This window comes from Leucoraja erinacea, chromosome 8, assembly GCF_028641065.1.
Source record: "Leucoraja erinacea ecotype New England chromosome 8, Leri_hhj_1, whole genome shotgun sequence".
Lineage (NCBI taxonomy): Eukaryota > Metazoa > Chordata > Chondrichthyes > Rajiformes > Rajidae > Leucoraja > Leucoraja erinaceus.
The window spans coordinates 59,212,599-59,284,687 of NC_073384.1; the positions used below are offsets into that span (position 1 = coordinate 59,212,599).

At 42.3% G+C, this 72,089-nt stretch overlaps 1 protein-coding gene across 2 annotated transcripts; it reads right to left on the bottom strand.

Annotated features, from left to right (window-relative positions):
* Nucleotides 1-16,126: 16,126 nt before the first annotated feature.
* Nucleotides 16,127-57,589, bottom strand: dusp10 (dual specificity phosphatase 10). Of its 2 annotated transcripts, none has more exons than XM_055639797.1 (4): nucleotides 57,412-57,589; nucleotides 56,028-56,990; nucleotides 22,672-23,040; nucleotides 16,127-17,195 (listed from the first exon to the last, which is right to left on the bottom strand). In XM_055639797.1, exons 2-4 carry the CDS (start codon nucleotides 56,941-56,943, stop codon nucleotides 16,930-16,932), a joined length of 1,551 nt encoding a protein of 516 aa, XP_055495772.1. In that variant the 5' UTR covers nucleotides 56,944-56,990; nucleotides 57,412-57,589; the 3' UTR covers nucleotides 16,127-16,929. The 2 variants fall into 2 exon arrangements, with proteins under 2 accessions (XP_055495772.1, XP_055495773.1); XM_055639798.1 differs by lacking the exon at nucleotides 57,412-57,589 and adding an exon at nucleotides 57,325-57,391.
* Between the last annotated feature and the right edge of the window lie 14,500 nt (nucleotides 57,590-72,089).

A 72,089-nucleotide genomic window follows, 5' to 3' on the forward strand; every position in this document is an offset into this window, starting at 1 on the left:
CAGTGTAAAGGATGTGCAGTTTAAATTTCAGCTGAGGGTTTAACAGCAAGACAAGCCTGTCCACATTGTAAATTATCTTGAGAGAGTGACAGTATAAATGGATGCCATCTGAGGCAACCTGGGTTTGGTCCTAATCTCTCATGCCGTTGTGTGGGGTTTGCAAATGTTATCTGTGATCACATGGGGTTTCTTTAGGTGTTCTGGTTACACCATGGAGCCTTCGTAGCAGTGAATCTCTGCACCCTGCACCCCAGTGCTATTACAGTGAAGTGGTCGCCAGAATTATTCTTATTGTGACCCACCTAATAATCTGTAGACCAAATATGTTCATTTTACTCCTACATTTAGTGTTTTGATCCAACAAAGTCGAATGCCTGATTAATCACTTTGTAAAGAAGGGTTGGCTGTTAGGTTAAATGTCAATTTTAAATCAACCCTTTTGCGTGTGGATACAGGGAGCATGAGAGGGTGTTAATGGGGATATTAGAGAGAAGACGTTGGAGGGTAATAAGTGGAGGATTAAGGTTGACGGGTTTGCTCTGAGAGTTGGCCTCTTTCCATTTGTAAAAAAATACAGCATTTGAAATACAACATGGTAACCAAGTAATATTTGCTTTTTTTAATTGATCGTTTTGAAGATATGACAGCTGCTCATCTCAGAGTAGAAACTCTGACAGGTGGCAACTCGTCTAACTCCAACAAGCAGAACCTCTTCAAAGTCCGAACAATGAACCACAGCAGTTACCAGGGATTGGGAAGTCAAAGAGACAGGTGCCAATTTTATCATGACATTTGTCTGCTCCTCACTCTTCTCATTCATCACTGCAAATCCAGTGAATGACCATAGCTTGCACCCTGGTGCCACAATTTCCACTGTTCACGGACCGCTGCTTCCAACCAAACTACAACAATAATGCACATTTTTATTGTACCTTTAAAGACAAATACGTTGTCTTAATGTCCTTTACAGAACATAATTAAATTGGATTATCCAAAACTCAATTCCTCTTTAGCAATCTGCTACTTAAAGGTAGCTATTTTGATCAGAAGGGGCTAAATGGATATGTGGTACAATTTAGGGCTTTTTAAGGTTTGGATGATGCTACTTCTGAATAAAATGTTAAGACCAATTGATGGCAATTTGTGTGAAATTTCTAGATTCAATCTATTCATGATTGTTTGATGCATCTGCTATATGTCTTGTCTTACAAATCTCCCAAATGGCAGCCTTGAATGACCCCCTGGCTTAAAGGCAGTAATGACTGTAACAGCTTCCGACAGGCTGGCTCATGTGGTAGAAACTGCCTGCAGTTTTGCTTACAGAATGTGGCATAAGTTTCTGACAGCTGCCTTTGAGAAACAAAGCATCAACAGTACTTGTAGGTCAATGCTAGTAGGAGCACAACTGTCTGTATACCCTGGCACGTGATACCGGGGAATTGCAGAGCATGCTGTATATTCAGAGATACAGTGTGGAAACAGGCCTTTGCTCCCTCCGAGTCCACGCCGACCAACAATCACCCAAACACTGCTTTTATCCTAAACACTAGGGGCAATTTACAGAAACCAATTAACCGACAAATCTGCCACCTTTGGAAACCAGAGCACCCGAACAAAGCCCATGCGGTCACGGGGAGAACAGACAAACTCCGTACAGACCATGATCGAACCTGGGGCTCTGGCGCTGTAAGGCAGCAGCTCTACCACTAGCAGTAGCAGTGCCGCCCCTACATCTGGGACAGAGACTCCTCTTGTTGCTCCTCTTCTCCCAAATCAACAAAGCTGGACTAGTATTCTCAATGAGAACGACATTAGCCATGAAATCTAGCATTGTAGTGTTGCTGTAGTTTCAAATTTGGAAGTGCAGGTTTACATTTTGTGCCCAGCTCATGCTGCTTAGTAAACTGGATAGAGCAGTTGTAGGGGTATGTAGAACAATGTGAGCATGTGAATACTGAGGATAGACACAAGTGCTTGAGTAACTCAGCATGTTAAGCAGCATCTCTGGAGAAAAAGGATGGGTGACGTTTCTGATCGGGACTCTTCTTCAGAGCATGTAATCTGTCTATCTCACAGAGGCCACCAGCTTCTGCTATATGGATATTCTGTTCTTCCAGAGCAGCTACTGGTAATCCTAGTAATCTGTTGAATATCTGTGTGCCTTCTACAATCTCTATGTTGACCTTTAACCATGAGTCAAATGATGTTGCCCATTAACCTTGAGTCAAAGCGGTGAAGCCTCGTGAAGATGAGGCTTCATCCGTGGTCGAAGGTTGATCAGAGCGTGGAGCACTGCTGTGAGGGGGGGAGGGGAAGAACAATGGAAGATCCGGCGTGGGGGGATCGCTGTGAGGAAGGTGGGGGTAGATCAATGGACAATGAGGGGGATGAGACATAGGACAATGGGGACCCGGCGTGGGAGAACTGTTGGGGGAGGGGGAACAAAAGGGGGAGTCGGTGTGCTTCGTAACTTTGTCAGCACCGGAGGCGGCTGCTATTTGTTTACATAGGGTATACAAGCAAAGAATCTCACTGTGCCTAGTCACATGTGACAATAAAGTATTCCTTTCTATTTGACAGCAAGCCAACCATTAATGTGAGTTTCCATTGCCTCAAGATAACATTGTGGGGTTTTGGCTGTGCAATTTCAGAAGCTAAAACGTCATTTATCAGATGCAAAGTCATGTTTTATTTATGCAGGCATAATGATGGATTGGCTGCCAATTCTACAGTGGAAAAGGTGGGATCTAATGTCCACAGGGATCAGAACCAACACAGGCTATCTGGCAGGTTTCCTGATGCATCAAGTGTTTGATGCAATCTCTTCTCATAGAGAGGTCTGTCAATCTTAACTTGAGAAATTGAAGTTGGCCCTCACAAAAAGGAGCCAAGCACAGAACATGATTGAATGGCGGAATAGACTCATGGGCTTAATGGCTTAATTCAGCTCCTATAACTTATGAACATAAGTCGAGGTCTAGTCGGAGGCTCAGAGGGGATAGAGCCTTCTCTGTTGCTGCTCCGGCACTCTGGAACACCCTGCCGTTGCACATCAGACAGGCCCCCTCACTGTCCATCTTCAAATCCAGTGTTAAAACACATTTGTACTGCCTGGCTTTTGACCATGCCTGAGACTTTGCTTCGGTTTTTGGTGTTTTTGGTGTTTCTTTATTTTACATGTCTTTTCCTACTATTTCTTTTGATTGTTATTTTTGGTGTGTATTAACTTTTTTTTTTTTTTTTTTTTTGTCAATGATTAGTGATGTACAGCACTTTGTTGCAACTATGTTTGTTTTTAAAGTGCTCTATAAATATAATAATAATTATTATTATTAACATCATAATCTCGAAGAATCTCATGGGTTCTGTGCTCCACAAGCTCCGAGCATGTTGGCCGAAGGCATGAGTCGATAAGGGCTATTAGGATGAAAAAGTGGCAGCAAGGAAGCAATTTGTGGTTTGCAGTTGAACTGTTCACATTTCTGCTTCTTGGCTATGCTTTCAAACATGTTGTCAAAAAATTAGCTCAGCTGAGGTGCATGAAGAAATGTAACAGAGTCATGGTCTCACAGGCTGCAGCATCGAGTTGTCACTAGCCACCTGCACAAGGATGAGAAACTGCATCCAGAGAACTGACATCAACAGATCACAGAGAAGGTGAATAAGACTTGAGACCCACCTTAAATGGAAGTGCATCAATGATTTTCATCCAAAAATGTGCCGTAACCAACATCCAGCTTCCATGAATTTTCCCTCAACCCATTATCTATGATGGTGAAAAATATTACAAAATGAAAAGTAGGTTGATATCTGATGTTCTAGTGGGCCAGCTTACCACACACCTCCCCTGCAAGCCTTGAATACTTGCCCCATCCTTCGAGCACGGAACCTATCTCTTTCCACAATATCCATTCCCTCAGTCTGCTGCCTAGTCCCTCATGGTCAGTTGATATCAATCCCATGGGTTTCCCCCCCTGAACTCTTGTCGCTAGCTGTGCTGTAAGGTGGCTGTCCTTACACATGACACAGGACTGGAACCAGAAGAGATAAAAGTTAAATTAAGATCCCAATGCCTATTCCCATAAATAATGAGCTGGGCTACAATTCATGTGCAATTCATGTAGGTGTATTATGCAAATATAAAATAAATCCTCCTTTATCTGGGCACTGACGTCATGAAAATATTATTTGATTATTCCTTCTAGGAAGATAACTTCTTTGAAAATTAATGCAGATAATTGTAGGAGCCAATTTGACATATCAGGATCCCTTGGTCATATGATCATATGATAATGTTTTCATCAATGTTACATTGATCAGGGTTATTCCTTTCAAATAGTTCAATGTGATATTTAATGTTTAGCCAGGCAAGACCTGAATTGTAATGCCTCATCCAAAAGATCTAGGATTAAGAATGCAAACACTTGAGATAAATTGATACTTTTGATGACTGGACTTTACCCAAGTTTGAGATATATTGTGATTTATGTCACACAATCTAATCTTTTACTCAACCAAAAAAGTTACATTCCCTTTAAATTGTTGACTTGTGTTAAACTCTATTCAAATTGGGGTGACTCAAATTCCACACAGTAAGAGTAATAATCTCCCTAAAGCACCTGAGTGTAATCTGTGTTCAATATAAAATCAGTATTGGAAATGTTCATAGACAACTCAAATTACTCTGAGCTGGTTGGATTGGTGGCATTTTCAGATCTTGACTGAGTCATACAAACATAAAAAATATGTTGTAAGAATTAGAAATATTTATTTTAGGGTGGCGCAGAGACCCGGGTTCGATCCTGACTACAGGTGCTGGCTGCACAGAGGAGCTCCGCTTTCCTCCCACATGCCAAACACATAAAGGTTTGTGGGCTAATTGAGTTGATAACATTGTAAGTTTTCCCTAGTGTGTGTAGGATTGTGTTGGTGTGCGCGATCGCTAGTCGGCGCGGATTCGATGAGCAGAAGAGCCTGTTCCCGTGCTATATCTCCAAAGTAAACATAAAGTAAACTAAACTAAACTAAATCTCCTGAAAGACATCAGTGAATTAATTAGGGTTTTAAGGTTGTTCTGCAGTTTCAAGGTCATCAATACTAACACACGATTTTTATTCCAGAATTTATATATTTAACTGAATTTAAATGTTGTGGTGGGACTTGAACGTGGCTCTGGATCATTAGATAATCCTTCTGAACTCCCAAACCAGCAATGCATTTTGCCCATCCCTATATCAGCCAGTGTTTTCAACAGACATTGAAACACCTTACAAATTGTCCCTCTCCAAATTCTGGCAAAGCTCATTGTTGGCTTGCACACTAACTTCCCTAAGTTCCAAAATCATCATTTTTTTGATTGTTCATAATCCATCAGTCTCCTCAATTTTGAAATTGCACATGCTCTTAAATGGGAGAATAAGGCTACTGCGTCACAGCTCTGTTACACTGAGAGTGCAGGATGATGGAATCACACCTAACATTACAAACGTGGTCCCTTGGTTAAAATAACTTGTTTGTACTTTTAATAAAATGTCCTTGAGATAAAACCTGCTGCACGATTGGCCTCGTTGATAACTTGATTAGCCTTCTCAACGCACCAGCACGTACACCAGGCTTGAACCCTGGCTGGTTTTAAACCTGTTCTGCACTTCTATAGGAATTTTAATGAAGCTTCCTTGAAATAAAATGCTGCCAAGAAGCTTTGCCTGGAGGAATCCCAATGAGAGGTGAATAACTCAGAGAAAAATAAGTCAATAATCTGTAAAGGCTGAGCTGAATGGTTATATCAAAAAAGAGTCAGCAGAGACAGTGAATAGGGAAAGGAGAGATAGATCTGATATCTTTATTTTTATGCTGTGCTACACTTAGCTATTGAGTTCATAAACTCAATATCTAATTAAAAGTATGGCAAAGATGCCGTATCTGCCTTTTCTACCATATGAGCTTCTCCAAGGTATCATAGTAAAATAACTCCATTCTCATAGTAAATATAATCATCAACGCCGTTTAGAAGAATGAAGGGGGACCTCATTAAAACATACAGAATAGTGAAAGGCTTGGATAGTGAATGTGGATAGGATGTTTTCATTAGTGGGAGAGTCTAGGATTAGAGGTCATAGCCTCAAAATTAAAGGACGTTCTTTCAGGAAGGAAATTAGGAGAAATTTCTTTAGTGAGAGGGTGGTGAATCTGTGGAATTATTTGCCACAGAAAGCTGTGGAGGCCAAGTCAGTTGATATTTTTTAAGGTATTAATAACTAATTCTTGATTAGTATAGGTATCAGAGGTTATGGGGAGAAGGCAGGAGAATGAGATTAGGAGGGAGAGTTAGATCAGCCAAGATTGACTGGCGGAGTAGATTTGATGGGCCGAATGGCCTAATTCTACTCCTATCACTTATGACCTTATGACCTTATGACACTATACACTGTTCATGTTTGTTAACTGGCAGTGATATACGGCTTTGCTAGATTTGAATGCTTGAGATCTGGTCCTCAGTAGATTACAGATTTCGGAAGAGTCTGGGGTAGATGTTTTGTTTGGTGGAATTGATACACAGAACAGAATGGATGAATCAAACCTGCTGCGTCCAGTACTGACACTTTTGGCTTAATTTGCATCTGGTTTAGGTTTATCAGAAACTCCGATTAGAACATAGGGGAATTGCTCTAATTGTTTAGGACAGTGTTATGTCAACCCCCTTTACACTCATCAGTAGCAACAAAAAAGTTAATCATGCTGGTTTATCACAGTGAATATTAAAATTGGATTTTCTATTGCTTAATCTGTCCCACTTAGGAAACCTGAACGGAAACCTCTGGAGATTTTGCACCCCACCCAAGGTTTCCGTGCAGTTCCCGTAGGTTTTTGTCAGTCTCCCTACCTGCTTCCACTACCTGCAACCTCCGGCAACCACCTGCAACTTCCAGGAACCGCACGGAAACCTTGGGTGGGGCGCAAAGTCTCCAGAGGTTTCCGTTCAGGTTTCCTAAGTGGGACAGGGGAATTAGGGACCAAAGCAAGAATGGTCACTTGGTACACTCATGCGTCATTCCTGAACATCCCTTCACAAGAATAGCAATGTAGCAAACCATCAGGGATATGTGTGAGAGAAGATTACCTTGGTGCCCCCGCTGAAGATGGACAACTGTCTATGATGAGAAAGGAAGAGAGCTTCACCCTGCTGTTTATTTGGAGCTCTGCTGACTCATTTCATCAGAGGTATGGAATGCATGAGGAAAGTTTAACTCCACGGTGTCCCTGATGGTGGACCTTTGCTGTTCCAACTTCGTCTTCTGCATTAAACCTACTGGCTGGACATTGGTGAGCAGTGGACAATTCACCCATCAACCTGCTGCCAAATCAGGGGACATGTGCTGGCAAATGGGCGTAGCATAGATGGGCACGGCCTGGACACCGTGGGCTAAAGGGCTTGTTTCCATGCTGTTTCATCTCATTTTGATTTTATTAATGTATACTCAGATCTCCTACCATATAGAAATTGGCCAAATATATTTCAGAAATAATACCTGGATGGTTTGCGCTCAGATTCATGAGTTGCAATATGATTTGTGTGGTTTTGAGTAAGATCAGCTTTTATTAATTGTAACTTCTGACAATTTGGTGAACATCTATTGAAAACTGATGTCAGCCATTAAAGGAATATTCCTCATGATATCAACAACAGACATGATAGTTGTCATGGAAGATGCAAGTGAGAGGGCGAGGGAGAAGGGTGTCTGGATTCAGTGAAAGAAATCTGGCAGTCATTATTATGATACCATGGCCCCAGCAGGTGCCTAAAGGGATCAGGGGGTATGGAGAGAAGGCAGGGATGGGATACTGAGATGGATGATCAGCCATGATCATATTGAATGGCGGTGCAGGCTCGAAGGGCCGAATGGCCTACTCCTACACCTATTTTCTATGTTTCTATGTTTCTATACACGCCAGGAGGAGGATCTTTGGCACTAATGGGACGGAGACCTGCTGGGGCCATCATAGGGAACATCTGGCAGAGATGTGTCCCATCTGCTTCCAACAGGTGAGAACACCCATTCATTTGTTAAGAGAGAGTCAAGAGTGTTTTATTGTCATGTGTTCCAATGACATTCTTACTTGCAGCTGCACAACAGAATATGTAAACATAATACATTGTAAACAATCTAATAAATGAGATTTTAAAAAGTTTAATACGCACACACACACACACACACACACACACACACACACACACACACACACACACACACACACACACACACACACACACACACACACACACACACACACACACACACACACACACACACACACGTACACAAAAGCCAAAGTAACATCTTGGCCTCGCAAGATATGTCAGGGTGAGCTGCACACAGTTGAAGATTTGTTGTACCAAGCCAAGTAAGTTAATAAATCCATTCACTGATGTGTTATGATCAGTGTACAATGAGCTTCTGTAAAGGTGGATATGAGGGATTATTAACAGGACTCTTCTGGCTGATTGCTGGATATCTACGTTGGCTTTAAGGCTCGGACTGTAGAAAGGGACAACTTCTCTGGACAGGGGACTGTGATTTAGCAGACACTTTCTGAAACATGTCTCTGTTGGCGATGCCCTTATTGGCCGTTCAGACTATGGTTTTCTCAGTGGGGGGGATGAGGCTTCCAGCAGGCTGTCCTTCCTCTTCCTCCCTGCTCCTTTACCTCTAACTACAGCCTTCAATTTGTGTAGCATGGAGCCCACCACAAAAAGCCTCCACGCCACTGGGTGTACACAACAGGGGGTCCCAGACCGGTACAGGAAGGCATTGTTTGCTTGGTGCACCATATTCATGCTATATCCATTATTGAAGAACCATTGAAGAATCATTAAGTGCCCATCAACAGCAATTCCATTTACCAGCATAAAGTCCAGAGTCTTCCATGACTCGCAATCCAAGTGCTTGCTAGATATTTCTTAAACATTGCATGAGCATTTGATATGTAGGAAGGAACTGCAGATGCTGGTGTACACTGAAGATGGACACAAAATTCTTGAGTAACTCAGCGGTACAGGCAGAAAGATTGGATGATGTTTCAGGTTGAGACCCTCAGAGTCTGTAGAAGGGTCCCAACTCAAAACATCACCCATTCCTTCTCTCCATAGATGCTGCCTGTCCCGCTGAGTTACTGTCCCTCCAGCATTCTGTGTCTATCTTCATGAGTATTTGATGTTTAGCGACCATTTGTGTTTTGGGGGAATGGAAATCTTGCTTGTTGATGAAAGGCCCATCTGAAGAAGGGTCGCGACCTGAAAATTCACCTATCTATTCCTCCACAGATGTTATCTGACCCACCAAATTACTCCAGTACTGAAGAGCTCCAGTTATTAATGGGAGACGTTACGGCATGGAAATGGAGTGAATGGTTGCTTTCTCTCCTGGCAATCCAGTAACGTTGGCAAACCCCAGTGCTAATGAAGCCGCCTGGTTATTAATGAAATCAAAGAGGACAAATTCCTCTCAACCACTTGGAAAGATCCTGTTGCTAAGAAATTCAGAGTCAAGGACATTGGCCAAGATGCAGAGGACAATCTGGGCATGAACGTACAGTTGACGGTCTTCCCGCAGAATTGAGCCTGCAAATGTATTGTCATAAACAAAGTCCGGGTAGGAGGCGGTAGTGCCAAAGACCCCCGAAGCACCTCCCCCACCTTGAGCTCCTTGGACTACTCTGCCTTGCAAATAATATAGAGTGTTCTGGCCTTGCATAAAGAAACAAGCCCCACTGAGGCCTCACAATGACTATCTGAGCAGTTAAACACTGCTAATGTACCTCACAGCAGACATTTTAAGATGTTTGAGCAACCTACCATGAGTTCTGCAGCTGCTCGGTCAGGTGACCTGCTGAGTGTTCCTTGAAATAGACACACGCTACCCAGTATTGCGATGTGTTCCTGTGGGTACCGTGTCTCTTCAATGAAGTTCATAGGTTGTACTCCAAAGCCCCAGTTTATGCTGGTACCAGAGGAAGTGAACTGTGCATGATCTTTAGGTATGCATCTGGTTAAAACTTCAAATGCAATAAAATGAATTGAAAACAATAAATATCCAGGTCAATTTCCTGACAGAAGTGATTTCACACGGAAAAAAATGTTAGTGCAATCTAACCCGAATTAAGTTACTTTTATGCACGACTTGAACATATTAAAAAATTGTTGTAGGATCCAATTTTTAAGCTGTTGTTCTTTTCAGTACGCAATAGCCACACTTTGTGGCTTTCTATTTCAGTGATGGCATTTTATCAACGATTAACGTTGATTAGTTCATGACTTGTCCGATAAACAGGTCAAGTTCTTTGCTTGTAAACAGCACCAGAATAGTTTAAGGGGAGTTTCTAATTGTAACTGATGAGCAGTCCATCATATTAATCCTCTGCTATCAGCAGTGCATACCGTCTGTGCAAGAATAGCCCTGATCTCAGCAGCTTTGCATTCAGCTTGGATTTGTTTTTCGACGTATTTGGAAATGCAGCTTCTTTGCCTGAGCCTCTGTGGAGAATAAAGAGGCATTTGCTGGCTTTATATGGTTCGACGGCACAGAATCACAGAATCAACTCAGTATCTGGGGCATTTTGATCAAGACGCTAAAGAAACAAAGGTGAAATTAGAAACCTACTGTATGTAACACCATATTCCATTTAAAATATGCTATTACGTTAATGTCATAAATAAATTTCAGTACAAGATCTCACAACTGCATAACCCGAAGGCTCGTTGGAGGGTGTAACCGGGAGGGAGGTGGAGATGTTGGATGTGAGGAGCAAGGGCCGGTAAGAGGGTGAACCGGGGTAATGCCTTCAGCGCCTTCAAGGTCGGTTGCAGGAGCGCCCCTGGGACACAAAGATTGGAGACAAAGATGAGGAGGGGGATGTGGGTTTGCGGGAACTGCTCCAGTACTTCGAGTGTGTGTGCCGACTGGACTTTGAATAATAGCACCAAAAATGGCAGCGCTAGTGTGCATTGTATGCAAAATGAATTTCACCATGCATTTGAAAATAAAGTTCCTTTGAACTATAACCCAGGTGACACCGTACATAAATGAAAATGGGCTCGTTTGCTTTAGAGGTTTCTCACCAGCAGTTTGGTTGAATGCAATATTGCGGGTTTGACTTTCTCTACTTCCCGCTTTCCTTTGTCCCTTGCCATCATCTCCATTCCTATTTAATGCCTATCATAGACATTTCTGTTTATTCTTTCTTTCCTCCATCCCTTTACTTAGCCCCTTAAAATGTATGTTACAACCAACTATTCATAGATTGTTTTTAACTCTATTCTCTATTCTCCAGAATATTTTCATTTATTTCTGAAGAAGGCTTCCGACCTGAAATGCCACCTGTCCATTCCCTCCTGAGATGCTACCTTACCCACCGAGTTTCTCCTGCACTTTGGGTTTTACTCAAGATTCCAGCATCTGCAGTTTCTTGTGTCGTCATTATTTTTCTGTTCTTTTTCTCTCAAATTTTCAACATTTGCAGTCATCAAGAACATGAGAAAGAGTAGGCCGGAGAGCTCATTGAGCCTGTTCCACCATCCAGTAAGATAACGACTGGTCCAACCTTGGCCTCAACACCATGTTCCCACTGCTTTCCATATCCCTTGAGTCACATTAATCTACTATCTATTGATCGCTGCTTTGAATATATTTGTAGATCTCTGAGATATACAAATATATTCAAAGCAGTGATGGATAGACATCATAGATCTTTGAGGTATGGAATTGAAATGAGTCATTAACAATCAGAGAAAAAAGTTTCCTCATCTCTATGTTGAATGGGCTATAATTTATTTTGGAAACAATGTCACCTGGATTGCTGGAGTTGCAGACAGTGAGAAAGACAAAGTATACAGCGGAATATAGATCAATTACAGAAATTGGCGGAGAAATGGCAGACGGAGATGAATCTAAGCAAATGTGAGGCATTGCGCTTTGGGAGATCGAATTAGGGGATGGTATACAGTTGATGGCACGATCCTTAGCAGCATTGATGTGTAGAGGTCTGGGTCCATTGTTCCCTGAAAGTAGCAACAGAAATAGATAGAGTGGTAATGAAGGCACTCTATCTACGCACTTCATTAATAGAGGGATTAGAGACATAAGAGTCAGAGGAAGTCATAATGTAGCACTGTAAGACTTAGGTGAGGCTGCATTGGAGTACTGCATACACTTCTGCTTGCTTCATTCGAGGAAGGATGTGAAGGCTTAGGAGAGAGCGGAGAAGAGGTTTACCAGAATTCTGCCAAGATTAGGGGGTATTAGCTACAAAGAGAAGTTGGGCAACGGAGGTTGCACCAATTTCCTTGCTCAGTCAGCATCTTTAGCCAAAGTGCATAACAAGACCCCTATAACAACCAGTGACAACAACCTGGGTAGACACAAAATGCTGGAGTAACTCAGCGGGCCAGGCAGCATCTCTGGAGAGAAGGAATGGGTGACATTTCGGGTCGAGACCCTTCTTCAGACTTATTCAGACAAATGAATCAAAGTGACAGTAGCATCATGGAATTCTGTTACCAAAATCCTGGGGGATTCTACAGACCATAAACTAAATAAGTGGTGTGAACATGAGGGAAGATTCTTGAGTGGGAATACTAGCTCAATGTGTGACCATCCTTACCTCTGCTCTCTCTCTTGATGAAGGAGTATAATATAAGTTCTTGATTCACCAATCACCATTTTGCACTTCCCTCAAGCTGAATTTCACCGCCAATAAGATAACGATGTCCTCATTAGGAGAGCGAAACAAATCAAAAGCCAATTGACAAACATGTATGACGGATCAGTTACCTTAAAGAAAAATGATCACAAACCCATTAAGCAAAATCACAGCACAGTCCCATGACAAAAATCACTAACGCAGAAAACAAAATCAGATCAAAATCATATTAAGAAGAGGCATATCACAATGCTGCCAAACATAGAGTGGGACAGGGCAAAGGTATTCCAGTAGGTGCATATTCATTTCTTGAAGGAGGTATCAGGAGGAGGTAATATTTTGAAATAATTATGAAGCAAAATTAGTTTGGAGATGCAAGAGATTTTTAGTTTGAAGCAAAATTATGAAGAAGGTTTTTAGTTTGGAGATGTTAAGTGGCGATCTAGTTATTAATTGAGAAAGTAATAAGAAGATTAAAGAGATTGAAAATGTTACCGGGAAACCTTTTAGATTGCATAAAAGAGCAGCAGGCTGCTCAATAGGACCATATTGATGCTTATGCTCCATCCAGTTTCCCGTCTATTGCTAACAATTCCCAACAGACTGATTCCTGGGATGTCAGGACATTCATATGAAGAAAGACTGGATAGACTCGGCTTGTACTCGCTAGAATTTAGAAGATTGAGGGGGAATCTTATAGAAACGTACAAAATTCTTAAGGGGTTGGACAGGCTAGATGCAGGAAGATTGTTCCCGATGTTGGGGAAGTCCAGAACAAGGGGTCACAGTTTAAGGATAAAGGGGACTTTTAGGACTGAATTGAGAAAAACATTTTTTACACAGAGAGTGGTGAATCTCTGGAATTCTCTGCCACAGAAGGTAGTTGAGGCCAGTTCTACCTTTTAGGCCCTCATTTAAGAGGGAGTTAGATGTGGCCCTTGTGGCTAAAGGGATCAGGGGGTATGGAGAGAAAGCAGGTACAGGATACCGAGTTGGATGATCAGCCATGATCATATTGAATGGCGGTGCAGGCTCGAAGGGCCGAATGGCCTACTCCTGCACCTATTTTCTATGTTTCCATGTTTCTAAATATCCTTCTATTTCCTTTTCACTTCATATGTAACCTCGCTGTATAATGCATCTCCAGTATTCACATCAACTGCTCCCTGAGGATGCAAGTTCTACAATCTAAGCAGTCTCTGGGTAAGGAAGGGCTTGGAGAGAAGGTCAGTGCAGTAAATAATGGATCATATTGCTCCACATTGTGTAGTTCTGCGGGTCTCAGAGGGTATAATCCAGAGAGTAACAGAAATAATTAAATGCCTGATAAGATTAGATTTTACAGCAGGTGGTGATTATAAATTTGCTTCAGAATGTTATTAAAGGGAAGACTATAAAAATGTTAAATATTAATTCGACACTTGAAAAAGTACTAAATATTATATTCATTTTTTCACTTTGCAGAAGAGATTGGGGAATGGCTGTTTTCAAATGCATTTTAACATAAGCGAACTGACAGCTGGAAAGAGAAAGAATGGGGGCTAAAAATACAGAGGCAGCTGGATCAGCTGAGAATACTTGGTACAAATAAATGGAATTTATGGGCTGTCCCACTTAGGCGATTTGTCAGGCGACTGTCAAGTTGCCGGCAGTTGCCTGAAAAACCGGCAACTGGAACGGCGACTGTCAGAGTGGAATACACACACACACACACACACACATCGTTTCCTTCGCCAGCCCATTATGCAGGCGGGGGGCAGGGCAAGCGGGGGGAACGCTGTCTGAGTGAAATTCACATGGTGCAAAGCTAAGGTGATACAGACACACACTGCGATGAACAGGAAGGCTGGTGCTGTAATTAAGATGGCTAAAGCACAGCATACGGTAAGTTCTTTAAAATAGGGTGGGGGGGGAGGGGGAGGGGAGAAGAAGGAAGGAGAAGGAGTGGAGACAATTTTTAAGAAGCCAGACAACTTTTAAGAAGCCAGAGATACACGGCTGTGAAGCTCGGCGGACATTTAACATTACTGGTCGGTTATCCTTGGTTCTGAAAACTACTGCTTAACCAATGAAATTCACCGGTCAGCACTGGCTACAATCTACAAGAACCTATGCGAACCTTCGCCCTTCTGGCAACCCTCAAGGACCTCCTGGCAACCAACCTACGGCATGAGAATTCTCACCTACGGCACCATAATGAGGCCGCGACTAGATCCCAGAATGTGGGAACTCCTCAAGACCATGAAGACGACTCCCTGGCAACCACCCACAAATATGTGGCGACTGCATAGTCTCCTGCAGTCTCCTAAGTGGGACAGACCCATAAGGATCTTTTAACGATTAAGGCAGTGTCTCTCATCAATATTTATGTGGAATATTTTAAATTCATACTGCCTATAATGGATTGCCTAATGTAATCACTCTGGTATTTTATGTTTATATTGTCACATGAACAGATTTTATTTAATAGAAATTATCACAATGAAATGGAGTGTTCCATATGTAATGTCATCTGAATTCTGGATTCTCAGTGCTGGGGCAAGTTTATACATGAGACAATCCAGGCACAGCATTCAACACATGGTTTGGTGCTTACTTCCATCAAATTCATTTGTCCAGCTTAGCTTTCATTGAGAACCGGCTATTCATACTCACAACCTTCATGATACACAAGGCCTTCAACATAACTTTGCTGGCCACTTGGATCCACCAACTTCAGTCCCTTTTAAAGTTGTATACTGGCCTCTTGCTCCTACCTTTCTCACCCTCTGCGCTAACGGGTTGTCTTTGGGCCCTCCATCACCAAACACTGGCTCAACAGCAAGCATCATCATTGATGTAATCCTCCCCTGCACTTCATCATGACCTTGACACATTTCACCATCTAGCAACGCCTACTTCCCAATTCAAAACCTGACCGGGTTATTGAAAAACTGAAGATAGACACAAAAAGCTGGAGTAACTCAGCGGGACAGGCAGCATCTCTGGAGAGAATGAATGGGTGATGGGTCGAGACCATTGGATTGTCACCCATTCCTTCTCTCCAGAGATGCTGCCCGTCCCGCTGACTTACTCCAGCTTTTTGTGTCCATCTTTGGTTTAAACCAGCATCTGCAGTTCCTTTCTACACATATAGTAATACTGAACTCTTTTGCCACCCCTCTCCTCTGGGACCAGGCCCCTATTAATAATACAACAATGCTCAAGAAAGGTTTTGAGCACAATTCATTATTAAAGAAGTAGTCTATACACACACCACACAGCAGCCTAATTCACAATTCATAATGGAAAATATTTTCTGGGCAGTTGTGTTTTTCACTATGTTCTTGTCCCCCTTATTTCACAGGCCACACAGCTCAATTATGTGACCCTATTACTTCCGTGAAAGGTTTTTGCATAATAAGAAAATTTGACACACGGAAACAAAAAGTGTGGTTATTCATAATTTTTTTTTATAAAGAAAATTATACACTTACAACAGTAACACACTGAGATTGTGTGAAAAATATTAAATAATATTGTTTTCTTAATATTCTGATCCAATAGGTATCTAAGAAATTGCACCAGCACATATGGCACTGTGACCAGAACTTAAATCAAAACTAAAATTGCTTTTTATTGATTTCTTCCCCAGCTTTGCTAGGTGCGCGACTGTCTTATAACTGCATATTTACATAAGGAAAATGCACCCACCTCAATCCATTTGTTTTTTTTTTCACACCCAAATCAATTATTGCACAATGAGCCTCAAATGGCATGTAATAAAGGAGACCATTTTAATGTAATTCCCGTAATTGTTTTTATCCCTTATAGAAAAATATAACCAGCATCAACAGGACCTGAACACACAAAATAATCAGGTTTCACTTTACAGGTACATGTCCTCCTTCATTAGCTCGGTGGAAATAAATTGCAACTACGTGATGTGTTGGGTTCCCTCACAGTGACTACTGACCAATCAGCTTTGGTAACCTTTAGACGAGTTGAAAGATCATTCCTTGGGAAATCTCCAGACCGCAGCCCCATTACAATTTTCTTCACCTCATTTCCAGTTGTTTGTTGCTGTCTATGAACCTGCACAGACCACCAACTCCATAATTCCCCCATCAATGATGGTACTGTCTTTTTGTTTTAGGTTCTCAGTTCCAGCATACAACAAGATGCCTCAAAGCATCAAGGCGAGATAAATATCTCCTGTCTAAAAGAAAGCTCTTGAAAGTTGACCAAGTCACATTAGACAACCGTCTCCACCCCGATCAGCTTTGGTGTCAGAATTCGTGGAGTGACTCCATTGTTTAAGTCTTCTTCAAACTCTAGCAATTGCCCCATGAAATTGAGGTTCGGGGAGATAATCAGTCTCTTTCCTTTAACAAACTTGTAGGCATCGGTCATGGTCATCCGTGTGTGCTTCATCAGATAGGCTATAACAATCGTAGCAGAACGGGAGACACCAGCTTGACAGTGAATGAGTAGCCCCTTGCCACACTGGTGTGCTTCCTCTGAAAGCAAAGCAAACACAATATATAAGACTTGGTTGGCTGGCAAGGCAGGGAATACAATTACTCTTCCACCAATTTCTGTGGTGACCATAAGCAATCAGAACGCAATTTCACCATCGGAAGACAAATTAATACGAACAACAGATTAATTCTATGGAAGGCAACTGTGGAAGGTTATGCTGTTTATAAAATGAGTTTCCTTATTTTGAAGCTTGTATGATATATTTCAATCTGTAATTTCAACTATTTGCATTTATTAATGCAAAGCTAGTATCGCTGTCTCGTTGTAGGATATTGATAATTCTTTTTTATTCTGGATTTTAAATCATGTATTGTGTTTTTTTAAATATATATAAATAATGATGCTTTTATAATTGATATGCTAAGATTTTATGTGTATTTTATGGTGTTTTTATATGCAATGTATTTTTATGTAATGTTGGCCGTTATCTGGAGCTTGAATCCGAAATAAAGTTTATTATTATTATTATTCCACATTGTGACAATTATTTTCCCTATTGATCATCTATTTTATATCGAAGTCACATGAGTGACTATGTGAAGAGCCCGCCAGCTCGCATGCAAGTCAATACGTCAACGCATGGTGCGGGAGTCGGAGCAGTTCGAAACTGCTCTGGCAGGTATGTTCATTTTGTCTTCAGCGGGCCGCTGCATTACAGCGGGCCCGGAGTAGCTGAGGGGGCGGCCGGATTTGGAGATGTGATTGGCCGTTTGTCTCAATTGGAACATCTGATGACTCAGAAGGTGGCACAAAATATGCTCCGTGTTACAGAGGCATGCACAGGCAGTTCGAGTCATACGACTGTGGCAACACCTGCTTCAGGGTTGCGATATTCCTCCCACATGGATGAAGAGAGTGTCGGAGATGGTGGCACAAAATATGCTCCGTGTTACGGAGGCATGCACAGGCAGTTCGAATCATACGCCTGTGGCAACGCCTGGTTCAGGGTTGCAGTATTTCTCCCACTCTGTTAAGGGGAGTGTCAGAGATCAGTATGGAGCTGACTCCGAACATAAGTATGTGCCTGAATCCTATGCTTTAATGCATGATGTACGAGAGTCGCATAAGGAAGAGCTGCCTGCTCTTGCCTCTAAATTTGCTGTACCCTCGGGGACGGGCAAGCCACTACAAGAGGAGTTGGCCAGCGGCATCAGCTATCTAACATCACACTAGCTGATGCTCCAACTAGCAGATCGACCTGGGTTCAGAGACGCTGGCAGGTAAGGTTGGTACGGCACGGTGTCTTGTACAGTAACCTCTGTAAATTCCAAGTAGGAACAGCTTGGTTACCCTGGTTCAGGGTAGACCATCATGGAACTGGCTGACCATATGGGTCATATTGACCAGGGAAGCACTGCCTCAACATCTATGATTGAGGTTATCAGGCTGCTCAGTAGAATGAAGTAGTTGAAGTCTCCCTCAACACATGTTTAAATTTTTGCTCAGTTAGTGGAGTTGCCAGTTCATTGGAAACATTGCCTTCCTCTCTGGGATAGGTAGCTACCAGCAGAAGTCGATCTGGCATATAGTAATTTTATCTGATCTGCAGGTTCATTTTGTGAATCAAAAATGTATTTATAATAATCTTTAGGCTCTCAATACCAGTATTCCTGATTGAGTGGCTGGTCGAAGAGATTGTGTTGCGCACACTGGCGACTCAGACAGGTGGTTTCAGTCAGAGGACTGCGAAGCAATTCCTGGGTCAGGCTTGCATTATGTTAAATTCCACTCTGAGGAAGAACACTGAGAATTTGTGGTGACTCTAATAGTCAAGAGTTGACAGGGAACTCGTATTCCCTCATCAAGTGGATACTGTGTTTCAGCTCTAGTCATAAGGTTCTGATTATATTATATTAACAAAATGTATGAATAACTAGATAATGCATCTTCCGCAGCTAGATAAGCCAAAACATTTCCGTCCGCATGATCAATAGAGGAACGGTGGTTCCAAGTGCAATCAGTAACATCTCACAGAGGATGAGTAGTCTGGCCAAGAACAGGAGGGGTATATTTCTGATATTTCTCAAGATTACAGAAATGTGGAGCATACCAAATCAGGTTAGGATTGTGTTTAGTTACCCAGATAAGATGGATGATTGGCTTTCAGCTGATTCAGAGAATCGATCTTGAAGAGGCATACTTTGCCATATCTATACACAAGAGGCATAGATTATCTGGTGTTTTGATAACAAAGCCAGTGGCGGAAGCTAATGCTGCCATACTCAGATCATTGTGTCATCGAGTTTTAGATAACATGCAAAATTTGCAGCTGATAAAATGTAGGGGTTTATCAGTAGATACCTCTTACGATATTAAGGATGAAGCAACATGAAATGTAATATTGCCAACTGTGTCTATTCATTCAGGCCATGGTAAGGTGGTTGAAGCAGCTCCTTTTGGCTCGGTCACGATGATGGCTGGGGTAGCCTGTTTTTTGGGCAGCTAGGTCTGCATGATTGTATGGAAAGTTGTGAACAAAATATGTGAGTTACTTTTAAACGGAAGTAACAGAGGTTTGTGTTGCATTCAGTTTGGGCTGCGAGAAGTGTTTATGTGATAGCATAATTGACGCTGTTTGTGTACACTCATTGTAGTGTGCAATGTATATCAGTAATTTATTATGCAAATATTCTTTACTATATTCCTAATGGGAGCGGTATTTTTTGTTGATTATGCTTTTAGCAACTGATTTCAGCACAAAGAACACAGTCTCTACTCACTCTCTGGCTCGGTCTCTGGGTCATAACTGACATTAGGGTAGCTTGTTATGGGAATGATCTCATAAGCAAAATGGGCATGATTGCGTACATTTGATGTTGACAGCATACCCACCAGAGCGGAGATTGGGAGTGTTTTGGGGGTATACGGGTACACTAAGCTTGCTGGTACCTATGAGATGAAAGATACGTTCTTTATTGTTAGTTAATAGTCTCTCAAAAGATGGCTCTTGGCTCATTAGCAGCCAATAGAATGGATAGTTCCCTTTCATCATACAGCAAGAGGCTTACATAGTGCGTGTTAGGGAATTATAAAATTTAGTTGAATATGTCTGGATATTTGCAGATAGAATTCGGAACAGTGGTGCATGAGTTATTGTCTAACTCAAAATCAATTGGGACTATGGTCCGGTTAAGAACAATGGTCATGTATACAAGTTAGCATCATGGTACTAATAACCCATGTTTTTTCTACCATTAATGGTTATCTGTTTAAGTGTTTCACACACAGATTGGGTTACTGCATGAAACCACAGAGCTTTGAAGGCTTCACGTAGTCACTCATGTGACTTTGATATAAAATAGAAAGATTAAACGAGAACTTACCGTTTGAAGTTTGATCTTTATTTTATGAGAAGTTGAAGTGAGGGAATACGTGCCGTCCACTCCCAACCCTACTTCTCATAAAGATCATTTGGTAGTTCTAAGGTCGTTAATCTTTCTATAGCTTAAGTTCAGCAACTAGTCTGTGGTTTCATACAGTTGCTCTGAAGATTGACGCGCATGCGGTCTGGCAGGCTCTTCACGTATTCCCTCACTTCAACTTCTCATAAAATAAAGATCAAACTTCAAACGGTAAGTTCTCGTGTAATCTTTCTATTTTTGTGCCTTGGCCCAAGTGTAACAGTATTTGTTCCCTTTGTCATAAATGAACATTAAAATAATTGGTGTCCAAGTACAGATATTTGTGGGACTACATAAAGCTTTTCCCCAGGCAGACTTAATTGTTAAGTCTGTTAATTTAACTATGTATTAACAATATTATATTCCTATTATACACTGAATTCGTACTTTTTTTTTAAAACATCTAATTGAATTGCCACAAATCAAATTATCTAACGAAACACAAAGGATGACTGACCCAATACTGCCAGAATTCCCAAATGTTTCAGAGAAATGTACAGGGCAATTTTGAAATGGCAGGAATAAGAAACGGCATACAAGAGAGTGCTTAAGCATTCTTGTTTCCCTGATTATGGTGGTCTTAGTCAATTTTCACTCTTTGTAGTTTCAAATTATTGTTCTCTTGGTTTCCATTATTAATTTTAAACCCTCTTTTGTGTACACTCTATTGTATTGTATTGTTGTTGTATTGTTGTGTCTACTGAAAATCAGTTTGTCTCACTTTTCCTACGTAACTGAGACACTCATGAGGACGTAGATATAATTTCCTCTGGACTCAACCAGATTGAATCTGTTGCATTTGTTGATTCTTTCTTCCCATTGAATATGTTCTCTTGTGGCTAAACAAGTATCTCCATACATATCCATATCCTTTTTCATCTAAAATTTTAGAAGATGCATTTTTTTGGCAATTATAAGGGAGTGACGTAAACAGTGCAGGATAATTCAATGCACTTGTTCTTTGTTAGATTGAACTGAGTTAAAGAACAAGCAGGCCACTGGAGCATTGTAAACATAATCAGTCCTATTCAATTGTTCATAGCAAAGGGCACGGAGGTTAGCTGATAAAAATAAAAACAAAACAAATACTTTAAAGTTTCCTTGAGGCTGAACTGTGTGAGGAGAAGTGCAAAAATTACTTGTCATAGATGTGCTTTGAACCTGTGTAACTTTCCAATGAGCTGGCACATATTGTATGTTTTACTGCTATATTGATTGTTAGCATGTCTGAGCAGCCACCCTCAGCTTTGGGATTTGATCTTACATGCCTTCAATTAAAGTAAATGAAATGATAAAGGGCCTGTCCCACTTTCACGACCTAATTCACGACCTCTGCCGAGTTTGTCCTTGACTCATACTCGCACCATGGTCGTCACGAGGTCGTAGGAGCTCGTAGGTAGGTTGTAGTTAGGTCGTGATGCTAGTCGTGGGTACTCGTGGCATCAAGTAGGTCGGGGCGTTTTTTTAGCCTGATGAAAAATGTAGGCCCTTTAGGCTTTCACCAAATTTCCCATATCCTGGAATATTTTATGATTGTGAAATCATGATTTATTTGCATGTCACTAGAATAGGAAAAAAATTAACAGATAATATCTAATAAACAGCATGACCAAGGCAAACTGTAAAACAACCTCACTAACCTATAATCACTCGAACTTTAAATATCCTTAAATATTACAAGATTAAACTAAAGAACATAATGAATATCCTAAAGGAAAATAGGCACAAAAAGCTGGAGTAACTCAGCGGATCAGACAGCATCTCTGGAGGTGACATTTCGGGTCGAGACCCTTCTTCACAAGCCGAAACGTCACCTACCCCCTTTCCCCAGAGATGTTGTCTGACCCGCTGGGTTACTCCAGCTTTTTGTGTCTATCTTTGGTGTAAACCAGCATCTGCATTTCCTTCCTACACATTATCTTGCCACCTTGTTCGCTCAGTCTGCCAAACAATTCTCTTTAATGAATTATGCATTTAAATTAAAATTGTTTTGTTTTATATACAGAGAATATATTTTATTTAGTTAAAAAGAAGAAAATGAAGAAGTAATTACCGATAAATTCAAAGGCCTCTTCAAAGTATTGCCTGAGATTCTGCTTGTTGCTATCAGTGGCAGGTAGCCGTTTATAATGGAAGATACCTTTCTCATAATGATACAGAGGCAGGTGGGTAGTTACGTTGATGATGTAGCCGATGTTCATCTGCTGCATTTTCTCTATATCCTGAGCATCCTGCTCGTTTCCGAGGAACAGGAAGGGGAGGATGGGGGTCAGCTCGGCATTTTCAATGTCAGGGGTGGTGGGGATAGACTGAGGTAGCTGCGTTGGAATTGCTGAGGCCCCCCCTGCAGCCGGGCACTCCTGAAGCTGCAGGGAGTGATCGCAGAGGTTCTCATGGTGTTGTTTGAAGCTGCTGTGTCCACCTTGAACAACAAAAGAATTAGAACACAGTTAGCCAGAAGTAGCATGCCTGAGCCTGCAACCAAAATGAGTTACTGTATAACAGCACCAGAGACCTGGGTTCACTTCTGATCACAGGTAATGTCTGTATGGAGTTTGTATGTTCTTGCCGTGACCTGCATGGGTTTTCTCCAGGAGCTCTGGTTTCCTCCCACACTCCAAAGACGTACAGCTTTGTCGGCCAATTGGCTTCGATAAAATTTGTAAACTGTCCATAGAGTGTGTAGGATAGTGTTATGCCCCTGTCCCATTTAGGAAACCTGAAAGGGAAACCTCTGGAGACTTTGCGCCCCACTCAAGGTTTCTGTGCAGTTCCTGGAGGTTCCCGGAGTCTTTTGTCAGTCTCCCTACCTGCTTCCACTACCTGCAGTCTCTGGCAACCACCTGCAACCTCCGGGAACCGCACGGAAACCTTGGGTGGGGCGCAAAGTCTCCAGAGTTTTTCGTTCAGGTTTCCTAAGTGGGACAGGGGATTTAGCGTGCGAGGATCGCTGGTTGCTGCGGGCTCGGTGGGCCAAAATGCCTATTTCCGCTCTGTATCTCTAAACTAAACTAAACTCTTAACTAATTTGAACCTCACAGGCTGGCAAAGTGTTTACTGTTTGAATGGCAAGGGCCTGCACTGTGCCAGAGGCTTGCGTGACACAAGGAGGTCCTGAACAAGCCTGGCTCACAAAACCCACGTCCCTGTGCATGTCAAAGCTACCGAGTTTGTTGAATGCTTGTTTTCGTCCCTGTATTTGAAGCCTTCAAGATCCATTAAACTCAAGTAAACAACCCAAAAAACTTAATACAATTCCTAAAACTATATCATCACCTGGAAACAGAAAATGTTAAAAGTAAGGATAATTATAGAGATTTTACTTTCCTAATGATAAATCTTCCATTCAAATAAATGTGCTTATGATCAGCTCCCATCTCTAGGCAGATCAGCTGGTGTTGACACCATGGAATCCAGTCACCCTGTTATATAGTACAGAAGTAGACCCTTCACTACACAGAAGTTGGACAGAAAATGTTGGAACCTCCGGTCTGAAGAAGGGTTCTGACCCGAAATGCCACCTAGTCCTTTTCTCCAGAGATGCTGCTTGACCCGCTAATTTGCTCCAGCATTTTGTGTTTATCTTCAGTATAAACCAGCATCTGCAGTACCTTCCTTGATTGCACAGTGCTGTGCTGATCACAAATATTCATTTACATTTATTCCCCTCGATTTTTCACATTATTGGCAATTTAAGCAGACAAATAAGATTATCAGGGGAAACTGGAGCATCCAGATGAAGCACATATGTCATCACAGCGTGAATTGCAAATTCCACGCAGTCAGCATTGGAGATCGGGAGTGAAAATGCATTGCTGAAAATGTGAAGCACAACTATCTGCTATGCCACTCATCCACCCCAGTTGATGGATTCCACGGAAAAAGCAGCAGCAAAACCACGACTGACAAATCACCACTGCAGTTCAGCTAGTAAGTTCAGGATTTTTTTAAATATTGAGATATAGTGTGGAAACAGGCTTTTCAGCCCATTGAGTCCGTACCGACCAGCGATCACCCGGTACACTAGCACTATCCTACACACTTGGAACAATTTCCAATCTACAGAGGACAATTAACCTACAAACCTGTACCTCTTTGGAGTGTGGGAGGAAACCGTAGCACCCGGAGGAAACCCGGGGAGAACGTACAAACTCCGTACAGACAGTACTAAAGCCAGGACCGGGTCCCCAGGGCTGTAAGGCAGCAACTTTCCGTTTTGCCACTATGCTGCCTCTAACCTTTTTCCCCAATTTATTTCCCTGTTAACCTATTTGCTTTCACATGAGCATCAATACCACTTGGATTTTCCTACCACCCATCACATTATGGGATTATACACAATAGCCAATTAAACTACCAGCACGTCTTTGGGGTGTGGGAGGAAACTGGCACACCCAAGGGCAACATAAGATCATTGTTCTCTGGATACTTTCAAGAGAGAGCTAGATAGGGCTCTTAAAGATAGCTGACTCAGGGGATATGGGGAGAAGACAGGAACGGGGTACTGATTGGGGCTGATCAGCCATGATCACATTGAATGGTGGTGCTGGCTCGAAGGGCCGAACGGCCTACTCCTACAACTATTGTCTATTGTCTATCATATGGAGGACATGAAACTTCACATGGACAATACCCAAGGTCAGAATCAAACCAGGGTTCCCAGTGCTGTGAGTCAGCAGCACTATCTGCTGCACCACTGTGCCGCATGTTAAATGTTAGCTTTACAACACTGGCATTTCCCAACAAGATCCGGCCTAACAATTCGCATTTCCCCCAAAAAAGGCATGAAGTGCATGATTTTTGTTTTACTATAAGGCAAATGTCAAATAAACTGACTAGTTCTTCTGTTGCAATACCATGCCTGGGTCACAGGCCATGCAGAAGAGAAGGAGACCGTTCCATATACCACTCTTTGCCAATTGTCATAGTGGTTCAGGAATAATCACACTGCCCTGTTCTCTCCTGGCAACCCTTAACCTTCACTGCAGAAACATTTAACCAACTACAAATAAATGTTTCCTTATTAAGGTACAATTATTTCCCCAATGTTTTCATATGGATTTCTTTTTCAAAACGAATTGCACTGGTAATTGACTTTTTTTTTAGTTTTAGCATTTCTCAATTAATCCCTGTCGGACGTGATGCTTCAAGTGGATGGGGAATATAAAGATGCTAACTCCAGTGTTAAAAAGAGCAGCATCACCTTGAAAATGGTAATGAAACAGGGCACTTCAAATCGCTGTCGCCAAGCGCTGCCAAACCCCTCCCCTTCACCACCACTGTTTACTCTTGCAGTCTGGCCGATGCCATCATGAGAAAGGTTTTTAAGATGGGTCACTGGACAATCATAGAAACATGTAAAATAAGTGCAGGAGTAGGCCATTTGGTCCTTCGAGCCAGCACCGCCATTCATTGTGATCATGGCTGATCATCCCCAATCAAAAACCCGTGCCTGCCTTCTCCCCATATCACTTGATTCCACAAGCCTATAGAGCTCTATCTAACTCTCTCTTAAATCCATCCAGTGATTTGTCCTCCACTGCCCTCTGTGGCAGGGAATTCTACAAATTAACAACTGGGTGAAAAAGTTTTTTCTTACCTCAGTCCTAAATGGCCTCCCTTTTATTCTAAGACTGTGGCCCCTGGTTCTGAACTCGCCCAACATTGGGAACTTTTTTCCTGCATCTAGCCTGTCCAGTCCTTTTATAATTTTATATGTTTCTGTAAGATCGCCCCTCATCCTTCGAAACTCCAGTGAATACAAGCCTAGTCTTTTCAATCTTTCTTCATATGACAGTCCCGCCATCCCAGGGATCAATCTCGTGAACCTACGCTGCACTGCCTCAATCACAAGGATGTCCTTCCTCAAATTAGGAGACCAAAACTGTACACAATACTCCAGATGTGGTCTTACAAGGGCCCTATTCAACTGCAGAAGAACCTCTCTACTCCTATACTGAAATCCTCTTGTTATGAATCCTCCTTGTTATGATCCTCCTGTCCTATCTTGAAATGCAAATAATGTATGTCATGCGTTTTTCACATTTGCAAGGTGTAGCTCGGCACATGGCCTGTTCTGTTCCACTGTGTCAGCGTTAAATGACAAAGTAACCTACAATGACCTTAAAGGGAAGCTGATCAACAAAAAAAATCCAAAAATCATTTGCAAGGTTTATTTGCTTCTCCTGACTCCACAATAACATGCCAGCTTGCTGCCAGCGTTCATATGACTTCCATTTGACATCCTCTCCAGCTGTGCTACCAGATTTAGACTGCCAGCTAACTCTACGAGAAAGCTGGACAATTTCCGGTTTTCCTATTTTACGTGTGGAAATTGTTAAAATTGGTTGACTGCACCATTGGAAGAATGAGCAAGTTAATTAACCTGCTGTATCAATTTGATTCTTAGTTATAGTTCACTTCTTAGTCATGGAATAAATGGTCAAGAACAATTGTATGTTCTGGTAATAGCATCTTATACCCCAAAATTTCGAACGGTCCCAAACTACTTAACTAAAGTGAAGACCTGGATTTAGCCCTATGATTTTTTTTAACAATGAGGATATGATGTAAAATTTGAGCCCAGAACCAAAAGTCTATGTTTGATGACTGCTGGACTCAGATTCCTGCATTTGCACTCCTTTATCTAAACTGAATGAAACTTACCAAGGGTGCATCAATCGTAAATTAATCCTATTTTTTCCCCTCGATCAATTGTGCAGCGGTTAAACCCCAAGAATACCTCTTGAAAAAAGGCCTCAACTGAAAGAACTCTCCAGGTCAGCAAAACAGCTTCCAGATACAGTTCCCCAGTGTGTAACACAACATGGGGCTTGCCTGGAATGTAGGTATAGCTTGCAGATCAAAGCCAGTTCTTCAGCTTCAGCTTTCTGTGACGTTATGAATATTAAAGCTAAACAGCAAGTGTGCAACTTTTCCACTGGTTTGAATTAAAAAAAATATTATTTCTGTGGTGCAATCTTATAATTCAACTTGGTCAAGCTGTTGCATGAATTTTTCAACGGGCTCCCAGCAATCTTCACACATTGTTGAATACGTTTGATAAATACCCCAAACTGACAACTCTGTGTAGTAAGGAGCTGTAGATGCTGGTTTACACTGAAGTTAGACACAAAATGCTGCAGTAACTCAATGGGCCAGGTAGCATCTCTGGAAAAAGGGATAGGTGACGTTTTGGATCGGAAATATTCTTACGACTGTTCTCAAACATACTGTTTAGAACATTCTGAAGAAGGGTTCCGACCCAAAATGTCACCTATTAATTTTTTCCAGATTTGCTGCCTGACTCGGTGAGTTACTCCAGCATGTTGTGTTCATCAACTCTCTAGTGTTGGAGTGGGGAAAATGTAGGTTGAGGAGTTTCCCAAGCGTTGTTCAATCCGTAAAGGGCCAGGCCACGTGAATATGATGCCCTCGTGATACTGCGTACACTGCAATGCTCCAGCATATGCTCTTAGCCCAACTTGTGCCCTTGCTCCCAGACCTATGCTGCATTTATGCACAGCGTGCAAAAAGCCATGACTATTCCATCCCTATGCTCAAATTAGACAATGGCCCTCCCCGGGTAATCTGATTCCAGATGAGTATTTGCATTTCAGCAACTGTACAAAAGGCACGGGAAAGGTAAATTGTGCATGGTCATGCCTCATGCCAGTCCCATTAGATTGCCTTCTATTTCAATTTATGATCCAACACATGTAGAGCAGGCCTAGCAATTCATTGGTGCTGAAAATGTTGATCATTTTCTGTCGCTGGCATGCCACCTGCAATTTCATGGCCTCCAATGCCTGAGGGTGAGGGTTGGGGTTACGAATAAGCACAAGAGGAAACAGGGAAGCCTTGAGCCATGGCCTGGTACAGGGACACATGCGGACAGAATCAATCTTTGGAGTGTAGCTGGTGGATCTTGGGGGAAGCTCCGTTACAGGTGATCATTAAGTCTGCAAAATCACTGGCCAAGGGTGGGAGAGTGGTGACAGACTGAGTGAAAAATCATAAAGGGTCTGTCCCACTGTACGAGCTAATTCAAGAGCTCTCCCGAGTTTAAAAAAAAATCAAACTCGTGGTAAGCAAGTATAATGTACGTAGCGGGTACGTCGGAGCTCGTAACGCTAACGGCAGGTACTCGGGAAACGCGGTAAGCTCGTGAAGATTTTTCAACATGTTGAAAAATGTCCACGAGAGCCCCGAGTACCTAAGAGCGGCTATTACCGTAATTTTCCGAGTTCGAATCAGGGGAAACTCGGGAGAACTCTTGAATTAGCCCTTTAAGCTTAGAGTAATTGGGCCAGACAAATAAATTCCCTTTCTGAAATGTATTTGTGTCTGTTATCTTCCAATGAACAATGTGCTAAATGTTTGGCTTGAAGTGAAATAAAACTCTGAAATATAATTTATTTCAATCAACCAACCAACTTGTGAAATGCTTCAGTTTTCAATTATTTTAAGCTGAAGGTGAGGTTACATTGATGCCCGGTGGATTATGGTAGGTTGATGGTAACATAACTACAAACATGAACGACTGTTAAGAAGGAAATGTGCCACCAATTATAACACCTTGCAGTTTTTCATCAATGAAGCAAAGCTGATGTCCTTTACAAGTTCTGCATTAATACAATGCCATTGTTAATGTACAACCCCATTGTAATGTAAAATAACCTTTGAGTCATCCTTTGCAATGATTCTTCATTTTTTAAAAAGCTTATAGAAATTTCACATTATGTAAATTGTGCTTCTTTTCCTATCCCCTTTTCGTCACCACTTGATCCCCTATTCATTTTTCTTTATTTGCTTGCAACTCTAGAACACGTTTCCCCAATGATATGGTTAATTTGTACATGCATATCGAATGATGCCTAATTCTACCTGCTGAAGCCTGCCCTACTGCAGTGCTCAACATTCTGTTGGATATGCTACAACTTCATCCGACTAAAGATGGGGAATACTAAAGCCAATATCTTTAAGTCCTGCCAAAAGCTTTGTACACTTTCCACTAATTCAAATAATTCAAAACCTTGTCATTGTATAATTTTTCAGACAGTCTAACATTCTCATCCCAAAGTTACTATTTGATGCTGGTCTCTGGTTCCACACTCTCACATTTGAAAATCTCATCATCTTCTTAAAATCCTTCCATTTTTTTCTATAGCCTTTGCAGTACTGTCACTTCCTCCAGTTCTCTGTTCCTTCCACCTTAGCATCTGGTGCACCTAGTCTGTTTCTATCTGCTCTTTCCTATCCCTGCTTAATCTAAACTCATCACATAATCTTAAAATCTTTCTTTAAATAAAACAGTCGTAAATATCCCATTAACAAGATAGTGTCCCAGTGAACTGTATTAACTTCCAGTAAAGGATTTTAAACTTTGTTCTATCCCGCTTTGCCTTAGATCTACTTTTGTTATGCACTTCAGTGCAATGAATTTTATGTGAATGTGTTTTTTGCTTTTAACCTTTCTTATTTTTCTATTTTCAGCAAATTTTAAACATTTGCCCTTTATCATTTATTGCTCGATGTAAACAATGCTCCTTATTCATTCTAATTAGCTCTTTAAAATCAATAAATACTCAGGTCTCCTCTTAGCAAATTCAGCTCATGTGGTAAGAGTGTCAGGTTTGCATGCTTCTCTTTATAGCTATTATTCTTCCCAGCTACTTAATTTATATTGGACTGCATCTTCTGCTGAATATTCCTCATCAGCCTATGTATTCAATGTGCACTGGCCTGGAAAGGTTCCTTTGGTGTAAACTTAGAACATAGTACAGCACAGGAACACGCCCTTCAGCCCACAATGTCTATGCTGAGCATGATGCCAAGATCAACGTTTATCTGCCTGTACATAATACATATCCCTCCATTCCCTGCATATACATGTGCCTATCCAAATGTCTCTTCAATGTCACTATCATATCTGCCACCACCATGATCCCTGGCAAAGCATTGCAGGCACACACACCACCCTCTGGAAAAGAAAAGCCCTGCACATCTCCTTGAACATTTGTCCCATTCACTTTAAAGCTATGCTCCCTGGTAGTGGAACAGGTTCTGACTGTCTATTTGAGATTCGAAAAACCACTAAATGTCACCCATTCAAAATGTCTATTGTTATCCTTTAAAAACCTAATTGGTTTTCATGTAATGGCTTTAACCTATCCAGAATTATTTTCAGGAATACTCATTATTCTCCATTTTTTTTCTTTGTGGCTATGGTTTCAAAAGAATTATTAATCAATATATTAAATCAATTAAATGAAATTAAATCAATATAACTATTCATTACTTAGTGGGAGAGGACATTTGCTGGACTCCAGAGTTAAATTTGAGGTACAGGATGCATTCTCAAAGCCTGGTTAATGTAATCCTCCCTCATCTGTTGGACCCCTGGTAATGATCTGGTGCGCTTTTATTTCTTCTAAGGTGAATGTATCTGTTATTAAGATGTAGCTATTGAAACAACACGCTGTATTCAGGGGAACACAACCTATATTCTAGCTTTCTGAATGCAAGGACTAACATTCAGTTTAAAATGTCAGATGCTATGGTTAATCTGACTTCTACATTTTTGTATTGTGTGCACATGGACCCTTATCTCTGTTAAACAGTTTCAGCTTTTCATCATTGAATTAATATTCAGATCTACCCTTGTTTTCGCTCAAAATTTATATTTTCATAGTTGTGCAAATTAAATCTACCTCCCACGGTTACACCCACACTTAACCTATTCAGATCTTTAATTATCTGTTCTCAACTTCATTGCAAGCATAGTTCAGATGTTAGCAGATTATGGGTTCTAGTCCAAATTCAGACCCTTGAGGTGAAAAATTAGCTCGACTGTTCAGTGTTATGGCGAGGGAATGTTGCATAAGCTGCTTTTGTTAAATTGTGGTCAACTTTCCCTTCTCAAGTGTACACAAAAGGTCCACTGATCTCTGAAGGTCACCAGGGGAGTTAAAACAGTGGCATTGACCAATATTTATTTCTTAATCAACACCATTTAAAAACAGAAAATACTGGCAACAATATCTCCATACGCAACATATGGAGTCATGCTCTCAACCCTGAGAAATTCCATTGGAACTCCACCTTCTCTATTCTACACACCTCTTCTGCTAATGGAAATTAACTTGTTCTCATTTTCTCAGTTCTGACTAATGGCCACGGGGCTGACACATTTAACTGTTTCTTTTTCCAATGACTCCACCCAAACTGCTGAGTGATGTCAGCATTTCCTGTTTTTATTTCAGATTTCCATCATCTGCAGTTTCATTACCACTTAACAACAGATGATGATATTAATATCATTAATACGTACATGATGAGAGCCCACAGTAAACAACATACGACCATCACTTTTCTGGAAATAAATTTGTAATCGATTCTCAATTCATCATCCCAAGATTCTGAAAGGCATTCTGTTTTGCTACACAACACTACCTAAAGGAGACAGTGATATTACATGGGCAGAGCTGCTTTATTCCAAAAGCCATTCGTTATTTGCCCTTTAAACCCCCTTCATTTTTTTTTGTTAGCCCAAGCATATGACATTTTAATCTGAAATTAATTTTCTGGTCCTTAGTCATAGACTGATAGAGCTACACAGCATGGAAACCACCATGCTGACCCAATTTGCCCATGCTGACAAGAGTTGCCTAACTGAAACAGTCTACTTGCCTCTATGTAATTCCTTCAAACCTTTCCCCGTTCATGTGCCTATCAAAGTGCCTTTAATATGTCATAATTGAACCAGTCTTCTGCACTTCCTCTGACAGCTCATTCCATGTCCTCTATAAGATCACCCCTTAGCCTCCCATGATCCTGGGGAAAACGTCCAAGCCCATCTAGCCTCTCCATATAACTCAAACCCTCCAGATCAAGTAACATCCTTGTGACTCACTCCCTCCAGTTTAATACTGTCCTTCCTACAGTAAAACATCCAGAACTGTACACAATACTCCGAGCGTAACCTACCAATGTCTTGTACAGTTGAAACAAAGCGTCCCACCTCCTGTATTCAATAACTTGACTAGTGAAGGAGAGCATGCCAAATGCCTTCACTGACTGAAGGCAAGCATGCCATTGTATCAAAGGTTATGGGGAGAAGGCAGGGGAATGGGGTTAGGAGGGAGAGATATATCAGCCATGATTGAATGGCGGAGTAGAATTGATGGGCCGAATCATATTTCTTATGACCTTACGAACCTGTGTCACCACCTTCATGAAACAATCTACCAGCACCCATAGATCTCTGTACTATAGTAATACTCATTTACAATGCAAGTCCAGGTCGGGTCAGTTCTACCAAATGTAACATCTCGCATTTATCCAAATTAAAATCCATCTGCCATTGCTTGGCCCATTGGCCCATTTGATCAAGATCCTGTTGTGATCATAGATAATCTTCTTCACTGCCCACAATGCCATCAATTTTAGTTTTATCTTCAAACTTATTAAACATGCCACCTATATTTACATCAAAATTGTTAATGTACGAAAGAAACAGCAGGACACCCATCTAGCCCTGGAGCCAATGTAACCTAACCTTCCAGCCCAACCTGTCATGTGGCACATTGTCAAAGGCCTTACTAAAGACCATGTAAACAAAGTCTATCATTCCACCTTCATGATCACCCTTCAAAATACACAATTAAATTAGTGAGACATTAGTTCCTGCACTCAAAACTGTGTTAACTATCTTTAATTAGTCCTTGCCTTTCCAAATGCTGAAGATCTTGACTTTCAGAATCCACTCCAATAATGTACTCACAAGAGATGCAAAGTTCATCAGTCCATAGTTCCCATGTATGTCCTTACAGCCTTTCTCAAATAAAGGCACATTATGAGCCATCTTTCCATTTTCCAGCATCTCATTCATGATATAAATATCTCTCCATGACCCCACTATTTCTTCCCCAGCTTCCCACAATGTCCTTGGATATACTTAATTAGGTCCTGGGATTTATCTGCCTTAATGCATGTTAAGCTCCTGTAGCATCTCCTTGTCTGTAGTTTAGTTTAGAGATACAGCACAGAAACAGGCCCTTCGACCCACTGAATCCACATCAACCAGCGATACCCGCACATTAACACTATCCTACATGCCCTGGGGACAATTTTACACTTATACCAAGCCAATTAACCTACAAACCTGTACGTCTTTGGATTGTGGGAAGAAACCGAAGAACTTGGAGAAAACCCATGCACATCACGGAGAGAACGTGCACACTCCATACAGACAGCACCCGCAGTCGGGATTGATCCCAGGTCTCCGGCGCTGCAAGTGCTGTAAGGCAACAACTCTATTGCTGCGCCACTGTGACATCCCATGTGGACTCTCTTCAAGACATCACTGTTAAGTTCCTCGAGTTACCTAGCAACCATGTCTTACTCCAGGGTAAGTAAAGATGGGAAATATTCAGGCCCATCTCCAGTGCCTTGACATGTAGACAACCTTTTTGCTTTTTATGAAGCCTATTCCCTCCCGAGTTACTTTTTCCCTTGATCTACTTGCAGAATCTCTTTGGATTATCTTTCTCCATATCTAGCAAAGATTTCTCATTCCCCCTTTAACCCACTTCCCTCTCAAGAGCACTCCAACAACCTCCATATTCTTCCTCTATATTGATCTCAGCTGCCTATGTGAAATATGTCTTCTTTTTCGTGACCAGAGCATCAATATCTTCTGCCATCCAGCATTCCTTCCTTCTGCCAGCCTTTGCCTTCACTCCAACAGGAACATGCTTAACCTGAACACACGCCACCTCACGTTTAAAAGCCTCACGCTTACTAGATGCCCATTTACCCATAAGCAGCCTCACCCTCGTGAAAGTGAGAAGTTGTGAAAGTTACTTTGGATACAGTTGAGCACGCAGTGAGCTCCAGCTCCCATTTCAATCATTTATCTTCAGAGTCATTGCCACCTTTACAATATCATTTGCTCTGGTTAGCTAAAATTAATGGCCCACATAAAACCAGTAGTGAACAATACCTGGCACTGCAGTTTCGCTTTAAAAAAAATCCAAATGTGTAGAAAAGAGTTCAGATTCATTTGTATATCAAGCTCCATACGGCAAAATCAATGAATGTTTAGCATCATCTACATAATTGAAATAATCAGTCCATCCTTCCTAAGGACAGCTCACCCGAGATCCAGTGCCTCACCAGCATCTTCCTCAGGTTCATTCCGTGGAGCTACTGAGAGAGTTTGCAGAGATGGAGCAGGTTACTGAGCAACTGATCATCAATAGTTACCTGTCAAGGCCTTCGGAATCACTCAAGAATCTCAAGTGGGGTAAAATATGACAAGCGTTTTACTTTAAAAAGACAAACTTATTCATTACCAAAGCTTAACCTCGGTTTCGAGGAAGGTACTTGACCTGAACCAGTTTCAATTTTTAAATTTTCTGCCTAACCTGCTGCGTTTTTCCAGCTTTTACTGTTTTCATTTCACAGACCCAAAATGTTGCACCACAAATAGGCCTTATGAGTTTAACAGTCAGCCCAGTCATTGCTAAAATGTTATGCTTTACCTCTGAAGTATGCAGTCAAAAATTCATCAAATACCCCCCAAACTTCTGATTTTCGGTCTTAAAATGAAACAAATGTTTGTGTGGAATTGGGCTAATTTTGAAAGCATTTCCCTATCTCCTCCTCGCCATCAGCAGTCATGAAAATGGATCTGTGCATACCGATGTACTGAAGCGGTTTCGCCTCTGCAAATGTCCATGGAGATCAGTTGCAACTGTATTTTCAGGATACAAAAATATTACAAAAACACGCTTGAAATGTACTTGGTCTTGTTTAGGAACGAACAAGAAAAAATAAGTAGAATGCAGATCAATTGATCATGAGATTTATCCCATAAATTCAGCGACACAGTGTGCAAAGATAAAAGTCATCTGAATTGTGTTTGAAATCTGCTTAGCAACATAAAAGGTGTGTTCTGTGTAGGGAAGGACTGCAGATGCTGGTTTAATTCGAAGATGGACACAAAATGATGGAGTAACTCAGCAGGACAGGTAGCATCTCTGGAGAGAAGGAATGGGTGACGTTTCGGGTTGAGATCCTTCTTCAGACTGGTCAGGGGAGTGGGCGGTACAGAGATAAAATGTAGTCGGGGACAGTAAGGCTGGCAGGAGAACTGGGAAAGGGGAGGGGATGGAGATAGAAGGAAAGCAAGGGAGACTTGAATTTAGAGAAGTCAATGTTCATACCGCTGGGGTGCGTTCTGTTGTTTTAAAAATAAATGCATTTTGGCTAAATTTTTGGTTAGAACCTAATTTAATTTGAATGATGTGATTATTGATGACAATTTATTGCAACAAGGTTCATATCATTTCCTGTGTTGTGTTGTTTTAAATGAATATATAAATTGGATTGCTTTTGCCTGTACTTCTTTGGTAACCAGTGCCTGATACTTCCACCTCAACTCTTTGCATTGGCCAAGACTCAGGACTGAGGTACTTGAATGCATTTTTTCCCCTTCCCCATCCTTTCAGTTGGGAATTATACTGCTTCTATTCAAATAATTCTTCCTTTGGTGTTGTTTAAATTGAGAACCTATATTTGCAATACTTATTACCAGTGCACAGTTATGAGTCAGATTTTATCCACTTCTCGCTACAAAAATTCCCAGCCACAGAAAGCAGCCCACATCTTTATCCAACAAAATGAAAGTTTCCAAAACGTACAATTTACAAGAGCATATTTTCCTTAGCTCACGAACACTTTATTCATGACAGATATTGGCAAGGCCAGCATTTAATGACCATCTTTATTTCCCCTTAAGCAGGTGGAGCAAGTTCTTATTGCAAATAAAGAGAGTGATATTGGAACGGAAAATGTTATAGAACGTTTCCTTCAATGACTCAAGTTAAAGATATAGAAATACAAAAACTACAGCTATTTGGAAACTGTGCAAATGATGTACACTATCATCATAAAAATATGACCTTCCAAAATAATCCTCTTGAAAGCTCTGAAACACTTGCTTTGAAGAACTACATTTTAAATTCTACAAGAATCATAAACAAAATGGTAAGCTTTGATCTGGGAAAATTAAATGAATTCCTTTGAGCTAAAGCCTGTCGATCTAAAGCTGTTTTAATCTGTGGCACAAAGGCTGTTAATTCAGGCTCATGCAGCCATCAATTTGCACGCATGGACTAGGATTTAAGAAGCTGGAGAGGAGACCACACTATTTTACATCCTAAAATAAAGGCTAAAATCTGTGCAACAAAAAGCTCCAATGCCAGCATTGTTTGGGGGTAAATTCTTACTGACTGAAAATATACTCCAAGTTAAATACGTTGTGGATGCAAGGTGTTCCTCCGGCTTGAGACCCCCTTTCTCTTCTCAATGTGAATAAGACTCTTTTCTCTCTTTCTGTTTAATACTTGGCTATTTCGGCATTATCAATGGAGTGTATGTAACATCTATTTTCCCTTCCAGAAATAAAGTGTTTCACATCTCTTTCAGAATCTTGCAACCAGTGTAGTCACTGCTGTAAGAGGAAATGTGACATGTCATTTGCACACAACAAGTTCCCATAAACACCAATGTAAAGTGAGCTGATAATCTCTTTATTTGAAAGATAAATATTGCCCAGGACATCAAAGGTCCACCTGGTCTTCTTCATAATATAATCCTATGTGGTCTTTTCATCCGAGAAAGGTGGGGATGTAGTTTCATATCTCCACCCAGAAGACTCCAATGATGCATCGTGCTATATTTATGTTCATAAGTGAAAGGAGTAGGATTAACCCATTCGATCCATCAAGTCTACTCCACCATTCAATCATGGCTGATCTATCTATCCCCATTCTTCTGCCACCTCCCCATAACCCCCGACTCCCTTAAGGGCCTGTCCCACTTACGTGACTTTTCAGCAACTGTCTTCAACCTTCAAGCTCGGGGGCACTTGCCTGAAATTTCGCGAGCTGGATCGACCACCAGCGATGTAACCGCGAGCTGGATCGACCACCAGCGATGAAACCGCGAGCTGGATCGACCGTCAGCACACACATACACCCAAACACATTGCAAAGGCGGGGGCCAGGGAAAGTTGAGGAGCGCTGTCTGAAATTCACACCGTGCAAAGCCAAGGTGATACCCACGATGAACAGGAAGATAAAAGATGGCTGGCGCAGTGTATGGTAAGCCCTTTAAAAGAGTGGGGGGTGGGGGGCGGGGTGGGGGGTGGTGTTGAGAGCTTGGCGGGCATTTAAAATTACTGTTCGGCTTTCTTGGTTCTGAAAACTCTTGCTTACATTTTTTTTTCCCCAATGAGCCAATTAAAATGCCCGGTCAGCAAAGGCGTTGGCCTACAGCTACAACTACCTATAACCACATGGCAACCCCACTACCTCTGCACTACGAGTTCAAAAGAACCATGCCGATCAATTATTACTCACGGATATTTTTTCACGTATGACCTCCTAGGACCACGTGTCGACCATGCTGCGAGTTTGTGGCGAGCGCAAACTCTTCTAAACTCGCAAATTAGGTTGCCGTAGTGGAACAGGCCCTTTACTAATCAAGAATCTGACAATCTGCACCTTAAAAAAGACTTAATGGCTTGGCCTCCACAGCCACCTGAGGCAATGAATGCCATAGATTTACCACTCTCCGACTAAAGAAATCCCACCTAATCTCCTTTCTAAAGGAACGTCCTTTTATTCTGAGGATATGGCCTCTGAATATTTCTAAGCTCAAGAAAGGCAAGAGTTCTAATAACCGAGTCACAGTTAACATTTTAAAATTGCTTTCATAACAGTGCAAACCAACTTTAGAACAGTATAGCACAGGAAGAGGCCCTTTAGCCCACAATGTCTGTGTTGAAGGTAGGCACAAGATGCTGGAGTAACTCAGCGGAATGGGCAGCATCTCTGGAGAGAAGGAATGCGTGACAATTCGGGTCAAGACCCTTCTTCAGACTGTGTCTGTGTTGACCAGGATACCAAAGTAAACTAATTAAATTCCTACTGCCTGTATTTGATCCTGATTCCACTATTCTCGGCATATGCATGTGTCCATCGAAAAGCTTCTTAGACACCCACTATCATTTTTGCTTCTACCACCACTCGAGGCAACTTCCGCTATTTGTAAAGAAGTGCTTTGCACCCATCCTTTAAACTTTCCCCTCACATCAAAAAGGCGTTCTCTCGAGTATTTGATAATTCCACCTTGTGAAAAAAATTCAAAGTTGCCAAATCATGCAATACTGTATTAAATACTGTAAGGATTTGTCTGTATTAAAATTAATTTGCCTCACCTTCTGATGAACTGTTTCATCTTGAATTTAAAACATTACTAATCTTTCAGAAAATCATGTGGAGAATTTTATGAATGCTTTCATTATTCCAGCTATGAGCCAAGCCACACCAATATGCCACCCGCATATCAAGAATTACACAGTGTACACACTCACTTTAATTTGCACGCAGGTCTCTTACCCAGTTTCAGGGAACAATGTCGATATTGTGACACCTGAATAAATCTTCACCACCGTACATAAAGATCTGGATGAAGCCTATCTGAATCACAGCAGTCATTTGGTAAATTCTACAGCGGGTTTTACTACTAAAATTATGGCAACATAACTATAGCTTTTGCCTGCAAGTTGAAATGCCATTCAACTTCTACGATTATTAGGTGAGTTTCTGATGCAGTATTCAATATTATGTTGCTGCCCGACAGCTAATATACATGCAAGAGATGGATTCTAGGTCAGATAGGTTAGTTATTTACATTGTAAAATACTTGCTAAACACCAGGGAGAAGATGCAAATGAGAGGATATGATGTCAAAAGCTGTTATTCAAGATAACCCACTATTTAGTCCAGTGTCAACTATCATACTAAGAAGTCTTTGTGTTCACAGGCTATGTGTGTCCGTAATTGATAACCCAACATATAGAGGAAGATTTTCAAACACCAGTCACTCTTTCCCTTTTTTGAAAATTGGTAAAGTAGTGAGTGGCCATGTTGTATATTAATTTCCCCATTAAATAAGCATCCATCACTACAATACACGTCAAGGCTAATTAAATATACAAACTGGGTATTGGGTTTGTTGCAGGATGCACATTACAGTGAAAACCAGATGGACAAGGACAACTATTTTCAGGCTCCCACATATCCCAGAGTTAGTTTTAAGTGTCTGCAGAAGCCAATTCTAACAAGACTCTTGTTTCGAGAAATTCCATGAAGCCATTAGATGACAACGTGCTCAAGGCCTGAAGAGCAGTTTCCAAAACCTCCGCTTTTGGATGACTACCAGTCCGAAGGCCTCTCTATCAAATAGAATGGATTAAGAAGTTTGCATTGCTATTATTTTTTTACTGAGGTACTGGCGATCCTTCTCTGACACGGGAACGAGTGGGGAGAAGTGTAGAGTGCGCTAAGACTTGAAGACTTTGTTTTTGTACAACACCTTCACAAGCACCTTTTTTGAAAAGCTCCCTATGTACAACAGGCAATGCAGATCATTTGTAATCATACAGTCACTCTACTGATTGCAAGAAACTTTTAGCAAATGATAAGCTGGCTGCTCTGCTGAGGTCAGTACATTTTTTCCTAAATTACAAAGCAATCATGTGATTCAAAATGGAGGAACCATCACAAGGTTTAAAACACATTTGGACAAGTACATTGATGGGGTAGGTTTAGAGAGATATGGACAAACGCAAGCTGGCGGCACTAGTGTAGTTGGGGCATATTAGTCAGCATGGAGAAGTTGGGCCCAAGAGCCTGTTTCTATGCTGTATGACCTTGACTCTATGACTAACTTCCATATACAAGATAAACCACCACAATGTTGATGTAAATTGCATTGTGAACCAAACCTGCTGCCTTGTATCACCTTAAAGATGACATTCAGTTCTATCACTCTGACACTTGTTTTCAGATTATAGAGCTGCCACCCTTGTCTCTTGCTTTGAGTATTTTGATTCCAGTAAAATAGTTGTACGCATGAAGTAATTTATCTCCTGCAACCCTTATGCAAGAATCGATTCAGGGCATAACTCTAGCTTCTGAATACCTGATTTGATTAACAAAACGGAGAAATTGAAAGGCCCATCTGTTTGGAAGCCGATTATTAACCTTATGGAGGACAATATCTTATGTCGATTAAAAATGAGCTTGTTGTTAAATCCAACCTAATTTTGAAAATTCTTTGTATTAAAGTAAAATATGTCATGTTTCTTTAATCTATCTTGATTGAATGCAAGCAGTTATGAACATACATTCAGAAAGTACATAAGGGGGGTTATAAGTATTGATTAATAAAACCACCATCCATCACTGTAAATCTTCAGAACTACAATGTTCCTTTCCTGAAGGTATCTTTAATGATGCTTGATGAAACAGAAATGAATATTAAAACATATTGCGAGGCCATAATTTTCCTAGCATATATTAGTTAATGAACTTAGAAACACCATCAACTCAAATTTTATCTTGTAAATTTTTATCTTTACATATTAAATGGATTGATATGCGAAAATATATGATCAAATAATGCAGTTGAAATGTTTCCAAAATATACATAGAATGTCCATGACAAATAATATATGCACTTTTTTTCATCTTAACAATTATGCCTAGCACCACCTGTTAGCATTACATCATCTACCACAACTTGACACACAACCTAAACAAAACGATATTCCTTGTACTGTTAGTATTCAAAAGTTGATGTCATGCCAACTGATGTCATTGTTGTTATCCAGCTCCACCACATTTCCATGGTGACAAGTGAGTGGAGAGTTTCAAGTTAAGAGTCAGAGTTTAAGCAGGTGTCAATTTCTGAAAAGGTTAAGCACATCTGCTAAGCAAATCATCCTTCTTTGCGAACAACTTTCTCAATAATTCACAAAGGGAGTGAAGCTGTACTATCCAATCCTTTGTTAGCATGCACACGCCACAGTGGGCACACTGTCTAATGTGCCTTTCATAATTCTCAGTGTAGCGTTTAGGCTTCTCTTTCATGTATATCTGTACTAAAAGATACCTTCGCGATTTAATATTTTATTTAAAAAAATTGATTAACCATTAATCAAAACATTTTATAAACTGTCCCAATTTGATGCTAGCTGCATTTTTAAAGTGGATTTGTCAATATTCCAGTGTTCGTTTTACGATGCCATTTGGCAACAATTCACTTGTTCAAGTAAGGAACATGGCAGGAAAAGTGCTTAGGTAAGTTAGTAACTTGATTGCTGGGATAACAGCAAAAGCTCTTCTCTGGCATCTTTTCCATTGCCAAGCTCACTGGGCTGACTTTGGTTGGTTCCACATGACTTACGTGTGCAGCCCGAGCACCTCTAACAAAGACTTCCCTTTCTGTATCCACACGAATGCCCCTGTCCCACTTACGCAATTTTTTAGGCGACTAAGCTGTCGCCACATGGTGCCGGGGTGTCGCCTGTATGGTCGTGAGTAGTCTCCTCAGCCGCCCAAAGAATAGTAGCATTTGTCTGGTTGCCAGTGGATTTTGAAATGTTCAAAACCTTTTGGCGATAGTCGGCGACAGTTGGCTTGACTTCTCCTGACGTAGGTGCTGTCGTACGTTGTCGCCTGGATGACCTAGGTTGTGGCCAAGATAACCATATAATAACCATATAACAATTACAGCACGGAAACAGGCCATCTCGACCCTTCTAGTCCGTGCCGAACACTTTTCTTCCCTAGTCCCATACACCTGCGCTCAGACCATAACCCTCCATACCTTTCCCGTCCATATAACTATCCAATTTATTTTTAAATGATAAAAACAAACCTGCCTCCACCACCTTCACTGGAAGCTCATTCCACACAGCCACCACTCCCTGAGTAAAGAAGTTCCCCCTCATGTTACCCCTAAACTTCTGTCCCTTAATTCTCAAGTCATGTCCCCTTGTTTGAATCTTCATTGTCATTGTCTTCCCTACTCTCAGTGGGAAAAGCTTATCCACGTCAACTCTGTCTATCCCTCTCATCATTTTAAAGACCTCTATCAAGTCCCCCCTTAACCTTCTGCGCTCCAAAGAATAAAAGCCCTAACTTGTTCAACCTTTCTCTGTAACAGATGACGTAGGTTGTTGCCAGGATGACGTACGTTGTCGCTGGTGCTGACTTCAGTTTTTTTGTTGTTAAAATAATGATTCTATTTCAAATGTTATGTTGAAGGGGGGGTCCAGTCACCATTTTTACGGCGACCTGCTACGACTATGACAGTCGCCTAAAAATAGCCTAAGTGGGATAGGCCCGTAAGTCTTCAATTCTCAGATCCAATTTTTTAGCCTGGGAAGCACCAATAGATGAGAACCAGAACCGCAATGGGATATAGAATTCAATTAAAGTGCAAGTAGCCAAGGCAACAACCAAAACTGATAGTGATTTCTGTTTTGATAAATTAGAGTAAACATTTCTGCACCCCTTTCCGGTCTCACAAAGCACAGTACAACGAATGAAATACTGCAGGAAGAACAGCAACCAATCCCTACAAAATCTGACAATAAGACAATGGTCGGCTTTGTTTGAGAGATATTGAGCAATGATTAGGTGGTATACTGGGAATAAGTCTTCTGCTATTCTAGAAAATAGTGCCATAAATCTATCACATTCATTGGCCAGCGTTAAAAGGACCGTGCTACAGCATCTCGCCCATAAGAGAATAGCCTAGAAATGGCTTCACATATTCTCTTTGGGTGACCCTCACACTGTGCAATCTGGACAACAAACTTCACAACACAAAGATCAAAAGTCTGAAGAAAGGTCTAGACCCAAAACATCACCCATTCCTTCTATCCAGTGATGTTGCCTCTCCCGCTATGTAACTCCAGCTTTTTGTGTCTATCTTCAAAGATAATGGAAATTTTGGTCAGGTTTCCCTGTGGAATTCCTTGCCTCAACTGTTATTGTGCACGGCAAGTTCTGTACTTCTCAGTATGCAGTCCAGCAGACATGATCTATGCACCTACCACCTAAATGGATGAACCAGAACCCAAGCAACAAGCAGTTACTGTAGAATGTTGATGCAGATGAATGGATGCTCCAATGATAGCTGCAGTGGGGAAAATCTCCTGGGGACTTACAAATTGACCCTGGTGCAGGGGGGGAGGATGAGAACATGGGATAACAGAGACCTAGAATTAATGGATGATCGATGGTTGGCACGGACAAGATGAGCCAAAGGGCCTGTTTCCATGCTACATCTTCAATCAATCAATCTTAACCACAACCCTTCATCAGCACTAAACTAGATGGACTTTGTGGTATTAAAGTTGAACTACCTACTTTGGCTTGCACTATTATAGTTTGGTTACCCAGTATAACATAGTATTAGTGTTTGTTGTATGATTATTTATTGTGTTGATATGTCAATGTGCCTTTAAAGTTGCAGCAAGTAAGAATTGTATTATTCCATTCCTGGTGAACGCTGTTGTCTTGATTTTTTTGTTTTAGATGGTGCAGCATATCGCACCAATCCTGATGGTGTCTTTGCTTAGCACGTACTTCAGAGGACAAAAACTTCACTGGTGAGAGCGTCTTGAACAAGGGTACATAACCACAAGAAAAGCAGCCAGTTATTTAAGACAGAGGTGTGTAGAAATGACTAAGTTACTAAAATGTGGGTGAATAAATATTTTAGAGTGAAGAATAGCGAGGTATGGAGAAATAACACAGAAGAGCTGGAACCAGCATGTTTACACTGAATTCTCTGGACCTTAGAAGAATGAGAGGTGACGTTGTTCACACATATATAATCCTAGGGGTGCTTGATAGGGTAGATGTTGCAATGTTTTCACGAGTAGGTTACTCACCCACATGAGGGAGGAATGATACATTTTCCTAATTTCAGAAAAAAAAATATTCAAAGTTTAACAAAAAATAAAAATAAGTCAAGATACTTCAATAAACTGGAGCAATGAACCATGATCCTGACCATTTGACATGTCTAACCCAGCACAGCTTGATCACACTGATTTCTCAGTGTAAAATGTTGGTGAATTGCAGCTGCTTTGATCTCTGCTGCGAGAGTCCAAAGTTGGAGTTTGCTGACAAACAGTTGTGAGAATTTTGGGGCTACTACATCTAGCCAAACATGTACACAAGCTGTGTGCAGCTGTAAACAATTGCCTGCTAAACCACTGGCAGTTTCCCTCAAAATCTGGATAAATTTTTAAGTGTGCCAAAATATTAATAGATTTAAAGTGCAATACAAATTATTTCTTGCATTTCCTTATTTTGGAGGCTGCCCCTCAAGTCGGTGGCTACTCTCAGAGTAATCCCAGCAATCTCTTCCTGTTCTCTTCCATGTGTCCACCAACTACCATCTTCAACCTGTTCTCTTCCCCTGCTCCCTTTTCTCCTACCACCCACCTACACTAGGAGTAATTTACAGGAGCCGACAAATCTACTAACATTCCTTTGGGAAGAAATGGATCACAAGGGTAGATGTGGGATAGAGGGGAACTGACACGGTCATAAGGTCTTAAGTGATAGGAGTAGAATTAGGGCATTTGGCCCACCAAGTCTGCCATTCAATCACGGCTGTTCTATCTCTCCTGCCCAATCCCATTCTCCTGCCTTCTCCCCATAACCTCTGACACCTGTACTAATCAAGTGTCTATCTATCTCTGCCTTAAGAATACCCACTGACTTGGCCTCCACAGCCTTAATTTGCCAACAGTTTAACAGTCAACAGTTGTGGGGGGGGGGGGGGTGGCTCAGTCTCAGTCTACCCCACGACAGAAGGGGGAGGAGTTGTAAAGTTTGATAGCAACAGGGAAGAAGGATCTCCTGCGGCGTTCTGTCCTGTATCTTGGTGGAACCAGTCTGTTGCTGAAGGTGCTCCTCAGGTCATGGATGGGGTGAGCTGTATTGTCCAAGATGCTCTGCAGTTTGAAGAGCATCCTCCCTTCAAGACCACCTCCCAAGAATTCAACTCTGCCCCCAGGACAGAGCCAGCCATCCTGATGAGTTTGTTGACCCTATTGGCATCCATAGCCTTCGCCCTGCTGCTTCAGCACACGGCAGCGAAGAAGATGGCACTGACTACCACCGATTGGTAGAACATCTGCAGCATCTTACTGCAGATGGTGAAGGAGCGGAGCCTTCTCAAAAAGCACAGACAGCTCTGTCCCTCCTTGTACAGAGCCTCAGCGTTCCTGGACCAGTCCGGTTTACTGTCCAGGTACACTCCCAGGTATTTGTATTAGGTACACTACAAAGTATAGAGCCCCAGCTTACTCAACCCCTCCCAATGGCTCAGACCCTGATGTCAAGAATGAGTGAACATCAACTGAGCCAGACTTTAAATGGACGGGTGGCATCTCACGGCAAAGACTGCTGTTCAGCCACCGTGAGGTTTCTATGTAAAAGAAAATCTAATGAAGTTGCCAGAAATATGAGCTGAGAACGGCATGATGACATCAGCCAACTAGTTATAAGCAACTGGACAGATGGTGCATCTACTTAACCAATGAGGTCTACGGATTGTGAAATAAACAGAAAGACTGAGGGATGTTATTAGAATCAGTAAACTTAATGTCAGATTAGAAAGATTTTTAAAAAAAAGCAAACCGAATGGAGAGACCAGAATGAACAAATAAATTAATAAAAAATTGAAATGTTTAAAATTTCTTGAAATAATTCACAACATGAAAAAAAGTCTCCAGACCTCGAATTGTTTATTTTAATCCGCAAGAGGTTAAATTGGCGTCATGAACACATACCACACCATTAGTTGCTAGGCTTAACTTTGTAGGTAGATTTAATGGCAATTAAGGTACAAATACAACATCATGAACAAGGGGAGGGGAATTGCAATGTACTGTTTTCATGAAGCTGACAGCACAGCAGAGCAAATTTGCCAGTATTTTGTGCTGATTCCACATCAAAGGTTGCTCGTTCATGTGTGCATTCGTAGCAGCATGCATCAATCATCCCCAGTAAGGTTTTGCAGCATATCTGGTGCACATACAATTGGCGTTACTCTACATTTGCCAGTGTGTACAGATTCAAGCAAGCATAGTTGGTGTGAAAGCAAGACACCAGTGCAATAATATATTGGTATGAAAGGGATCTTCTTACAAACAGCAAAATTAATTTCAGCTTGCTTTTCATGCCATTTCCCCTCACCTCCACCCCACTCCCTCCTCCCCCACCTTCCTTCACCTCCACGCCCCTCCCTCCACCCCCACCCACAGTATTCCCTTGTCCCACCTAATACCCTTCAGGCTTCCCTGCAGTGGCCATCCTATGAAGTGAAGAGGTCTGCAAGTTGCAAGTCAGCCTCGACTGGCAGCGTCCATGGACAGCCTAAGTGGTCTTTTGACAGACTATTGTCGTCAAATAACGTTTTATATTAGTTTAAAAACTATTGAAATAGTGTTTAAATAAAATGGAAAAAGATAAATGACTAACAACTCCCCACCCACAAAAGAAATGCATTTCCTTATAAATTTAAATGCTACAAATTAAAAGAATTATAGAAAATAGAATAGTACAGCATAGGAACAGACTCTTCAGTCGACAATCTCAACTGTTCACAAGGCCGTTAAACTATCCATCTAACTGCACTTGATCCATATCCCTCCATTCCCCGTTTGTTTGTGTGCCTGTCTAAATGCCTCTTAAATATCTCTATTGTATCTGCCTCCACCCTATGCAAAGTGTTTTGTGCACCCACTACTCCCTGATCTCCACTCTCCCCAGCAGAGTGTTCGAGGCACCCACCAGTCCTTATGTAAAACAACAACTCACCTTAATGCTACACCCTGCAGTATTTGACATCCCTCAGCCCACAATATATGTTGAACATGATGCCAGGTTAAGCAAATCTCCTCTGCCTGCATATGATCTACATCCCTCCATAGCCATGTGCCTATCTGAAAGCCTCTTAAAGCCATTATTGTATATGTTTCCACCACCACCCCTGGCAGCACATTCCAAGCACCCACCACTGTGTAAAGAAAAAGACAAAGATTTTCCCCGGCACATTTCATTTTAATTTTTCACTCTCCCACCTTAAGGCTATGCCCTCTAGTCTTTGACAATTCCACCTGATAAAAAGGATTACAACTATCTAGGCCTCTCATAACTTTATACACTCCCCTCAACCAGAGAAAATACCGTACATTTGTCCAAACTATCCTTTTTGCTAATATCGCTAATCCAGGCAAAATCCGAGTGAACCTCTCCTGTACTCTCTCCGAGTTCTCTATGTACTTTCAGTAACACGATGACTAGAAGTGCACACGATACTCCAAGTATGGTCTAACCAAAGTTTTATAAAGCTACAACATGACTTCCTGAGTTTTTTGGCTCAAACCCCAACCAATGAAAGCAAGTATGTCAAATGACTTATTTACTAACATATCTACTTATGGTGTCACTTTCAGGGAGCCATCGACTTGCACCCCACTCTGTACATCAATGTTCCTCAAGGTCCTGTTATTCACTATATACCTTTGTACATCCATACACTGACAATTTGAAACACAACACCTCGCATTTATCTGGATTCAACCTCATCGGTCATTTCTCCACATATCGCCAACTGTTCTATGATCTGCTGCATCCCATGACAACCTTTCTCACTATCCAAAAATCCACCAATGCCTGTGTCATCTGTAAATTTACTACTTTGCCCACTTGTTTTTATCCAGGGCATTTATAAATTAGAGGTGCTGTCTGGTGCTGTCTGTACGGAGGTTGTACGTTTACCCTGTGACCTGCGTGGGTTTGTCCGAGATCTTCGGTTTCCTCCCACATTCCAAAGACATACAGGTATGTACGTAAATTTACTTGTTGTATGTGTAAATTGTCCCCAGTGTGTGTAGGTTTGTGTTAATGTGCGGGGATCGCTGGTCGGTGTGGGCTCGGTGGGCCAAAGTGCCTATTTCCGCACTGTACCTCTAATACTAAAACTAAAACATATACCAGCCATGATTGACATGAAACTATGGGCTAAACTCAATGCATTAGACCCCTCCCCTCATTATAGTTGAAGCAAATGCACTGACTTTCAGCTGCTAGATGGTCTCAGACTTGAGTCAATGCATTAGCAGGGGAGTCAAAAATAAGCTGATCCACAAGGAATATCTTGTTGGTGGATCTCTCAGAACCAGCACAACAAGGCAAGTACATTTCAGGCAATAAAGTGTTTAATCAGTGTGCACAGATTAGCAATTATAATTTTTTTTTATATACGTTTCTCATATGATGGTTTTTCATTTTTGATTTTCTATGCAGGATTGGCCAAAATAAATAAATGTCTCCACATCATGTGAATGCTTAATCTAATGACTAACCATGTGAAAGTCTATCTTCAACAGTTCAATGCGCATACATAATACAACATCCACACAAAATGTTAACGTTATTTACAGTGAAACAAAGTGCTGGAGTAACTCAGCAGATCAGGCAGCATCTCTGAACGCAGCAACTGTGGAGGACATGCAGAGGCGATGTTTCAGGTCAGGCCCCTACTAAAATTAGTTTGAAGAAGAGTCCCAATCCGAAATATCACCTATCCATATCCTCGGAGATGTTGCCTGATCCCCACTTCGTGTTTTACTCAAGATTCCAGCCTCTGCTGTTCTTCGTGTCTCAATGTTATTTACAGTGTCTGCAATAATTATATTCTTCATTTTATTTATTATGACGAACTAAAGAGTAATTTAATATCACAAGTGTATTTTGATAGTTCAATTAGCTAACACAGCAATGCATAAAATATCTACAGATGCCCGAATTTGGTGACAAAATGTGATATATCAATTGCTTTTGGGTACAAAGTGTCCCTGAGATACCGTTAATGTCCTGTTACCTCCAATTGTTCTGCAGCATCAAGGGCATTTCAGCGCTGAAATCTCCAATTGTGTGCCCAGAATTCTATCTGTGAACTGTTAAAAGGACTATCTCAATTCCTGCAAGTGTGTTATGCAGTGCATTCTTGACGGCTTAAGGAAACTATATGGATTACTGTCCCATACACAAAAGAAGACTTGAATGAAAACTTGATGCAACAGTGTATAAAATATAATTAGATGATCTTAGGGCAATGGAGTGGCAACACCAAAAGAATAGAGCTGCTCCTTATACTTAATTGAATTCAAAAGGTGAACCAAATTTACAATGGCTCGATATTGTTGCAACCTTATTAAATTCTACAACTTTATTTGTTTCGATTGACTTAGACAAAGTCCATACACAAATCTGATGCAAGCAACATTTTTTTGTAAAGTCCTAATACAAGCAAATGATCAGAAACCCTTGTGTCTCAGTAGGTTAAAAGCATATTTGTCTCAAAGCGGCCTCTTTCCCGTTTTGATAATTCCATCACACTGAACGGTCTATTTCCAGTTCATAAAATAAGATCTTTGTGCAATGCTAACATCTATCAGCACCTTTCCAACCGCACTTACTTGCTGAACCATCCTCAATTTAAACAGTAATTCAATCCTGAAAACAACGCTGTGGCCTCCAGATCAATTTATATTCAGAAACCTCCGCACCACAGAAGCAGTAATAGGCCTAACTGCCAATACCAAACTTGGAGTGGATATTCAGTCCCAGAGACTGGACATAGACATGCCATCTCTAAGCAACAGTATTTGCAAACACAAATTGAGACTGAATTCTGGAGCAGCCATTTAGAGTATATATAAATACGATGAGAATTTGAAGAAAAGCTAAAATCAATGCAATGTTGTATCACGCACAGAACCATCATTATACAATGTTTATACTACGATATTTTCCAATTATATGTTTGCATTAAAATAATTTTACAGTTTTTCAAAACTAAATAGGTTTTCCTGCCCTTCAAAATCTGTAAATGTTTTCTACTTGGTTCGGGTTTCCTGTTTTTACACTTTTAATCTTATGTAACTTGAGTCATAAAAATAAACTGCCTTTCAAGCTATTTCCTTGAGATTTGTTCGTCAAAAGCCATTTATTGATTTGCTTAATAAAACTATCAATTTACAAGCCCTGCTGACCATTGTCTAGTACAAGTTTCAGATACCAATAGACCAGTAGGTAATCAAGTATTGGAGCAAATGTATACAAGGATACTAAGCATCTGTTTGATGGACTGCAGAAAGAAGAATCTGGGGACAAAACATCTCATGACACAGACAGAGCTTGGGGAAACTGGGCGAGGTCTGTCACCAATGCATGATCATTGCCAATACATTTCCCCACCTCTATTCTACCTGGATGTTCAACACCCTAGTGTTGAAAGCTAAGCCACGCTTTCTAGAATAGTTGCAAGCCGCAAAAGCACAACTTTGCTTTTCTTTGCTTCTGAATGTCGGATGGAACATGTGTGCATGTGTACATATGTTGTTCATACACAGGTATAGCTAGTACTAATTGCCCATTACCCACATGCTCTGGCAAGTGACTTAACCCCTTATACCACTGCAATCATCCTATCAAAGGTACTCCCATATCTCCTTTGGGGACAAAGTGCTAGGATTTAAATCCGGCAATAAATAATGAAGAGTGTGAATGTGTGCAAATATCTTTAAAATTAGGAATTGGTTTGATTGGATAACAAACTGGAGATGCTTCAACTTGTCAACTTTAACCAGTGGCCCAAATATTTAACCCAGTGGATAAAATCTAAATTAACTTGGTCAACGATAAATGATTCACAAGAAACATCTTTACTCAGAGTGGATTAGAATGTTAAACTCGCTACCCATATGATGTGGGTGTGATTAATAGGTCTTTCTTTAAAGATAACCTGGCACAACACAAATTACAAGAAAATAGAAAAAAAAAGTAAAAAAAAAAAAAAAAAAAAAAAAAAAAAAAAAAAAAAAAAAAAAAAAAAAAAAAAAAAAAAAAAAAAAAAAAAAAAAAAAAAAAAAAACAAAAAAAAAAAAAAAAAAAAAAAAAAAAAAAAAAAAAAAAAAAAAAAAAAAAAAAAAAAACAAAATTAGGATAAAGTGAGGTTATTGGTCCAGCCAGTTCCCACTGTTGCCATAGGCCTGAATGATCCACTACTGCAGTCAGTTTTATGTAACTGGAGAAAGTGCAAAGATCATATCAGAACTGAGAGATTATAGTTATCAGGAAAGACTGACCAGGTTGGAGCTTTCTGGTATGGAAAAGAGAAGTTTAAAGTTGACATAATAAAAATATTAAAAATAATGAGCAAGTTGAAAGGATAGATGTCAGAAAAAGAGTTTAGCTCGTAGGAGAATTCAAAATTAGTGACCGTGAATACAAGATAATTATCACTAAATGCCGTGAGGAATAATGGGGAAGCTCCATATGGATAGAGTGTGGATAGAAAGCGGAACTTGCCACTGAGGAGGAAAATATTTTGGATATTTTAACAAATGAAACAGAGAAAAATGGGAGAGAAGTGGTCTCAGAAAGATATTTAAAAATTGTGATAATTTTTTCTTTTTGTTTACAGGGCATGAATGGGATTGGTAAGACCAGCATTTATTGTACATTTCCGATTACCCTCTGGGCTATTTCAGAGGACAGACACAAGTCATCCACAATGAAGTCATCTATAGCCACAGTAAGCAAGGGTGGTGAATGTCATTCCCTGAATAGGATGGGGTTTTAGGACAATCTAACAGTCTGTTGAAATTAGATTTTTTAATTACAAATTTAAAAGACATTTGTACACGTACATGGATAGGAAAGGTTTCAAGGAGTATAGGCCTAATAAGCAGTTGGGACATCTAGGTCCGTATGTGCAAATTGGGCCAAAGGGACTGTTTCTGTGCAGTATGACTATCTTGTGATTTTAATACAAATTACCCAGTGGGGGTTTCAACTCAAGTCCCCAGACCCATGGCTTCAAGTTGCTAATCAATTAACTATGCAACTGCACCAATTATGCAACGGCATCAATTAACTATGCAACTGCACCCATGTTAGAAGTAGGGCAGAAAACGGAGCACTACTTCTAGAGGTCCTCTCTAAAAGAGGTGAACACCAGCATAGAAGAATTGAAAAAGGTTTGTCCATTTCTATGCTATATATGTTAGGTCATTTTAATCCACGTTGAGTTAATTCACTCAGGTCAGATTACAGAAAGATGATAAAAGGTGTTATGGTCTAAGTAGCTGCTCAAAGATTCATGAAACGAGTAGTTGGCCATTCTGACGATCAAACCAATCTGCATTGACCCAAGTCCATATACTTAATAATATCAACTAATAACAAAATAATAATAATCTTTCTCAAAAAGTTCAATTTGTACAGGCACCCAAAATACCCAGTTACTATACATGCGTGAAAAATCCTTATGTTTTCCCTTTTAAATAACTGGTTTAATATTAAGACAATGCCTCTTCATTTCCACCCAGATTAAATATTATTTAAAACCTATCCTAATGAATCATTAAAATATTTTAAAGACACTGATCGTAAAGGAAATACAAGCCAACATTTTGCAATCCTCTTTATAATCTCATTTTCTAACATTTATTATCATTCTGGATAATCTACCATGTACTTTTACTAAGTCCAATATATGCTTCCCGAGTAGTTAATGGTTAATGCTGGTCGTGGCAAACCATATTAGATTTGACCTAAATTCTATATAAATGATACATCTTTTTATGTAACCAACATTTTTAAAGAATATTTTCAAAACTAAATGTCTACTGGCTGCTAATTGAGGTGTAAATTTCTTTACACCTCATACCTTTTCCAAAAAATGCTCCAGTTTAGTTTTTTTTAGGTCCACAACCTCACATTGCATCTGCTAAAGTTTGCCCACCTAACTCAGTCAATGTCTAACTATTCTAACTTCCTGCTCTAAAACGACACAATTTACCATGCCTCCTACACAGTCGAAATATCAAGAAGTTAGGAGGCTTAATTGACATATGCAACAATTAAATACTTACTTGTTGCTGCTTTACAGGCCACAACAAAACAGTAAATCATAAGTCAATAAGCTAAGAGTTATACAAGTTGATAGTGCAAGCCAAAGTATGTAGTGCAACATTACACAAAGTCTATAGTGGCTCAGTGCTGAGGTGGGGTTGTGGTGTTTGTTAGTTAGTTATTGGTGTGCTGCTCAAATTTCACTGCACCAGAAATGGTGTATGTGACAATAAATGTCCTTTGTCCTTTGTTGTAGCAGAGTAGTTCAAGCGCCTGCCTGAAGGTTGATCGGAAGAAGCCATTCTCAAACCTGAAGATAATGTTTTCTCTGGCCACATTCCAGAACACATGCAATATTCCTTTTCTTTCTCCGACATCCGTGTATAAGGTTAAAAACAAATTCCCAGATTTCTGGGAAACATCAATAGAACCAGATAATGTATTATTGCCATTTGTATCTCTTGCTTCCAACATTAGCACTTGTTTTTGCCAACAGTTGCTCTCTAAAGACATCCCATGTACAACACCCTCTCAAATAACACAATTAAATTGATTTGCACAGCCATGACAAATCTAACCAATTGTCATCTGCTACTATTTGTCCAAGTGTTCAATCATGGTGTCTTACAACATATTCTAGTAATTTCCAAGGGTAATGTTAAACACAAAGGTCTGTAATCATCCTCCCCTTTTCCCCCTCCCCCTTTTAAATTATGGAGCAACTACATTTACAATTTTCCAACCCAAAGGCAGAATCCGAGTAAAGAATGTTTTGGAAAATTACGACTCGCACAGTTGTAATTCATTCAACATCCCTTAAATAGTGCTCATCAGGTCTTGTAATCCTGTCCACCTTATGTTCCAAGTTTTCTCTATTAACACTTTAAAAAATATTCAATGTATTTAGCATATGCATTTATTTTACTTTGAGGTTCCTTTATAAAATTTCCATATAAAATTATAAAATCATGAGAGAAATAGATCGGATAGATGCACAGAATCTCTTGCCCAGAGTAGGGGAATCGAGGTCCAGAGAATATAGGTTCAAGGTAAAGGGGAAATTATTTAATAGGAATCTGAGGGGTAACTTCTTCCCACAAAGGGTGGTGGGTGTATGGAACAAGCTGCCAGAGGAAGCAGTTGAGGCTGGGACTATCCCAATGTTTAAGAAACAGTTAGACAGGTACATCGATAGGACAAGTTTGAAGGGATATGGACCAAGCACAGGCAGGTGGGACTAGTATAGCTGGGACATGTGGCCAGTGTGGGCCAGTTGGGCCGAAGGGCCTGTTTCCACACGGTATCATTTTATCGTCCATTCTCATAACTAAAGCTGCTAATCTCTACAGCCAGTTCAGTGTCTTTACAAGATCTTCACAATGGCATCGACAATCTTCCCAAAAGGACCCTTAAAACTGACATATCCAGTCTTTAGCTAATCCAATAACTGGTACAGATTTGACATTGTCAGTAAAATCTATTTCCATTCATATTCCTAATAGCATGTAATCTCAGCAACTCTCACTGCAATTGCGTTAATAACAAGCTACTCATCCATCATGTGTTTTCTAATGTGTCTTCTTGCATCTTACAATTTTTATACATTTTCCATTATAGGCCTTTTTTTCTTCCATCCAGGCCGAATGACAATGAAGGTCACACATTGTTCTGCAATTAACCACCAAGGGAAATAATATTATTGTGACGTTTGAGGGGAATAAAGTGATTGTATTTCCCTTATATTAACTCTTGGTGAAAAAGTGGTCTACCTAGGAGCTTGCAAAATATGGTAGATTCAATCCCAAATGTTGCCTGAAGATTGGAGTGACAAGATGCGGTGGGACTCAAACCCTCATCAATCTGTTTGGAAGATCAATGCTGCAGTAGCCAACCTGCTCTGCATTTCATATTGTTGCTGCTCACTTCATCCATGATAATTAACTGCATTGAGATTGAAAAACTGCAATGCATTCAAAACCAAACAAAGTCAATATCATTGTCAAATGTCCTTACTGATGTTGTATCGGAGATTGTGTTTGCCTTGCAATCAGGACCTTTCACAACTTGTTAATATCTGCAGGAAACATCCTTGGTGTTCATTTTTCTCATTTTCTCTGATGAAAGGAGAGACATGCTACACATACTGTATCCTAGATCCAGGCTGCTTTTCTCTCTGCTTGCAAGTGCGTTTTTTTCCCAGCTTCTACTTAATACCCAGTTAAAAAAAACCTACAAGCTAAACTTCCTAATTCAACTTCATCATTTTATATATTAAAACATCGTGCAAATAGCTAATATGTTCAAAGGAACAATAAATTGTATGGCTTTGTGGAAATGTTAAAAGGAACTGATGAAGTTTCACAGTGTTTCAGTGTTTTTGTTTCCGAATTACACTCATCTCTTGTAACTTCCTTTTACCATTTCCACAAAACTGTATTTTACATCAGTCTGCTCCCTATCACAATGCCACATATTATCTTTTAAAACTTTTATTTTCTCTATAAATGAAATATAAATATTTAAACAATAATACCTTTTAAAACCAATGGATCCTTGCCTTCGCGCTTCAACGATTCCAGGACTATATGCAAGGGTTGGGAGGGCATGACCCGGTTGGGCTCATTAGTGTTCTCATCGTAAACAATGATCTCCTTGGCGAAAATCCTTTTATATGAGTCCTTGCCTTCCCTGCAAGAGATGAGATCCAAGACCGTGATTTTGCCCTGCTGCAGCCGCCGCCTGCTGATCTTGTCCGAGCAGTTAATGTGGACGGCACCCTGGATATGGCTTTTGTTATACTCCATGAAGGGGCGGCAGTCTATGATCACAGGACCCTGGCTCTGTGACTGGGGGCCCTTGCTGCATTTGGTCAATTTCTTGGCTAACTCGGTGGGGTAAATGGTGCGGACTCCGGCGATGTGCTTGGTGGATCCACTTAATGGAGGAGACAGGAGTCCTCCGAGTCCAGCGGCAGAGGCAGAAGAAGGCGGTGGGTTCAGAGTGGCACCATTCTCATTGCTGCTACTGCTGTTGCTCACCATCTGGTTACTGGCACAAGAGGCACAGTTTGCAGAAGTCCCGAGTTTAGAAGCAGAGGCTGGGACGAGGTTGCTGCTGCCGGCTGATCCTTGGGTCTGGTCGCACCCGTTGCCTTTATTATCGTAGGTGGTCACAGTGCAGCAACTAGCGCTGCTGCATCCACAGGACAGGGAGCGCACCGAGCCGTTGGATGATGGCATATACGTGAAGTTGACGCTTCGGAACGAAACCCCAGCCTCCGGGCTGAGGATCGTGCTCTGGGTCTGGGGCTTGCAAGCAGCAGGGGCAGTGGTCGCTGGAACAGAAGCCACGTAGGTGCTATCTAAGCGGAGATGAAGTTCCTGCGGTCGGACCGGCCTCGGCAATGCCACCACACCAACAATCCGTTCGTCGAGAGGGGATGGAGGCATCAGGATGATGGTGCTGGGCGCTGCTGTCGATCCGAGGACTAAATGGACTGAAACGGGATCAAATGTACTGTTAGCATCAGAGCAGAGGGGAGGGAGGGTGTGTGAATGTTGGGCTGGGGAGGGGAGGGGTGGGGGGTGGTGGTATAAATTAAAAGACACACTGCTGCAAATAGACAGAGAACTCAACTAAAAATAAACTGGGGCGAAGAGCGCATGCAGTTGGCAAGCAGCTGAGCTGACTTTAAATGCATTCGCTATTTATTATCTTAGTAAAAGTTCAAGATGGATCAGTTTAATAGTAGTTCCAGGCGGAATCACGGCCCCTTGACTCTCTCTCACTCTCCCCCTCCCTCTCTCCAGTCCACTGCCATTCGCACTCACTCTCACACTTGTCGCCAGCCTGCGCGTCCAGTCTGCAGCGGCTCCTCGCCAGGAACCAGGCAGGGCACGTTCCCACAGTGTACTTACATCACAGTGTTAAGCTGCTAGACCTCATCGACGTGCGACTCACTCTAAATTATTCACTTTCTGTTGTTTATTGCGATTACAAGACTTTTTTGTTTGTGTTGCTCACTCGGTGTGCAGGCGGGCGGGAGCGTTGCCACTTTAATAGGGCAGCACTTATACAGCGCGTTGGTTTAACCTGTGGGAGCGGGGCGGGGCCGGCCGCCTGATGGACACGGCGGCGGACCAATGGCGAGGCGGGGTGGCAGGCAGTGGCCCCGCCCTCTGTTGAACTGGCCAATCGGTGGCCGCGGGGGGCGAGAGGAGTGACGCGCTGCCGCAAGCATGACATCATCAGCGGCCAATGGTAGGGCGGGGAGCGCTGCAAGCGGGCACGCAGTTAAAGGGACCGCTGATAGCCACAAAATGCTGGAGTAACTCAGCGGGACAGGCAGTAAACTGACCGCCGCCAGGCAGCGTGCCGGAGGTGTGCCTGCTTCCCTGCCTCCCTGCCTCCCTGCCTCCCTGCCGCATCGCCCATGAACTGTTTGCTTTTCAAATCATTTAGCGCAGATCCCAGTGTTTCATATTATTTATTTGTGTGGCGGGTGTAGACCGAAGTGAACATGCAAGTATTATGTATAGGAATGAACTGCAGGTTCTGGTTTACACCGAAGATAGGCACAAAATGCTGGAGTAACTCCGCGGGACAGGCAGCATCTCTGGATATAAGGAATAGGTGAATTATGTATTATTTTGGTATTTGGACTTCTTTGCCAAGGCTGGAGAGGGATGCTTTATTTATTTAATCATTTGGCGCAGCCCCCAGTGTTTCACATTATTTTTTTATGGGGGGTGTAGACTTGCAAGGGAAAGTGAACGTGGAAATATTATGTATAGGAAGGAACTGCAGATCCTGGTTTACACCGAAGATAGCCACAAATTGCTGGAGTAACTCAAAGGGACGGGGGAAGGAATGGGTGACGTTTCGGGTCGAGACCCTTCTCATGTATTATGTTGGTAATTCCTTGGACTGCTTTGCCTGGGCTGGAGGGATATATAGTTTTTTGTGGTTATATCTTCAAATCATTTAGCGCAGGCCACAATGTTTCACATTATCTTTATTTTTGTGGGCGGGGAGAGAAGGTGAAAGTATTATGTTGGTATTTTCATGGACTTCTTTGCCTGGGCTGGAAGGGTTACTTATTTTTGTTTTTGTTGCTTGTCTGGCAGTAACATCACAAGGTTCACCATAGATCCGCAGCGTTACTGCCGAGCACAGTGTGCTGCATAAAAAAAAACCCGCCTGTGTTGCGCTGGGACGTAACCCAGACCTGACATGAATGCACAAGTTTAACTTGCGGACCGTGGTAAAATAATAATCTCCGGATGTGGATGGAGCGTTGATGTCAATGCTTCTGTCCAGGTAATTGGAAGGAGCGTTTAATGCCCAAAGCACGTTAGTACTGAGAAACCATGCGGTATTAAAGCAATATCTTAAATCACTTGTCCTTTGCGCGAATATTTGGGCGTCTTTAACATTTCTTCTGCCATAAGATTATTTGTTTAAACACTAATTGTACATTCACTAGGGGGCAGATTATCCTGCGACTACGCTTGAATGTATCTATATGATCAACTAGACGCAGTACCTGACAGAAATTAGGGCGGGGGTATCACATGCTGAGCAGGAGAATCTCTTTGCTTATCCCCGGAAAACCGACCTACTGTTTTCAAGTATAATAAATAGGAAAATATTCCCTGGGGCCGCTGATGTCGCATATATAACTGTAATTCGAATTACTTTTAACACCAACCCCTTTTAGTGCAGATGGTTAAAATAAGGTGTTTTTCTGATGCAAGAAGCTGCACGCTCAATTCCCACTCTGGGAATTCGCGCATACGATCCGGGGCGCAGTTTGAATGCAACCCTGAAAGAGTGTTGCACTTTCAGAGTAGGACTCTTTAGGAAAGGGTTGAAAGGGGGAGGTCTCATGAATTTCAAGGTTCCGTTTAAATTCCCTGCGTGTCCTCTCTCAAGAGTCGATCATGCTTTATTGAACGATGAAATTCTCACTTGCGGCAATAAGGAAGAATGGTCCATATGGTCTGGACAATATATTTGTCTTCACCAATATTACAACATCGGATTATCTGGCCAGTAACATTGTGCCAATGGAAATGTTACATTGCTCCTATGTTTCATACATTCCACCAGTTTTACTGCAGATTCGAAGTGTTAGTTATAATTTTGTATATATAAGTTGTGAAAATATTACAGCGATGAAGGTCCTTTGTTATTGAAAAGAATCAGATATTAGATTGAACCCCCCGGCAAACTATAATCATTAAAATTGGAAAAAATATAGTCATGAATTTCTTGAAAGTTGTTTCTAATTTGCTGCCCCATTTTACAGGAAATGCAGTTGAACACGAGTACAGTCCGTTGCTGGCACGTTTTACTGATGTGAGAGTATTAACTGAAGGGAAATTCCTGAACTTGGTTCAAATTATAAACTATTCAACATTTATTTTATGCTACAAGAACCTCATGCAATGTAGCTCTGGAACTCGTAGGAACATCTTCTATCATATTTACTGATTTTGCATTTACCTAGAATCACAAGTTTTCTTACGCAGATGTTCAAGACTGAGAAAACACCTACTTACTGACTATGACACAGAAAGAGGCCATGTGGCTTATTGGGCACATGCTGACTCACTGCAGAGCAATCCAATCAGTCTGAAGAAGGGTCTCAACCAGAAAAATCACCCATTCCTTCTCTCCAGAGATGCTGCCTGTCCTGCTGAGGTACTCCAGCATTTTGTGTGTATCTTTGATTTAAACCAGCATCTGCAGTTCCTTCCTACACAATCCAATCAGTTCCACCACTTTCGCCTTATTTCTCTGTAGGTGTGCAACCTAGTCTCACATGCCCAGCAATTCCATTCTTGATCTTTGCCACTTAATAATAATAATATATTTTATTGTCATTGCCCATAAGCGCAACAAGATTTGGTATGCAGCTTCCATCCGATGTCATAACATAAATAACTAATAAAATTTAGATTTAGATACCCCGAGAACATGGATTGTAAAAGAACAGTAAAATAGTCAAAACAGTTCAAACAGACTAAAGTGCAGATGTGCCTGTGCGAGGTGACCATCCGAGGGGGACAGTCCAGGAGGGGTGGGGGGCACTTAGCAGGGCCGGTTCAGAGCCACTATAGCTCTGTGAATGAAGCTGTTCCTGAGTCTGGAGGTGTGAGGAGTCTTTATGGATGCTGACGGCCTTCCTGAGGCACCGTGTGTGGTAGATGCCCTCCAAGGCTGGTAGCTGTGTCCCAATGATCTTCTGCGCTCTGTGGACGACGTGCTGAAGAGCTCTCCTCTCCGCCTCCGTGCAGCTGAGATACCACACAGAGATGCCATACGTTAATATGCTCTCTGTGGTGCAGCGGTAGAAGGTTGTCAGCAGCTGTTGGGGCAGACCAGTCTTTTTTAATGTCCTCAGGAAGAACAGTCGTTGCTGTGCCTTCTTGACCAGCGCAGCGGTGTTGGTGGACCATGTGAAATGTTAGTGCCCTGAATGTACTGATACTCAGAGCAATTTGTAACAGCTGATTAGCTACCAGCATGTCCTTGGTGTCTGGGAGGAAGTCGGAGCACTAAGTGGAAAGCCATTTGTGATTTAAGAATGTCATTTGAGAGTGCACACACACAGATAGAGGTCAGGATCACACTTGGGTGTCTGCGGATGTGAGGTAGCACTGTGACCTGCTGCATCACCATCCATCCAAATTGCATGTACTCAAGAATCATGGCCTCTCTGAGATGGCTGATGCGATTAAAGGCAGCACAGTGGCACAGCAGTAGAGCTGCTGCCTTACAGCGCCAGAGACTTAGGATCGATCTTGACTATGGGTGCTGTCGATTAGGAATCTGTACCGTCTCATTGTGACCACATGGATTTTCTTCAGGTCCTCCGGCTCTTCCCACACTCCAAAGACACACATGTTTGTAGGATAATTGACTTCAGCAAAATTGTGAGTGCCAAAGGCCCAAGGGCCTTTCTCCGTGCTGTATCTCTAAAGTCTAATGTTCTGCTTGAGTTGGGACAGAAGCTCCTAATTGGATTAGGTAGATGGGCGATATGGGGGGTGGGGGGGCTGGGGGATATTTCTTCAGTCATTTTTACTAGGCTTTTGTGTGCTCCCAACAAAGAGAATAGAGGCTCCCATATGTTCCTTTTTTTGTCTAGAGCACTCACAGCCAGGATTCTCCTAAATCATTGTGGAATTTAATCAACAAGTTTAACTTTGTACATCCAAATCAAACTTTTTAAAAGCACCTTCTCTCTTTAGATTTAATATTATTGTTAAGTGTACCATCTTGCATTTACTCAGGATGAAATATATATAAACCAGTGACATCTCCGCAGCCAATTTGTTCCTAATGTCGACACATTCATTTAGTCTATTTTAGACAGGCCCAAATTTTACTTAATCATTCACAGGCTTTTCACTGGTTTTAACCCCTATAGAAAAACAAAAGCATTTCTGCTTCAAGTTAAGGATTTATTGCTCACACTTTTTAAAAACTATTCGTCCTAACACAAATTTCTGCCTCAGATTCCATGCTTTCTTTTGTCTTCCTCCTTAATCGCTGCCAAAACTGCTTTTTCCTTGCCTTTGGAAGCCGTGAGAAGCACTAAACTTTTCTATTCTTAAGCCATTTCTTTAACTGCAAGAATCAAAGTAAGTCCTAAACTCTTGTTATGGAGAAGTCATAAAAATAAGCTATTTTAGCGGATGAAGACAACAGGCAACATAATCGGGTTTATTCACAATGTGATTCACCGCTAACGTGTCTTAACAATTGCCGCTATCGCAACTAACGGTGGACGGTGGTCTCACGATGACTGAAGGGCAGAGCCCTGAAAACGCCGCGAAAACACGACCCCTCCCAGAGTCACGTGCGTGCGGATTCCGACCGCAGGGTTTGATACTTGCGAGCAACAGCATGTGCCGTTACATGGCCCTCTCCCCCAGAAATCGAGGTACAGAAACGAACAGGGAGCCGAACGGTACGGCCTGAATGCGTGGTCCTCAAATATACGGAACGGGCGTAACAACAGGGCCGGGAGGACGCAAAAACCGCAACCGAGGGGCGGGCGTAACAACAGGGACCGGCAAAACAGAACCGGGAACAGGGGTACTAGGGAAGGGCTGAATGGCCAGCAGACGACCTCTACGTCGCGATGTAGCCACTACCACTGGGCTGTCCTCATCCACATGAGCGGGCTTGAGACAGCCGACGGAGACGAACTCTTCCCGGCCACCCACGTCTAATGTGAAAGTGACGACCCCGGTTCGCAGAAACCCGAAATGGCCCCTCATAAACCCGCTACAGTGGCGAGTGGTGAGCGTCCCTGCAAAGGAAAACATAAGCACAATTCTGCAATGCCGCTGGCACATGCACCGAGGCCGATCCGTGCCTGGAAATGCCTACAGTGGCCAGGCACTGGAACAGGGGTCGCATGACGGCAGCGGGCAACAGCATGAATCGGTGGTAAACATTTACCATGCCGATGAACTCCTGTAGATCCTTGATGGTTAACAGACGAGGGAACTGTCGAATAGCATCTACCTGAACGGAAAGTGGCTCAGCACCCTGTGGGGTGACCCGATGCCCCAAGAACAAACTGACACTTAGCGGGATAATCACCAGGCCGTGTTCACGCAGGCGCTCGAACAAAAGGCGAAGGTAATTATCGTGTTCTGCCTGCGAACCGCTAGCCACCAGAATGTCGTCCAAATAAATGACGACAAAAGGCAGACCCCGCCTGACCTGATCCATAAGCCGCTGGAATGCCTGAGCGTCATTCAAAGCCATTTGAAAAGGCTAAACAGGATGGTGGCCATCTTGGGAATGTCATCGGGGTGGACTGGGATCTGATTATAACCATGAATCAGGTCCACTTTCGAGTAGAAAGTAGCGCCCTCAAGGTATGCTGAAAAATCCTGTATATGTGGCACCAGGTAACGGTCCGCTGTGGTTACAGCATTGAGCCACCTGTAATCACCGCACAGCCTCCACCCTCCAGATGCCTTCGGGACCGTATGGAGTGGGGAGACCCACGGACTATCAGACCGCCAGACAATGTCTATGTCTTCCATCAACTGGAACTCATCGCGGGCGATGTGCAGCTTATCCGGTGGCAGGCGGCGCGCACATGCGGGCATGCTCCAGTGGGATTTCGGTAGGAATATGTTGCACTACACCATGACGGGGAGCTGTCCCGCTGAAACGGGACGTAAGGAGCTCGGGGAACTCAGAGAGCAGAGTGGTGAAAGGGCCCTCGATGTAGTCGGGTTGCGGGTCAGCCGGGGGTAACCTGCGTGGAGTGGCGGCGCAGAGGTCTGACAATGGGTACATACGACCACCACACTCATCGACGATAAGGGAGAATGCGCGCAGGAAATCAGCCCCCAAGATCGGCTGGGCAACATTAGCAACGACAAACTTCCACCTGTACAGGTGGGAGTCGAAAATGAGATTAAGGGTCCACATACCGTACGTTCGAATATCACTCCCGTTCACGGCCAAGAGGATGGGACCCATCTTAACAGCACAGGTATCGCGGGCGGTCGGGGGAAGGATGCTGATGATAGCACCGGAGTCCACGAGGAAACGGCGGCCAGTCATTCATTCGTTCAGGCCGATCGCGGTCGCCTTTACAGATGATCGGCCACGGCATTTCCCTGAAACGTGCAGGGATTTCGGCAGTGTCGCGCCTCCGCGCCGAAACGGAGGTGATAGTAGCACCAGTGGTGTCTATTATGGGTCTCGGGACGTTGCGGCGACTCCTCAGAGGAGGCCGGTGGTGGGCCCTCCTCGCGTGGCGGTAATCGTGTTGGTGCAGCCGGGCGGCTGAAGGTGCAGACCTCCTGGTGCCTTGTCATCCACAGCTCATCGGCCCTCTCTGCGAGTTGTTGAGGATCATTGAAGTCAGCGCCGGCGAGCATCAGGCGAACATCATCAGGCATCTGTTCGAGGAAGGCCTGCACGGAAAGCAGGCAGGGGCTGTGCCCATCCATCAAAGCCAGCATCCGGGCCATCAGGGCGGAGGGTCTTCGATCGCCCATACCATCGATGTGAAGGATCATTGCGGCACCGTCACGACGACTGAGCCTGAACGTATGCAGCAACAGGGCCTTCAGGCCGTCATACTTGGCTGTTGCAGGTGGGACTCGCAGGCAAGGCAGCAAATGGGAGGCAGACTCCTGCAGCAGGGCTCCCACCACGTGGAAGTACCTCGTCTCGTCCTCGACTACGTGGTGCAGGTGGAACTGCGCCTCCATGTGCGCAAACAATACCTAGGGCTGTTCGGGCCAAAATGGGTGCAGTCTGAGGCTGACCGTGTCCTGCAGGGGGCCTGCAGCGCCGGCAGAAAGGTACTTGTCCTGCATTGGTCTCTCTGTCTAACTCCAGTTAGACGCGTCGGGGTCACCAATTTAGCGGATGAAGACAATAGACGGTTGATTTGAATCAGGTTTATTCACAATGTGATTCACCGCAAACGTGTCTTAACAATTGCCGCTATCACTACTAACCACAACAGTGGTCTCACAATGACTGAAGGGCAGAGCCCTGAAAACCGTGCAAAAACACGACCTCTCCCAGAGTCGCGTGCGCGCGGATTCCGACTGCAGGGTTCGATACTTACGAGCAGGTGCCGCTTCACTATTATCATTCCTGGATTTATTAATGCCTTATTTTGGGAGAGGGGAGAGGGGAGAAGGGGGGGTAAATTTTTTTAAACATCCTTCACCTGGTTCTTTTACAATTTAATTTCACTGCATTGGTTGCCTGATGGATGACAATGAGGATTGTGGACTCTAAGAATTCACGACATGGATTGATGGGAATGGCTGGTGAACCACATTGCTAAGAAAAGCCTGGGAGTGAATTAGAGACATGGAGGTTAATTTCAGAAACACGGAGAATAAAAATGGAATGCAGCACTGAAGAAAGCTTTGAAAGAAAATAAGCAGCATGGCATTGATGGAATAGAGATGGCAGTAAGTGGGAAGCAAGGATGGAATTTTACTTCGGAGTCACGTGAGTGACTACATGAAGAACCCAGCCAGGACGCATGCGTGTCATATCGCTACACGCATTGCGAAACGTCAGACGCGGTGGAAAGACGTCCCCCGCAGCGGCAGTTTAAAAGCCGCTAATTGCAGGTAAGCGTTTACTCTGCGGTCTTTTTTGTTTCCATTTCCCGCTACAGGTAGGAACACGGACAAAACAAAGAAGACGAGGGCTGCGACAAAGCTGCGGAGGGAGGACCGCGGAGCAGCGGGCAGCCAGCAGCAGCAGCCGACGGCACTTGGATCACCCGTAGTGGGATCAGCTGTGCCCGATGTCGCCTCCGCACCGGCCAAATCCACGCGGCCGGGCGGCAAGGCTAGACACAAAACGAACAAGGTCGTGGACTCAGAGGAGTCCGACTTTGAACTACCGCGGGCGGCCAGCAACCGAGAGCGCTGGAGCCGAATGGAGCGGTGTATGGAGCATTTGCTCCAACGTGACAGACTCCGGGAGATGGAGTCGGGTCACTGTGGGCCCCATGATAAACCCACAGCAGTACCTTTTCAAGGGCTGCACAGTGCTTCCACTTCATCGGAGGGGAGCACTGCGGGTCAGTTCTGGGCTGACCTGGAAGAGGGGTCCGCAGAAGAAAAGATAAGTGTGCATGGGGTGCAGGAAGAGAACCTACTGGACATGGTGGCCAATTTTATACAGCCGGTCAAAATCTGGTCAAAATTTGGTCAGACTGGTCAAAATCTAGAGCCAAAGTTTGCTGCCAGCATAGACTACATGTCTCTAAACCAGTTACAAGAGCAGGCTGTACTGGACACCACAGCGAGACACCAGGCAATTGCATATCTCTGAACGTTCCAATAGTTAACAACTGTATATGGAAACACATTGGAACAGGAGTCAGGAGCAAAACCCTGGATGTAAAATTGCAAAAAACCACTACAGCCAAAGACAGCATCCTGAAATTACTGACTCGCAGGCACGGTACAACAGCATTTGCCCGTACAGAGAAAGACAAGGACAACCCAGGACCAACAAGATGCACTGGCACTATTCTGAAACACCCAGCATGAAATAAATAACATCAGGAAAAGTGCCATTCAACCCACACTGAACCCAAAAAAATGCAGGACTGTGCAATTACCCTGGGACCTCAAAACCACCTTATATTTCTTGTTCAATAGGCAACCTGTCGAGCCCTTCAGTTCAACATAAACAGAACTCGATGAGGAAAATCCAAAAGAACTGGGCGGGCTAATAAAAGGTAATTGAGGAAACTCAACACGAAAACCCTACTACAGCCAAAGACAGCACCCCTACGCGCCCACCAGTAGAACTGGTGAAAGCTCGAAGGCATGGTATTCGAAACATGAGTCTTTTTTAGGCCATGGCCCAAGCCGGCCTTCTTGGAAGTAGTATAAAGCACTGCCAAACGGGCTTTCATCAGCCCCCAGGCTGTTCACAAAAATTTTAAAACCAGCCCTAGCGTTTCTACGGAAACGTAAACACATGGTTATGGCATATTTAGATGACATACTCATTGTGGGCATAACTTTGGAATTGGCCATACAAACAGTAACAGCCACAAAACAATTATTTGAAAAACTGGGATTTATCATCCATCCACTTAAATCTACCACTACTTCCACTACTATGGACAATTTGGGGTTCACCATTGACTCAGTTCACATGTCGGTGACACTACCTAAGGAGAAGGCTAGAGATTAATAGAGGCTTGCAATAACCTCATTGACATCAGGAAACCATCCATCAGATTGGTAGCAAAAGTAATTGGTAAAATGGTGGCTGCTTTTCCAGCCACACAATTTGGACCTCTACATTACCAAAACTTACAGAGAGCAAAAATACAAGCGCTCAAAATTAATGGAGGTCACTTTGATAGACCTATGAAACTACCAATCCAAGCCAAAATGGAACTAATATGGTGGATAGATAACATCTGGCTTTGTTCCAACCCAATCATTGTCAGTAACCCTTCTATGGTACTACAAACTGATGCCAGTGCACTTGGGTGGGGAGCCACCAATACCATCACCAGCTGTGGAGGTAGATGGACTGCACAGGAGGCATCTTTTTTACTCACATTGGGCATAAACTACTTGGAAATGTTGGGTGCATTCCATGGCCTAAAGTCATATTGTACTGGGTCATATCACCAGCATATCAGATTACAAATAGACAATACCAACGTGGTAGCATACATTAACCACATGGGTGGAAACAAATCGATATCATGTGACAATCTGGCTAATTCAATTTGGCAATGGTGTATCCAGAGAGATATTTTGATATCAGCCACTTACCTACCAGGAAGACTAAATTTAGTGGCAGACACCAGGTCACGCAAATTTAATGAAAACACCGAATGGATGTTGAACAAAAAAGTATTTGCTGATATTACAGCAAAATATGGAACACCAGATATCGATCTATTCGCATCCAGACTAAACCACCAGACACCAAATTATCTTTCATGGGAACCAGACCCTGAGGAAGCAGCGACAGATGCATTTTAGCTGCATTGGGGGAAATTGTTCATTTATGCATTCCCTCCTTTCTGCCTCATCAGTCGGGTATTAAGGAAAATACAACAAGACTCTGCGTCTGGTATTTTGGTAGTACCCGATTGGCCTACTCAACCATGGTTCCCAGTGATACAAAACATGGCATTAGAACCATGTATTACTATCCCACATAGACCAGACTTATTGCTACATCCCGTAACAAGGGATAGCCACCCATGCCATAAATACTTGAACTTATTGATTTGTAGAGTTTGAAAACACCACTGCTACAACTGGGACTAACGGACCGAACAGCAAACATGATCTCGGCGGCCCAAAGACAATCAACTAAAAAACAGTATCTGGTCTATATCAGGAAGTGGGAAATGTACTGCCACAAAAACAACATCACCAACAGGAACATGAACATCCCGTCTGTTCTGGAATATCTCCACTATGATGAGGGGCTCAGTTACAGTGCCATCAACTGCGCCAGAAGTGCCTTATCGACTTACCTATGGCAAGGGACAGAGCGTTACTCTGTAGGGACTCACCCCCTGGTAACAAAGCTCATGAGGGGAATCTTTAATACAAATCCCCCAAAAACCAGGTACTCCCAAATTTGGGATGTAAGCATTGTCCTGAAGACGCTAAGAAATTGGTCCCCAGCAACAGCTCTGTCACTACAACAGACTGACTTTAAAAACAGTCATGCTAATGGCATTGGCCACGGCACAGAGGGTACAGTCACTGCATAAACTTAGACTGGACAACATGACTTCCTCACCTGACAATATTACGTTCCATATCTACGAGCTAGTAAAGCAGGACAGACAGGGATCAGCAGGACTCAATATACAATTTAGGTCATACCCTACAGATGACCGTCTCTGTATAGTTAGACACCTGTCATTATACATAGAGAAAACAAAAAACCTAAGAGGCAATGAGAAGGGACTCTTGGTCAGCCACAAGCAACCACACAAAAGAGTGATGGTCCAGACCCTCTCTAGATGGCTGAAACAGGTGCTTACACAGGCTGGGGTGGATACTAACATTTTAAAATCTCATTCCACCAGGGCTGCAGCTACATCGGCAGCTATACAATTGGATGTACCTATGGACCAAGTCCTCGAAGCAGCAGGATGGTCCAGGGAAAGAACATTCCAATTATTTTATAATAAACCAGTAATGAAACCTGGAACGTTTGCAGAAAAAAAATTAAGTTCCGTTAATTAATTCAAACCCAAAAAAGGGTTATAATTTGTGTTAATAAACTTCATGATTTCAATGTCGAACTCATGTCCAAATTATGTTAACACAATTCCTCCCACAGCCAAGGCAGACGTGATGCATGGACTCGTTTCCACGGCATGACATCACAGAGTTTTAAAATCTTCACGTAGTCATTCACGTGACTCCGAAGTAAAATAGTAAGATTAAACGAGAACTTACCAGTTTGAAGTTTGTTCTGTATTTTATGAGGAGTTACGATGAGGGATTACGTGCCCTCCGCTCCCACCCTGATCATATACTTAACTGGTATCTCTTCTCTAATCTTACTATGTTTAGTCATTACAGTTATCTGTGATTTCACACCGCTGCTTTGAAGAATGACACGCATACGTCCTGGCGGGGTTCTTCACATAATCACTCATCATAACTCCTCATAAAATGCAGATCAAACTTCAAACTGGTAAGTTCTCGTTTAATCTTACTATTAACACTACATGCATTTTTTATCCAGTTTTTTTACCTTGTTCCTCAGGCTATTTTTCTGGTTCAAGCCACCCAAACCCATGCCCTGTTACCCAAATCTCTTGGTTTAGATCCTACCAATTAGGTTTCTGCTGCTGCAAATGTTCCAAGATTGATCTCATCACTGTCCCTGGGTGGAAGTGAAGTCCAACTGGATGGCTCACTTTTATTTTATTAAATCATGAGACTGTTTCCCCAACATCCTGTCTTGAATGAAGAGGACTTTTTTTTTCAAAGAATTGGAAATACCAAAGCCGTCATCATTGGTTCCAGTTACAAACTGTTCCTGACAGCCAAGTCCATCTCTCTCCCTGGCAACCATCCAAAGTAGCGCCAGATAGTTTGCAATGTTGGAGTTTATATTTGACCACTATGTTTTGGACACTCTATTTGTGTCATCACCATGGATACCTATTTTTATCTCTGTAACATTGCTTGACACTGTTTCTACCTTATTTTAACCGCTGTTAGCATTCTCATCTATGCCTCTAACCTCTAGACATGGCTATACCCATGCCACCATGGCTGTTTTTCTTGTTCATTATTCCCAATAATTGAGAAAGTCTAAAACTCTGCTGCCAGAGCCCTAACTCTTCCTACGCCCCCATTCATTCACATTAGTTACCCTTTGCTGGCTCATTCTCATCCTTCTTCAGGCAAGGGACCAGGCAACCATCCGTATCTGAACTTTGATGATCTGTCCTGGGCTTAGTACAATAATATAATCACAAAGAAAGTTCACCCATGTCTTTATTTCCTCAGATATTTGAGGAGGTTCAGCATGTCATTGAATATGCCATTGAACTTTTACAGATGTACAATAGAGAGTATGCTGACTTGTTGCATCATGGTCTGGTTTGTTAACTCAAATGGCCAAGAATGAAGGAGGCTACAGAAAGTAGTGAGCATTGCCCACGGTCCATCAACGCTTTTGATCCTCCCATCATCAAAGGCATCTCCAGGATGTGTTGCCTCAAGAAGACAATTAATAACATTTAAGACCCACACCACCCTGGCTATGGTCTCATCTCACTGCTACCACCAGGAAGAAGGTACAGGAGGACTTGAACTGTTACTTTCATGTTGAAGAACAGTTTCTCACCATCAACCATCAGGCTCTTGAACCACCCTGCACAACCCTGACCACAATCCTACTTCAGCACTAACCTACTATGGACTTTGTACCACTAAGTTTGCATCATGTTATGATCTGGAATAACGGATGCTTTATTATTACATTTATTTGTTGTGTTTTTGCCTTTAATTTTCAATAAAGTTACAGCAAGTAAGAATTTAATTGTTTCAGTCTGAGTGGATATGATAATCAAACTCTCTTGACTGACTGACTTCATCCACTTCACCACTAATTTCCACCCGGCACTGAAATACACCTGGACCATCTCCGACACTTCCCTACCATTCCTTGACCTCACTATCTCCATTGCAGGTGATAGACTTCTAACCGACATACACTATAAACCCACTGACTCCCATGGCTATCTGGACTACACTTCTTCCCACCCTGCTTCCTGTAAGGACTCCATCCCCTACTCCCAATTCCTCCGTCTACGCCGTATCTGCTCCACGGATGAGGCGTTCCACACCAGGACATCTGAAATGTCCTCACTATTCAGGAAACGGGGGTTCCCCTCCTCCACCATAAATGAGGCTCGCACCAGGGTCTCTTCCATACCCCGCAACACTGCTCTCTCTCCCCATCCCCGCACTCGCAACAAGGGCCGAGTCCCCCTAGTCCTCACCTTTCACCCCACCAGCCATCACATACAAAAAATAATCCTCCGTCAGTTTCGCCACCTCCAACGTGACCCCACTACTGGCCACATCTTCCCATCTCCCCCCATATCTGCCTTCCGCAAAGACCGCTCCCTCCATAACTCCCTTGTCAATTCTTCCCTTCCCTCTCGGTCCACCCCCTCCCCGGGCACTTTCCCTTGCGGCCGCAGCAGATGCAACACTTGTCCCTTTACCTCCCCCCTCAACTCCTTTCAGGGACCCAAGCAATCGTTCCAGGTGCGACAGAGGTTTACCTGCATCTCTTCCAACCTCATCTATTGCGTCCGCTGCTCTAGATGTCAGCAGATCTATATCGGTGAGACCAAGCGGAGGTTGGGCGATCGTTTCGCCGAACACCTCCGCTCGGTCCGCAATAACCTAGCTGACCTCCCGGTGGCTCAGCACTTCAACTCCCCCTCCCACTCCGTCTCCGACCTCTCTGTCCTGGGTCTCCTCCATGGCCACAGCGAGCAGCACTGGAAATTGGAGGAACAGCACCTCATATTCCGTTTGGG

Coding starts and splice junctions, on each gene's coding strand:
- dusp10 (XM_055639797.1), bottom strand. CDS start 56,943: ATGCCTCCATCCCCTCTCGACGAACGGATTGTTGGTGTGGTGGCATTG. Junction 23,041..56,027: donor GGATCCATTGGTTTTAAAAG/GTATTATTGTTT, acceptor TTGTTGTTCAAG/GTGGACACAGCAGCTTCAAA. Junction 17,196..22,671: donor AGAGGCCTTTGAATTTATCG/GTAATTACTTCT, acceptor CTTTGCTTTCAG/AGGAAGCACACCAGTGTGGC.